The sequence below is a fragment of the Oncorhynchus tshawytscha genome, linkage group LG04 (assembly GCF_018296145.1).
Source record: "Oncorhynchus tshawytscha isolate Ot180627B linkage group LG04, Otsh_v2.0, whole genome shotgun sequence".
Lineage (NCBI taxonomy): Eukaryota > Metazoa > Chordata > Actinopteri > Salmoniformes > Salmonidae > Oncorhynchus > Oncorhynchus tshawytscha.
In genome coordinates this window covers 20492129-20562292 of record NC_056432.1, presented here as the reverse complement: position 1 = coordinate 20562292, position 70164 = coordinate 20492129, and the positions used below count along the sequence as shown (strand labels likewise).

At 44.8% G+C, this 70164-nt stretch overlaps 5 protein-coding genes across 6 annotated transcripts in view; 4 read left to right on the top strand and 1 right to left on the bottom strand.

The window, feature by feature from the left end:
• The window catches only part of LOC112248204 (low-density lipoprotein receptor-related protein 2), an 8268-nt gene extending 1014 nt beyond the window's left edge, over positions 1–7254 (top strand). Inside the window, 20 exon segments of the mRNA XM_024417038.2 lie at positions 14–235; positions 543–755; positions 938–1167; positions 1437–1566; positions 1701–1891; positions 2013–2199; positions 2401–2613; positions 2751–2937; positions 3201–3402; positions 3722–3886; positions 4060–4260; positions 4836–5250; positions 5253–5295; positions 5297–5373; positions 5474–5593; positions 5802–5909; positions 5999–6232; positions 6505–6859; positions 7007–7100; positions 7185–7254. Of these exon segments, the coding sequence (XP_024272806.2) occupies positions 14–235; positions 543–755; positions 938–1167; positions 1437–1566; positions 1701–1891; positions 2013–2199; positions 2401–2613; positions 2751–2937; positions 3201–3402; positions 3722–3886; positions 4060–4260; positions 4836–5250; positions 5253–5295; positions 5297–5373; positions 5474–5593; positions 5802–5909; positions 5999–6232; positions 6505–6859; positions 7007–7100; positions 7185–7205 (3608 nt within the window). The 3' untranslated portion in view covers positions 7206–7254.
• A 2240-nt stretch (positions 7255–9494) lies between these two features.
• Positions 9495–17792, top strand: LOC121846348 (low-density lipoprotein receptor-related protein 2-like). 2 transcript variants are annotated; one of them, XM_042320432.1, is made up of 21 exons: positions 9495–9605; positions 9787–9945; positions 10158–10373; positions 10525–10740; positions 11048–11260; positions 11443–11672; positions 11942–12071; positions 12206–12396; positions 12513–12699; positions 12902–13114; positions 13252–13438; positions 13702–13903; positions 14223–14387; positions 14561–14761; positions 15371–15911; positions 16012–16131; positions 16340–16447; positions 16537–16770; positions 17043–17397; positions 17545–17638; positions 17723–17792. In XM_042320432.1, exons 1-21 carry the CDS (start codon positions 9560–9562, stop codon positions 17741–17743), a joined length of 4029 nt encoding a protein of 1342 aa, XP_042176366.1. In that variant the 5' UTR covers positions 9495–9559; the 3' UTR covers positions 17744–17792. The 2 variants fall into 2 exon arrangements, with proteins under 2 accessions (XP_042176366.1, XP_042176365.1); XM_042320431.1 differs by having other exon boundaries at positions 10519–10740.
• Positions 17793–20027: 2235 nt separating this feature from the next.
• Positions 20028–28288, top strand: LOC121846349 (low-density lipoprotein receptor-related protein 2-like). Its single transcript, XM_042320433.1, is given in 22 exon segments — positions 20028–20138; positions 20320–20478; positions 20691–20906; positions 21052–21273; positions 21581–21793; positions 21976–22102; positions 22104–22203; positions 22473–22602; positions 22737–22927; positions 23044–23230; positions 23433–23645; positions 23783–23969; positions 24233–24434; positions 24754–24918; positions 25092–25292; positions 25867–26407; positions 26508–26627; positions 26836–26943; positions 27033–27266; positions 27539–27893; positions 28041–28134; positions 28219–28288. Coding segments are annotated over 22 exon segments (4032 nt in total). The 5' UTR covers positions 20028–20092; the 3' UTR covers positions 28240–28288.
• A 2233-nt stretch (positions 28289–30521) lies between these two features.
• Positions 30522–38819, top strand: LOC112234700 (low-density lipoprotein receptor-related protein 2-like). The gene is given in 22 exon segments (XM_042320434.1): positions 30522–30635; positions 30816–30974; positions 31187–31402; positions 31548–31769; positions 32077–32289; positions 32472–32598; positions 32600–32699; positions 32969–33098; positions 33232–33422; positions 33539–33725; positions 33929–34141; positions 34279–34465; positions 34729–34930; positions 35250–35414; positions 35588–35788; positions 36400–36940; positions 37041–37160; positions 37369–37476; positions 37566–37799; positions 38071–38425; positions 38572–38665; positions 38750–38819. Coding segments are annotated over 22 exon segments (4032 nt in total). The 5' UTR covers positions 30522–30589; the 3' UTR covers positions 38771–38819.
• Positions 38820–45692: 6873 nt separating this feature from the next.
• LOC112248299 (RING finger and CHY zinc finger domain-containing protein 1) lies at positions 45693–53137 on the bottom strand. Its single transcript, XM_024417207.2, has 9 exons — positions 53012–53137; positions 52030–52149; positions 49162–49277; positions 48893–48971; positions 48532–48576; positions 48151–48209; positions 47929–47958; positions 47656–47776; positions 45693–47149 (listed from the first exon to the last, which is right to left on the bottom strand). Exons 1-9 carry the CDS (start codon positions 53060–53062, stop codon positions 46961–46963), a joined length of 810 nt encoding a protein of 269 aa, XP_024272975.2. The 5' UTR covers positions 53063–53137; the 3' UTR covers positions 45693–46960.
• Between the last annotated feature and the right edge of the window lie 17027 nt (positions 53138–70164).

The following is a 70164-nucleotide window of genomic DNA, read 5'->3' as shown; positions in this document are numbered from 1 at the left end:
ACCCTATCCCTAGATTCAGACTCTACTGATTATCTTAAAAGTCATCACAATGTTGCTGAGGATAGCAACAATGGGAATGCCACAATGTCTGCACCAGCACCCCTCAAGTGCCCTTTTGGCACTAAACCATGCCGGGACAGGATTGAGTGTGTTCTTTACAACCATGTGTGCGATGGAGAGGCGGACTGTAAGGATGGCTCGGATGAGGAAGAGTGTATATTAGAATGTGAACGTGGTAAGAAAATCATCAGTGATAATTAAATATATATGAACAGTAGTTTGAAGTTTTTAAAATAATATTCCTGCCCTTGATTTTATTGTACAGTACATCATGACAATACTCATCTTTAGTGTAATACATGATTAAAGTAACAACCTTTGTACTAACTAGCATACTGGAATTTACTCACATACACACAGAACATGGTTGCGTAGACCACTGTGCATGGTATGCATGTTTAGCGATCTGTCTTTGAGACGGTCCTCGGAGGTCACCATTTATCAGTGTTATTGATTGCACTTAAATGGTACTGTATGTTCAGGCCAGTTTCAGTGTGCACATGGGAAGAAATGCATTGACCAGAGGCAGGTGTGTGACGGTGTGGCCCAGTGTCAGGACCGCTCTGATGAGTTGGACTGCCTGAAGCCCATGGAGGGCTGTGTTCACCACTGTGACAAGACCCGCTGCCTCCCAGACACCTTCCTCTGTGACGGCGAGAGGGACTGCCTGGATGGCACTGATGAGGCCAACTGTGGTAAGTTTAACTTCCAATGAACTACTGAACTGGGGCTATGTTAACCTTAAGTCCTAAAATGCTTGCTGAAAGAAATGGTTTAATACTCCCAACAGTGGCACAAACACCACAGGGTTTCCCACTGTTTTACTTTCACTGATCCAAACTAAGTTAAACTCAAGAAATGTCCCTTTGACCCATAGCTGATGAGAGCTGCAATAGTGGGGAGTTCCGTTGCACCAGTGGACAGTGTTTATCCGTAAGCATGCGCTGTGACGGGCATCCTGACTGTCAGGATCGCTCTGACGAGGAGAGCTGCACCGAGCCCCCCCAGTGCACCACCAAGCTCCGGTGCCCACAAAGCCAGGAGTGCCTGCTGGAGGAGTGGGTCTGTGATAGGGAGCAGGACTGTAAAGATGGCTCTGATGAAAAGGTGGGAATATTTAGGCTGGGTGCAATTGTTTCTGCTCTTGCCAACTCCTTGTTTGGCATGACAAATGTATTAGGAGTTGGCAGGAAGCACATTGGCACCCATGCTAGGTAATATTTGAGATTTCTGCGTTTGGAGGATGTAGACTTGACGGCAAAATTAATTTGACTCCCAATTATTTTGAATGTCGTCGTTGAATACTAATGTGCTTTTGCCTCGTGATACAAATCAAAACTTAGAGCTAATACACAGTATATTGAGTTCTCTTTCAGAATTGCACGATGGTCCAATTGAAGTGTGGCGATTTCCAGTGGGCCTGTACATCTAAGAGCCAGTGTGTTCCCAAAGCATGGAGATGTGATGGAACAAAGGACTGCGCTGATGAAAGTGATGAGGCAGGATGTGAGTCAAGTTATTTCAGCCATGTATGATTTGTTAATTACTGGATTAGTATGTGGTGACAATCTGTAACAGTAAATAAAGCCTTTAACTGAGATTGTATTAGAAATGAAGTTGGGTATTGTGTGTGTTCTCAGGTGGTCAGGTAGCAACATGCCCCTCTCACCAGTTCCAGTGTGGCAGTACGTGGGAGTGTTTGGACACAGCCCTGGTGTGTAACACGGTCAGAAACTGTGCTAATGGTTCTGACGAGGGTGGCAACTGCCAAGCAAAGTGTCCAGACAAAACCCAATGTGCCCATAACTGTTACAGCACACCACATGGAACGGTGAGTAATGGGGGGGGGGGGAGATTGTGTAGTTTGTTACAAAGCTTCTTGAAGTACAGTTGTATCACGTTTTAGATTTCTGAGTGACCTCTTCTAACGATTTCCTTTTTCCTCGATGTAGAGGTGTGGCTGTAAGGCTGGTTACCGACTCCAAGAGGACACAGTGTCCTGTGTTGATATTGATGAGTGTGAAGGCGGTAGACCAGGTGTTTGCAGCCACCTATGCGTCAACACCCAGGGCTCCTTCCAGTGTCATTGCTACCCTGGTTACCTGCTGGAATCTGATGGTCGCCGCTGCAAGATCACAGGTAAAATGATTTTTAAAATCCAGATTTAGTGACCAATCATGGAAATTCCCTCTGCTGGATGGGGTCTTTAGATATTTGTTTTAATTAAGGGAGACTGCACGAAGGTGAACAGCATTTGTGAATGCAGAGTATTGCCCGGAGAAAGTACTCACCTATTAATTTAACACAGTAGGCCTATAACAACCCACTGTCTTCCCACAGGTGAGCCCTACCTACTGGCCTCTGTGCAGACTGAGCTGTTCCTGTTTGGGCTGAGAAGCAGCAGTCTGGATGTCCTGGTGTCCTCTGCTAAGAAAGCCATCCTGTCCCTGGACTATGACTGGAGGGATCAGAAAGTGTTCTGGGTCAGCCTGGATTCAGAGAGCATCAAATGGTCCTCTCTAGACCAGAAAAAGAGAGGAACTCTTGTCAAAGGTTAGTTGTGTGGTTAAACTGAGAATCTGTTAAACTGGTTGCGACTAAAAATAGCACATCTTATAAAAAGCACAGGTCAGTGTTCACTGGGGTTAACTAAAACTAACATAATCGTAATCCTTTTAATCTCACTACAGGCATCAAATCTGATTGCATTGCTGTTGACTGGGTAGGGAGAAACCTGTACTGGATTGATGGCATTGGAGGTGGTCGGATTATTGCTGTTGGATTAAACTCAACCATCATAAACTCTATGGATCTCACAGTCATCCTCGATGAGGACTTCGAACAACCTCTCTCTCTGGCACTCCTGCCACAGAAGGGGCAAGTTATTTTCTAGGTGTAACACAAGTGGCAGCCACCCAAACAATCTGTTATTCTAGTGATTTTTGTATACGTTTGGTGATGTTGACTAAACTAATACATGCGGCTCAACAGTGTTGATCAGGGGCAGGCTCCTGCTTATTGAATTGGTTTCCACCTAGAGATGTTTAACTACTGTCCTATGATAGGATCATGGTCTTTGATGGCTGATGCATTACTGTCAGTAATCAATAATAAAATATTGATTTTGGCTTTAACTGCAGGATCATGTTCTGGTCGGAGATTGGTAACGAGGTGAAGATTGAGCGGGCGGGAATGGACGGGTCTGAGAGGAGAGTAGTGGTCAGTCACAGCCTCAGCTGGCCAGGCGGTCTGGCTGTGGACACACTAGGGGAGAGGATCTACTGGACGGACGAGAAGCTCCGGTGCATCGGCTCAGCCAACCTGGATGGCGGGGACATTGAGGTACTACAGAAATGAGTTTGCACACGACTAGATCAGACTTGTATTGCGTGTTGCTGTATGCCAAGGTGCATGAAATTAAATCCACATGGGTTGGATACCCTAGATCCCTCAAACTCAACTCTGGCTCTTGAAGCCAGTTACACTGCTTTTCTCATTGTTCTGCTCTAATCAGACTGGTTTAGACGTGGGACACCAGGTGTGTGCATGCAATTAATGATCAAGTAGAACACAAGCAGCAGGTTCTGGACCTCATAGGGTTAGACCCCAGGCCTTGATAAAGGCGCATTGTAACATTTATCTGTTCCTTTCATTCCTGAAGCTTCTGCAGATGATGGAGACCACCAACCCGTTCTCTGTCACAGTTTACAATGACCTGATCTACTGGTCAGACACTAGGAGGAGAACTATTCAAAGGGCTCATAAAATCACTGGAAAGAACCGCAAAGTTCTACTCAAACGACCTGGACAACCTTTTGGACTGAAAGCAAGTATACGAGCCCCCAATTTAAATGAATATTAATGCATGCATTATGTAAACCATTATGTTAATTTCACCTAAATAGGATTAAATTATGCAATGGGTTTGCTGTAATTACACAAGCAACCTCTCTTCCTTTTTGATGTAAGCTTAATGATTTGTGTCGTTCTGGGATGCAGATCATTCATCCACTTCTGCAGACAAGCAATGAGCGTCCCTGTGAGAACCTTCGTTGCTCTCACCTGTGTGTGCTGGGCCCAGGCCCCAAAGGGGTCTGCAAGTGTCCCTCTGGTCTGCTCCTAGCTGAGGATGGCCTCACCTGCTCCAACCTGGTCAACTCTGCCTTCCTCTTGGTGCTCTCGCCAACTGTTGTCACACAGGTATGACTCTGGCCACTGCAGGTTTACCCATTTCACTTCATTTTGCAGGGCTCTGGCAGTGCTCCTCCTGCTCCTCCTTGTTGCCCTCCTACGGCCTCCTCCACGTCTCCTGATGTACTGGCCTGTCTCCTGGTAGCGCTTCCATGCTCTGGACACTACGCTGACAGACACAGCAAACCTTCTTGCCACAGCTCGCATTGATGTGCCATCCTGGATGAGCTGCGCCACCTGAGCCACTTGTGTGGGTGTAGACTCCGTCTCATGCTACCACTAGAGTGAAAGCACCGCCAGCATTCAAGTGACCAAAACATCAGCCAGGAAGCATAGGAACTGAGAAGTGGTCTGTGGTCACCACCTGCAGAACCACTCCTTTATTGGGGGTGTCTTGCTAATTGCATATAATTTCCACCTGTTGTCTATTCCATTTGATAACAGCATGTGAAATGTATTGTCAATCAGTGTTGCTTCCTAAGTGGACAGTTTGATTTCACAGAAGTGTGATTGACTTGGAGTTACATTGTGCTGTTTAAGTGTTCCCTTTATTTTTTGAGCAGTGTATGTATATATTTTTTTAGATCTACCTGCAGACCATGCACAGTGCTGTGGATCTGAAAAGCTGGCCGGAGCACCTCGCCCTACCTCTCCCCAATGTCAATGAGGCAGCGATGTTGGATTACACCCTGCAAGATCAGACTCTGTACCTAGCTGACTCTGGCCAATCGTCTGTAGTCCTCTTCAAGCTGAAGGAGACCGGCTTGGTGCCTCGCGGCCAGTTCCTGCAACTCAAAGGGGACACAGTTACAGCCCTGGCTCTAGACTGGATAACCCTCAGCGTATACTGGAGTAGCACCAAGCAGCCACGGCTGCAGGTCACCTCTTCCAGTGGGGAACACACTGCTGTGTTAATTCAGGATATTGGAAGTCTGGAGTCCATAGCGCTTCACCCACTCAGTGGAAGACTCTGTTTTACCAACCTGGCCAAGCAGGGGAAGGTGCTCAGGTGGAGTGTGCTCACATGGATGGGGTGAAGCGCTCCGGTGTGGAAGGATGCTTTTCAGCCCACCTCCCTGACTTTCTCCAACAAGGGCAATGAGATCTACTGGGCTGACATTGGTGAGGAATTCATTGTTTATAGATTTTTAAAAGGGTTTTACTCTATCTATAGTAGTGGTGGTGAGGTAATACTTCTATCAACAAGTCTATTATGTTCTAGGTTATGGGGTGATCGGCTCTGTCAGAGTTGATGGTACTGGATACAAGGAGTTTAAGACTGGGGATGGCCTGACTGCATTTGCACTCAGCAACGGCATGCTCCTCTGGGTGACAGACAGTGGTAATGTGGATTATTTTTAAACGGCTGCTTCCACCAGAACCTAGTGCTATGCAATGTCTTACTGTGGTTAGTAGATGGCTCTGTTTAGTCATTAACCAAAGTAGCACTAACAAGGATAATGGTTGATCTCCCAAAGTTCTTTCACTGTGGTTTTGGATTATCATGGATGTTGAGTTGATCATGTACATGTTCCTATCAAATGTTTCAGACACAACCAAAGTTTGGTATAGAGATGATCCATTGACTAAGAAGCTTTGGTTTGAGGTAAACACTGAAATTGTCAGTTTGAAGGCGTACAGCAAGTCCAGCCAGATGGGTAAGAGGACACATTTGCACATAACCCACTACTCTATCATTTACTGATATGTGACTTTTCAACCTTTACTCTTTCTCATCCATTTCCAGGCTCCAACCTCTGCTCAGATGGGAATGGAGACTGCAGTCACTTGTGTTTGGCTCTTCCTGGTGGTAGAACCTGTAGGTGTGCCCATGACCATTACCCAGTCAATGTCACATACTGCGCCCCAGACCAGCACTGCCCAGCTGGAAGTAGACCCTGTCTGGATGGGCACACATGCTTCCCCCTGGAGAAGTTCTGTGACGGACATCCTGACTGCTCTGACACTTCAGATGAGAACTGCAAGTCTTCTTTCCATTATTGATGTTTCAATCTTCCCTTTCCCATTGTTATGAGCTTAAGAAAAGATTATCACAGTTCAAATACAAAGATTTTTGCTATCATAACTCTGCATTCTCCAATCCTGGTCTTGGGGACCACAAGTGTTTACGCGTCCTTATTTAAATCTGGTGTGTAGTGCTAAGGAAAAAACAAATGTGCAGCTCTTGAATCGCTGTCATAATTTAAACTAATTCGAATACAAACTGGTCTTATGTATTCCCCATTGTCTCAGGTGTCCATCTCAAAGGGAAGTCTGTCAAGGCCAAAGCCCCAAACCAGCTTCCTAGTCCCAGCTTTCCTATACCTGCAGATCCTGGCTCCACCTCTCTGGACAACAGTTGGCTGGTGAGAAACCTGGAAGCCCAGCAGTGTAGTGAAAAGCACTGCAATGGGAATGGGGAGTGTGTGGAGACCAATGGGGGCATCTCCTGTACCTGTGGTTTAGGCTACAGTGGAGACTCCTGCCAAAACCAGCTCACCAAGACTATGCAAGGCCCACTCATCTATGGGGCCATTGGCCTCTGTGCTGCAATTGTTGTTATCAGTGTCCTCGCTGCGGTGGTTAAGAGGAAGACTGCAAACACAAGGTACACCATAAAAAACTGCTTGATACTGTAGGTCTTCCCCCTTAATGTCTCCACTATCGATCTGTTCTCGTGGTGTTTCAGAATACATTCTGACGTTTAGCCAGTTTGTGTCAAGATTGAGATTATATTCACCTTTTCCATTCCCAGGAGAGCCAACCCTGTGGCAAAGCAGACTAGTATGATTGAGCTGGAGAAGGGTGAAGGTTGTGAAGGAGCTTCACCTAACAGTGACTTTGCAGAGGTACAGTAGGCTGTTATACTGTATTTTAAAGCAGTTGATTGAAAACATCGGATGTTTTGCTTCATGGTTGCTTTTATTTCACAGGAAGTGGTGTCTGTGGATTAACTAATTTATCAGCAGCCTCTTTCTATTCAATAAAGTTTCATTTTCTACAGTTCTGTTTGTCTTTATCTACACAATTCAAATGAACATTTTGCTTCTGAGTATCTACATAAGTTTAGTTGTGAGTTCTTGTGTATGAAAGGAAGGCTAGATTTGACAATTGAGAAATGACTCCTGCGTTATTGGTTTTAGTTATGAAGTCAAAGCTTTCTATGTCTTTGGGTCGTGGCGTGGCTCGCCACGAAGAGTGACCATATACCACACACACCGTGTCCTTTTGCTATTATAAACTGGTTACCAACATAGTGCCTGTGAGCAATAATGAGTCACTCAAAACATGTTAAACACTCATCTCTGTACCCAACATGTGAAATTATCTGTAAGGTCCCTCAGTTGAGCAGTGAATTTCAAACGCTGATTAAACCACAAAGACCAGGGAGTTGTTCCAATGCCTCGCAAAGGGCACCTATTGGTATAAATAAAAAGCAGACCTCGAATATCCCTTAAGCATAAGTTCATTACATTTTCGATGGTGTATCAACACACCGTCACTAAGCTACAGGAGTTCTTCCTAAAGCTGTTGCCCGAGAGGAAGGAAACCGCTCGGGGATATCGCCATAAGGCCAGTGTTGATTTTAAGAATTAAATGGCTGTGATGGGAGAACTGCTGGATCAACATTGCAGTTACTCCACAATACTAACACAATTCAGTGGCAAGGAAGCCTATACTACAAAACATGCATCCTGTTTGCAACTTTGTTACGGAAGGCCCTAAAGTAATACTGCTGAGAATTTACCAAAGCAATGAACGTTTTGTCTTTAGTGCTGTGTAAATACAACATTGAGTACCACTCACTATTCAACTATAGTGGTGACTGCATCATGGGTATGCTTGTAATTTGTTTATGACAGGAGTTTTGAGCTGGGAAAAATGGTGCTAAGCACAATCCTATGGGGAAAACCTGGTCTGCTTTCCACCAGACACTGGGAGATGACTTGTCCTTTCAGAAGGACGATGACCAAAAATGAGGCCAAATCTACATGAGTTGCTTACCAAGACGGTTCCTGCGTGGCAGTAAAGTTCACGCAAGACCTGAAAATGGTTGTCTTGCAATGCTCAACCTGTGGCAGCGCTTGAAGAATGGGCAAAGGTTGCACAACCAAGGTGTAGAAAGCTCTTAGACGTACCTAGAAAGTATTGACTGAATATTTATGCAAATACATGCTATTAAATTTCTAATCACTTTCATCAGGTGTGTAGATGGGTGAGAATCTATTTTGAGTAAGGGCTGTGATGTGGAATAAGTCAAGGGGTATACATTAAAATAACGAAATATATCCACCAATCCAAAGAGAGGAATAAGCGGGAGCTTGACAGCCTGCCGTTCTGCTCTGTGACAACAAATCTCATTATTAGGGCGGAGACACAAGCATCTCGTCATTATATCCAGTATCTCTGATGATAGGCAGGAGAAAAGGAAAGGAAGCAAATGAGGGGCTTCGATAAATCTGCCCCTGGCCCCCACGTAGGCGTGTTTTACACCGGCTGAAAGTTGATAGCATTCGATTTGGAACTTGGCTGCCTTCCGGGTATTAAAAAAAAACGGGGAACTCAGACTCTCCGACTTCAGTGGGTTCAAGACACCTGGGAACTCGTAAGAAAACGAGCTCCGACTGGGAAACATTATTTTGAAATGTTATCCAACTCGGAATTTTAGATCTGATGCCGCGTTCGAAATTAGTTGAAATTAAGGAAACTCTGAAATGTTCGACTTGCTAGACATGCTAGACTTGCTTATACACATGCCGCGTTCAACGAATCAGCAAGTCAGAAATTAGCTCCGAATGTAAAAACTGAACGGTCATCCAAATTCCCATTCAGGAACACGGTCCTCTTTCCAGACCTCCGACTTTCCGACCTGAAGATCACCGATGTCATGATTTGAACTCGTTTTTTTTCTCTTGAGTTCCCGGTTTTCTTGAAAGTACCTCCCTCCCTGCTTTTGTCCGATGACGTGAGGGGCCTTTGCTCAGTTCAACAGGGGCCAGCATAAATAACTCCCTCAGAGACAAATATTAGGGGGACAAGCGTCCTCTCCTCATCTCTTTCTGAAATGCCATTGGAGGAGAAGTCCAGAGGGGTGGACCTCTGGCTTTCTCATCCAATGGGTTTTGATAAGGAGGCAAAGAGAGAGGATGTGAGGAGTATGCAATTGAGATTGAAATGCTCCCACACTCTACAAATTGGCCTACTGCTCCTCCCCCCTCACTGATGGTTCAATTGGTATCACTTGGCATCATTATAAAATCCTTGACCTGATCACTTGTGTAGTTTGGTCCACTTGCATTAATCAGGCATGGCTTTCTGTTTGCTTCTGTGTATAGCAATTTTGGAAATCACAGGTGAGCTAGTTGTACCAAAATGGATGTGAATAATCACCCCTCCATAGTTCACATTGCTGTATTTACTGAAAAATAATTCCCTTCAATTCCCTTGAGTGTCGAAGTTCAGACCATCTCATATTTACATCTTAAACTTATAGAACGAATGTGTGATTTGTTGTGCCCTACTTTTTCCAAACAGTATTGAGTGCAGCAGCGCAGACCCCGTTGAACTGCAACCTGGGCACCAAACCTTGCAAGGATGGATCTGAGTGTGTACTCCACCAACATGTGTGCGACGGAGAAGCCGACTGTAGGGATGGTTCTGATGAGGAGGACTGCACTGTCGCATGCAGTAATGGTAGGGCCCTGTTTGAGTACCTCTTCAAATGCATCCATTCCTATCTAAGAAGAAATGGTTTCTACTCCATTGTTTTCATCAATTTTACTGTGTTAAACCAGGAAAGGGTATATTTTAAGGTATTCACAGTAATTATCCAAGATCTATTGAGTCAAATGCATGCTTTCAATCTGTCCGTGCATAACACTTGAAGTGTTTCATCATCCACATAGGGCAGTTTCTGTGTGCCCATGGGAAGAAATGCATTGACCAGCGGCAGGTGTGTGACGGTGTGGCCCAGTGTCAGGACCGCTCTGATGAGTTGGACTGCCTGAATTCCATGGAGGGCTGTGTTCACCACTGTGACAACAAGACCCGCTGCCTCCCAGACACCTTCCTCTGTGATGGAGAGAGGGACTGCCTGGATGGCACTGACGAAGCCAACTGCGGTAATGCCCCCTCTGTGTCACTTGCCTTTAGTTGAATTTTGAAACCATGATCCATCCTTTTTTATAGCTTACAGATGTTGAAAGATGTGAGATTTATTTTTGCCTTCCTTCTGGTAGTAAGGTCAGTATTTCACCCTATCCCTAGATTCAGACTCTACTGATTATCTTAAAAGTCATCACAATGTTGCTGAGGATAGCAACAATGGGAATGCCACAATGTCTGCACCAGCACCCCTCAAGTGCCCTTTTGGCACTAAACCATGCCGGGACAGGATTGAGTGTGTTCTTTACAACCATGTGTGCGATGGAGAGGCGGACTGTAAGGATGGCTCGGATGAGGAAGAGTGTATATTAGAATGTGAACGTGGTAAGAAAATCATCAGTGATAATTAAATATATATGAACAGTAGTTTGAAGTTTTTAAAATAATATTCCTGCCCTTGATTTTATTGTACAGTACATCATGACAATACTCATCTTTAGTGTAATACATGATTAAAGTAACAACCTTTGTACTAACTAGCATACTGGAATTTACTCACATACACACAGAACATGGTTGCGTAGACCACTGTGCATGGTATGCATGTTTAGCGATCTGTCTTTGAGACGGTCCTCGGAGGTCACCATTTATCAGTGTTATTGATTGCACTTAAATGGTACTGTATGTTCAGGCCAGTTTCAGTGTGCACATGGGAAGAAATGCATTGACCAGAGGCAGGTGTGTGACGGTGTGGCCCAGTGTCAGGACCGCTCTGATGAGTTGGACTGCCTGAAGCCCATGGAGGGCTGTGTTCACCACTGTGACAAGACCCGCTGCCTCCCAGACACCTTCCTCTGTGACGGCGAGAGGGACTGCCTGGATGGCACTGATGAGGCCAACTGTGGTAAGTTTAACTTCCAATGAACTACTGAACTGGGGCTATGTTAACCTTAAGTCCTAAAATGCTTGCTGAAAGAAATGGTTTAATACTCCCAACAGTGGCACAAACACCACAGGGTTTCCCACTGTTTTACTTTCACTGATCCAAACTAAGTTAAACTCAAGAAATGTCCCTTTGACCCATAGCTGATGAGAGCTGCAATAGTGGGGAGTTCCGTTGCACCAGTGGACAGTGTTTATCCGTAAGCATGCGCTGTGACGGGCATCCTGACTGTCAGGATCGCTCTGACGAGGAGAGCTGCACCGAGCCCCCCCAGTGCACCACCAAGCTCCGGTGCCCACAAAGCCAGGAGTGCCTGCTGGAGGAGTGGGTCTGTGATAGGGAGCAGGACTGTAAAGATGGCTCTGATGAAAAGGTGGGAATATTTAGGCTGGGTGCAATTGTTTCTGCTCTTGCCAACTCCTTGTTTGGCATGACAAATGTATTAGGAGTTGGCAGGAAGCACATTGGCACCCATGCTAGGTAATATTTGAGATTTCTGCGTTTGGAGGATGTAGACTTGACGGCAAAATTAATTTGACTCCCAATTATTTTGAATGTCGTCGTTGAATACTAATGTGCTTTTGCCTCGTGATACAAATCAAAACTTAGAGCTAATACACAGTATATTGAGTTCTCTTTCAGAATTGCACGATGGTCCAATTGAAGTGTGGCGATTTCCAGTGGGCCTGTACATCTAAGAGCCAGTGTGTTCCCAAAGCATGGAGATGTGATGGAACAAAGGACTGCGCTGATGAAAGTGATGAGGCAGGATGTGAGTCAAGTTATTTCAGCCATGTATGATTTGTTAATTACTGGATTAGTATGTGGTGACAATCTGTAACAGTAAATAAAGCCTTTAACTGAGATTGTATTAGAAATGAAGTTGGGTATTGTGTGTGTTCTCAGGTGGTCAGGTAGCAACATGCCCCTCTCACCAGTTCCAGTGTGGCAGTACGTGGGAGTGTTTGGACACAGCCCTGGTGTGTAACACGGTCAGAAACTGTGCTAATGGTTCTGACGAGGGTGGCAACTGCCAAGCAAAGTGTCCAGACAAAACCCAATGTGCCCATAACTGTTACAGCACACCACATGGAACGGTGAGTAATGGGGGGGAGATTGTGTAGTTTGTTACAAAGCTTCTTGAAGTACAGTTGTATCACGTTTTAGATTTCTGAGTGACCTCTTCTAACGATTTCCTTTTTCCTCGATGTAGAGGTGTGGCTGTAAGGCTGGTTACCGACTCCAAGAGGACACAGTGTCCTGTGTTGATATTGATGAGTGTGAAGGCGGTAGACCAGGTGTTTGCAGCCACCTATGCGTCAACACCCAGGGCTCCTTCCAGTGTCATTGCTACCCTGGTTACCTGCTGGAATCTGATGGTCGCCGCTGCAAGATCACAGGTAAAATGATTTTTTAAAATCCAGATTTAGTGACCAATCATGGAAATTCCCTCTGCTGGATGGGGTCTTTAGATATTTGTTTTAATTAAGGGAGACTGCACGAAGGTGAACAGCATTTGTGAATGCAGAGTATTGCCCGGAGAAAGTACTCACCTATTAATTTAACACAGTAGGCCTATAACAACCCACTGTCTTCCCACAGGTGAGCCCTACCTACTGGCCTCTGTGCAGACTGAGCTGTTCCTGTTTGGGCTGAGAAGCAGCAGTCTGGATGTCCTGGTGTCCTCTGCTAAGAAAGCCATCCTGTCCCTGGACTATGACTGGAGGGATCAGAAAGTGTTCTGGGTCAGCCTGGATTCAGAGAGCATCAAATGGTCCTCTCTAGACCAGAAAAAGAGAGGAACTCTTGTCAAAGGTTAGTTGTGTGGTTAAACTGAGAATCTGTTAAACTGGTTGCGACTAAAAATAGCACATCTTATAAAAAGCACAGGTCAGTGTTCACTGGGGTTAACTAAAACTAACATAATCGTAATCCTTTTAATCTCACTACAGGCATCAAATCTGATTGCATTGCTGTTGACTGGGTAGGGAGAAACCTGTACTGGATTGATGGCATTGGAGGTGGTCGGATTATTGCTGTTGGATTAAACTCAACCATCATAAACTCTATGGATCTCACAGTCATCCTCGATGAGGACTTCGAACAACCTCTCTCTCTGGCACTCCTGCCACAGAAGGGGCAAGTTATTTTCTAGGTGTAACACAAGTGGCAGCCACCCAAACAATCTGTTATTCTAGTGATTTTTGTATACGTTTGGTGATGTTGACTAAACTAATACATGCGGCTCAACAGTGTTGATCAGGGGCAGGCTCCTGCTTATTGAATTGGTTTCCACCTAGAGATGTTTAACTACTGTCCTATGATAGGATCATGGTCTTTGATGGCTGATGCATTACTGTCAGTAATCAATAATAAAATATTGATTTTGGCTTTAACTGCAGGATCATGTTCTGGTCGGAGATTGGTAACGAGGTGAAGATTGAGCGGGCGGGAATGGACGGGTCTGAGAGGAGAGTAGTGGTCAGTCACAGCCTCAGCTGGCCAGGCGGTCTGGCTGTGGACACACTAGGGGAGAGGATCTACTGGACGGACGAGAAGCTCCGGTGCATCGGCTCAGCCAACCTGGATGGCGGGGACATTGAGGTACTACAGAAATGAGTTTGCACACGACTAGATCAGACTTGTATTGCGTGTTGCTGTATGCCAAGGTGCATGAAATTAAATCCACATGGGTTGGATACCCTAGATCCCTCAAACTCAACTCTGGCTCTTGAAGCCAGTTACACTGCTTTTCTCATTGTTCTGCTCTAATCAGACTGGTTTAGACGTGGGACACCAGGTGTGTGCATGCAATTAATGATCAAGTAGAACACAAGCAGCAGGTTCTGGACCTCATAGGGTTAGACCCCAGGCCTTGATAAAGGCGCATTGTAACATTTATCTGTTCCTTTCATTCCTGAAGCTTCTGCAGATGATGGAGACCACCAACCCGTTCTCTGTCACAGTTTACAATGACCTGATCTACTGGTCAGACACTAGGAGGAGAACTATTCAAAGGGCTCATAAAATCACTGGAAAGAACCGCAAAGTTCTACTCAAACGACCTGGACAACCTTTTGGACTGAAAGCAAGTATACGAGCCCCCAATTTAAATGAATATTAATGCATGCATTATGTAAACCATTATGTTAATTTCACCTAAATAGGATTAAATTATGCAATGGGTTTGCTGTAATTACACAAGCAACCTCTCTTCCTTTTTGATGTAAGCTTAATGATTTGTGTCGTTCTGGGATGCAGATCATTCATCCACTTCTGCAGACAAGCAATGAGCGTCCCTGTGAGAACCTTCGTTGCTCTCACCTGTGTGTGCTGGGCCCAGGCCCCAAAGGGGTCTGCAAGTGTCCCTCTGGTCTGCTCCTAGCTGAGGATGGCCTCACCTGCTCCAACCTGGTCAACTCTGCCTTCCTCTTGGTGCTCTCGCCAACTGTTGTCACACAGGTATGACTCTGGCCACTGCAGGTTTACCCATTTCACTTCATTTTGCAGGGCTCTGGCAGTGCTCCTCCTGCTCCTCCTTGCACAAAGGCGGAGGTAGCGGTCCTGCTGCTGGGTTGTTGCCCTCCTACGGCCTCCTCCACGTCTCCTGATGTACTGGCCTGTCTCCTGGTAGCGCTTCCATGCTCTGGACACTACGCTGACAGACACAGCAAACCTTCTTGCCACAGCTCGCATTGATGTGCCATCCTGGATGAGCTGCGCCACCTGAGCCACTTGTGTGGGTGTAGACTCCGTCTCATGCTACCACTAGAGTGAAAGCACCGCCAGCATTCAAGTGACCAAAACATCAGCCAGGAAGCATAGGAACTGAGAAGTGGTCTGTGGTCACCACCTGCAGAACCACTCCTTTATTGGGGTGTCTTGCTAATTGCATATAATTTCCACCTGTTGTCTATTCCATTTGATAACAGCATGTGAAATGTATTGTCAATCAGTGTTGCTTCCTAAGTGGACAGTTTGATTTCACAGAAGTGTGATTGACTTGGAGTTACATTGTGCTGTTTAAGTGTTCCCTTTATTTTTTGAGCAGTGTATGTATATATTTTTTAGATCTACCTGCAGACCATGCACAGTGCTGTGGATCTGAAAAGCTGGCCGGAGCACCTCGCCCTACCTCTCCCCAATGTCAATGAGGCAGCGATGTTGGATTACACCCTGCAAGATCAGACTCTGTACCTAGCTGACTCTGGCCAATCGTCTGTAGTCCTCTTCAAGCTGAAGGAGACCGGCTTGGTGCCTCGCGGCCAGTTCCTGCAACTCAAAGGGGACACAGTTACAGCCCTGGCTCTAGACTGGATAACCCTCAGCGTATACTGGAGTAGCACCAAGCAGCCACGGCTGCAGGTCACCTCTTCCAGTGGGGAACACACTGCTGTGTTAATTCAGGATATTGGAAGTCTGGAGTCCATAGCGCTTCACCCACTCAGTGGAAGACTCTGTTTTACCAACCTGGCCAAGCAGGGGGAAGGTGCTCAGGTGGAGTGTGCTCACATGGATGGGGTGAAGCGCGCTCCGGTGTGGAAGGATGCTTTTCAGCCCACCTCCCTGACTTTCTCCAACAAGGGCAATGAGATCTACTGGGCTGACATTGGTGAGGAATTCATTGTTTATAGATTTTTAAAAGGGTTTTACTCTATCTATAGTAGTGGTGGTGAGGTAATACTTCTATCAACAAGTCTATTATGTTCTAGGTTATGGGGTGATCGGCTCTGTCAGAGTTGATGGTACTGGATACAAGGAGTTTAAGACTGGGGATGGCCTGACTGCATTTGCACTCAGCAACGGCATGCTCCTCTGGGTGACAGACAGTGGTAATGTGGATTATTTTTAAACGGCTGCTTCCACCAGAACCTAGTGCTATGCAATGTCTTACTGTGGTTAGTAGATGGCTCTGTTTAGTCATTAACCAAAGTAGCACTAACAAGGATAATGGTTGATCTCCCAAAGTTCTTTCACTGTGGTTTTGGATTATCATGGATGTTGAGTTGATCATGTACATGTTCCTATCAAATGTTTCAGACACAACCAAAGTTTGGTATAGAGATGATCCATTGACTAAGAAGCTTTGGTTTGAGGTAAACACTGAAATTGTCAGTTTGAAGGCGTACAGCAAGTCCAGCCAGATGGGTAAGAGGACACATTTGCACATAACCCACTACTCTATCATTTACTGATATGTGACTTTTCAACCTTTACTCTTTCTCATCCATTTCCAGGCTCCAACCTCTGCTCAGATGGGAATGGAGACTGCAGTCACTTGTGTTTGGCTCTTCCTGGTGGTAGAACCTGTAGGTGTGCCCATGACCATTACCCAGTCAATGTCACATACTGCGCCCCAGACCAGCACTGCCCAGCTGGAAGTAGACCCTGTCTGGATGGGCACACATGCTTCCCCCTGGAGAAGTTCTGTGACGGACATCCTGACTGCTCTGACACTTCAGATGAGAACTGCAAGTCTTCTTTCCATTATTGATGTTTCAATCTTCCCTTTCCCATTGTTATGAGCTTAAGAAAAGATTATCACAGTTCAAATACAAAGATTTTTGCTATCATAACTCTGCATTCTCCAATCCTGGTCTTGGGGACCACAAGTGTTTACGCGTCCTTATTTAAATCTGGTGTGTAGTGCTAAGGAAAAAACAAATGTGCAGCTCTTGAATCGCTGTCATAATTTAAACTAATTCGAATACAAACTGGTCTTATGTATTCCCCATTGTCTCAGGTGTCCATCTCAAAGGGAAGTCTGTCAAGGCCAAAGCCCCAAACCAGCTTCCTAGTCCCAGCTTTCCTATACCTGCAGATCCTGGCTCCACCTCTCTGGACAACAGTTGGCTGGTGAGAAACCTGGAAGCCCAGCAGTGTAGTGAAAAGCACTGCAATGGGAATGGGGAGTGTGTGGAGACCAATGGGGGCATCTCCTGTACCTGTGGTTTAGGCTACAGTGGAGACTCCTGCCAAAACCAGCTCACCAAGACTATGCAAGGCCCACTCATCTATGGGGCCATTGGCCTCTGTGCTGCAATTGTTGTTATCAGTGTCCTCGCTGCGGTGGTTAAGAGGAAGACTGCAAACACAAGGTACACCATAAAAAACTGCTTGATACTGTAGGTCTTCCCCCTTAATGTCTCCACTATCGATCTGTTCTCGTGGTGTTTCAGAATACATTCTGACGTTTAGCCAGTTTGTGTCAAGATTGAGATTATATTCACCTTTTCCATTCCCAGGAGAGCCAACCCTGTGGCAAAGCAGACTAGTATGATTGAGCTGGAGAAGGGTGAAGGTTGTGAAGGAGCTTCACCTAACAGTGACTTTGCAGAGGTACAGTAGGCTGTTATACTGTATTTTAAAGCAGTTGATTGAAAACATCGGATGTTTTGCTTCATGGTTGCTTTTATTTCACAGGAAGTGGTGTCTGTGGATTAACTAATTTATCAGCAGCCTCTTTCTATTCAATAAAGTTTCATTTTCTACAGTTCTGTTTGTCTTTATCTACACAATTCAAATGAACATTTTGCTTCTGAGTATCTACATAAGTTTAGTTGTGAGTTCTTGTGTATGAAAGGAAGGCTAGATTTGACAATTGAGAAATGACTCCTGCGTTATTGGTTTTAGTTATGAAGTCAAAGCTTTCTATGTCTTTGGGTCGTGGCGTGGCTCGCCACGAAGAGTGACCATATACCACACACACCGTGTCCTTTTGCTATTATAAACTGGTTACCAACATAGTGCCTGTGAGCAATAATGAGTCACTCAAAACATGTTAAACACTCATCTCTGTACCCAACATGTGAAATTATCTGTAAGGTCCCTCAGTTGAGCAGTGAATTTCAAACGCTGATTAAACCACAGACCAGGGAGTTGTTCCAATGCCTCGCAAAGGGCACCTATTGGTATAAATAAAAAGCAGACCTTGAATATCCCTTAAGCATAAGTTCATTACATTTTCGATGGTGTATCAACACACCGTCACTAAGCTACAGGAGTTCTTCCTAAAGCTGTTGCCCGAGAGGAAGGAAACCGCTCGGGGATATCGCCATAAGGCCAGTGTTGATTTTAAGAATTAAATGGCTGTGATGGGAGAACTGCTGGATCAACATTGCAGTTACTCCACAATACTAACACAATTCAGTGGCAAGGAAGCCTATACTACAAAACATGCATCCTGTTTGCAACTTTGTTACGGAAGGCCCTAAAGTAATACTGCTGAGAATTTACCAAAGCAATGAACGTTTTGTCTTTAGTGCTGTGTAAATACAACATTGAGTACCACTCACTATTCAACTATAGTGGTGACTGCATCATGGGTATGCTTGTAATTTGTTTATGACAGGAGTTTTGAGCTGGGAAAAATGGTGCTAAGCACAATCCTATGGGGAAAACCTGGTCTGCTTTCCACCAGACACTGGGAGATGACTTGTCCTTTCAGAAGGACGATGACCAAAAATGAGGCCAAATCTACATGAGTTGCTTACCAAGACGGTTCCTGCGTGGCAGTAAAGTTCACGCAAGACCTGAAAATGGTTGTCTTGCAATGCTCAACCTGTGGCAGCGCTTGAAGAATGGGCAAAGGTTGCACAACCAAGGTGTAGAAAGCTCTTAGACGTACCTAGAAAGTATTGACTGAATATTTATGCAAATACATGCTATTAAATTTCTAATCACTTTCATCAGGTGTGTAGATGGGTGAGAATCTATTTTGAGTAAGGGCTGTGATGTGGAATAAGTCAAGGGGTATACATTAAAATAACGAAATATATCCACCAATCCAAAGAGGAATAAGCGGGAGCTTGACAGCCTGCCGTTCTGCTCTGTGACAACGAATCCCATTATTAGGGCGGAGACACAAGCATCTCGTCATTATATCCAGTATCTCTGATGATAGGCAGGAGAAAAGGAAAGGAAGCAAATGAGGGGCTTCGATAAATCTGCCCCTGGCCCCCACGTAGGCGTGTTTTACACCGGCTGAAAGTTGATAGCATTCGATTTGGAACTTGGCTGCCTTCCGGGTATTAAAAAAAAACGGGGAACTCAGACTCTCCGACTTCAGTGGGTTCAAGACACCTGGGAACTCGTAAGAAAACGAGCTCCGACTGGGAAACATTATTTTGAAATGTTATCCAACTCGGAATTTTAGATCTGATGCCGCGTTCGAAATTAGTTGAAATTAAGGAAACTCTGAAATGTTCGACTTGCTAGACATGCTAGACTTGCTTATACACATGCCGCGTTCAACGAATCAGCAAGTCAGAAATGAGCTCCGAATGTAAAAACTGAACGGTCATCCAAATTCCCATTCAGGAACACGGTCCTCTTTCCAGACCTCCGACTTTCCGACCTGAAGATCACCGATGTCATGATTTGAACTCGTTTTTTTTCTCTTGAGTTCCCGGTTTTCTTGAAAGTACCTCCCTCCCTGCTTTTGTCCGATGACGTGAGGGGCCTTTGCTCAGTTCAACAGGGGCCAGCATAAATAACTCCCTCAGAGACAAATATTAGGGGGACAAGCGTCCTCTCCTCATCTCTTTCTGAAATGCCATTGGAGGAGAAGTCCAGAGGGGTGGACCTCTGGCTTTCTCATCCAATGGGTTTTGATAAGGAGGCAAAGAGAGAGGATGTGAGGAGTATGCAATTGAGATTGAAATGCTCCCACACTCTACAAATTGGCCTACTGCTCCTCCCCCTCACTGATGGTTCAATTGGTATCACTTGGCATCATTATAAAATCCTTGACCTGATCACTTGTGTAGTTTGGTCCACTTGCATTAATCAGGCATGGCTTTCTGTTTGCTTCTGTGTATAGCAATTTTGGAAATCACAGGTGAGCTAGTTGTACCAAAATGGATGTGAATAATCACCCCTCCATAGTTCACATTGCTGTATTTACTGAAAAATAATTCCCTTCAATTCCCTTGAGTGTCGAAGTTCAGACCATCTCATATTTACATCTTAAACTTATAGAACGAATGTGTGATTTGTTGTGCCCTACTTTTTCCAAACAGTATTGAGTGCAGCAGCGCAGACCCCGTTGAACTGCAACCTGGGCACCAAACCTTGCAAGGATGGATCTGAGTGTGTACTCCACCAACATGTGTGCGACGGAGAAGCCGACTGTAGGGATGGTTCTGATGAGGAGGACTGCACTGTCGCATGCAGTAATGGTAGGGCCCTGTTTGAGTACCTCTTCAAATGCATCCATTCCTATCTAAGAAGAAATGGTTTCTACTCCATTGTTTTCATCAATTTTACTGTGTTAAACCAGGAAAGGGTATATTTTAAGGTATTCACAGTAATTATCCAAGATCTATTGAGTCAAATGCATGCTTTCAATCTGTCCGTGCATAACACTTGAAGTGTTTCATCATCCACATAGGGCAGTTTCTGTGTGCCCATGGGAAGAAATGCATTGACCAGCGGCAGGTGTGTGACGGTGTGGCCCAGTGTCAGGACCGCTCTGATGAGTTGGACTGCCTGAATTCCATGGAGGGCTGTGTTCACCACTGTGACAACAAGACCCGCTGCCTCCCAGACACCTTCCTCTGTGATGGAGAGAGGGACTGCCTGGATGGCACTGACGAAGCCAACTGCGGTAATGCCCCCTCTGTGTCACTTGCCTTTAGTTGAATTTTGAAACCATGATCCATCCTTTTTTATAGCTTACAGATGTTGAAAGATGTGAGATTTATTTTTGCCTTCCTTCTGGTAGTAAGGTCAGTATTTCACCCTATCCCTAGATTCAGACTCTACTGATTATCTTAAAAGTCATCACAATGTTGCTGAGGATAGCAACAATGGGAATGCCACAATGTCTGCACCAGCACCCCTCAAGTGCCCTTTTGGCACTAAACCATGCCGGGACAGGATTGAGTGTGTTCTTTACAACCATGTGTGCGATGGAGAGGCGGACTGTAAGGATGGCTCGGATGAGGAAGAGTGTATATTAGAATGTGAACGTGGTAAGAAAATCATCAGTGATAATTAAATATATATGAACAGTAGTTTGAAGTTTTTAAAATAATATTCCTGCCCTTGATTTTATTGTACAGTACATCATGACAATACTCATCTTTAGTGTAATACATGATTAAAGTAACAACCTTTGTACTAACTAGCATACTGGAATTTACTCACATACACACAGAACATGGTTGCGTAGACCACTGTGCATGGTATGCATGTTTAGCGATCTGTCTTTGAGACGGTCCTCGGAGGTCACCATTTATCAGTGTTATTGATTGCACTTAAATGGTACTGTATGTTCAGGCCAGTTTCAGTGTGCACATGGGAAGAAATGCATTGACCAGAGGCAGGTGTGTGACGGTGTGGCCCAGTGTCAGGACCGCTCTGATGAGTTGGACTGCCTGAAGCCCATGGAGGGCTGTGTTCACCACTGTGACAAGACCCGCTGCCTCCCAGACACCTTCCTCTGTGACGGCGAGAGGGACTGCCTGGATGGCACTGATGAGGCCAACTGTGGTAAGTTTAACTTCCAATGAACTACTGAACTGGGGCTATGTTAACCTTAAGTCCTAAAATGCTTGCTGAAAGAAATGGTTTAATACTCCCAACAGTGGCACAAACACCACAGGGTTTCCCACTGTTTTACTTTCACTGATCCAAACTAAGTTAAACTCAAGAAATGTCCCTTTGACCCATAGCTGATGAGAGCTGCAATAGTGGGGAGTTCCGTTGCACCAGTGGACAGTGTTTATCCGTAAGCATGCGCTGTGACGGGCATCCTGACTGTCAGGATCGCTCTGACGAGGAGAGCTGCACCGAGCCCCCAGTGCACCACCAAGCTCCGGTGCCCACAAAGCCAGGAGTGCCTGCTGGAGGAGTGGGTCTGTGATAGGGAGCAGGACTGTAAAGATGGCTCTGATGAAAAGGTGGGAATATTTAGGCTGGGTGCAATTGTTTCTGCTCTTGCCAACTCCTTGTTTGGCATGACAAATGTATTAGGAGTTGGCAGGAAGCACATTGGCACCCATGCTAGGTAATATTTGAGATTTCTGCGTTTGGAGGATGTAGACTTGACGGCAAAATTAATTTGACTCCCAATTATTTTGAATGTCGTCGTTGAATACTAATGTGCTTTTGCCTCGTGATACAAATCAAAACTTAGAGCTAATACACAGTATATTGAGTTCTCTTTCAGAATTGCACGATGGTCCAATTGAAGTGTGGCGATTTCCAGTGGGCCTGTACATCTAAGAGCCAGTGTGTTCCCAAAGCATGGAGATGTGATGGAACAAAGGACTGCGCTGATGAAAGTGATGAGGCAGGATGTGAGTCAAGTTATTTCAGCCATGTATGATTTGTTAATTACTGGATTAGTATGTGGTGACAATCTGTAACAGTAAATAAAGCCTTTAACTGAGATTGTATTAGAAATGAAGTTGGGTATTGTGTGTGTTCTCAGGTGGTCAGGTAGCAACATGCCCCTCTCACCAGTTCCAGTGTGGCAGTACGTGGGAGTGTTTGGACACAGCCCTGGTGTGTAACACGGTCAGAAACTGTGCTAATGGTTCTGACGAGGGTGGCAACTGCCAAGCAAAGTGTCCAGACAAAACCCAATGTGCCCATAACTGTTACAGCACACCACATGGAACGGTGAGTAATGGGGGGGAGATTGTGTAGTTTGTTACAAAGCTTCTTGAAGTACAGTTGTATCACGTTTTAGATTTCTGAGTGACCTCTTCTAACGATTTCCTTTTTCCTCGATGTAGAGGTGTGGCTGTAAGGCTGGTTACCGACTCCAAGAGGACACAGTGTCCTGTGTTGATATTGATGAGTGTGAAGGCGGTAGACCAGGTGTTTGCAGCCACCTATGCGTCAACACCCAGGGCTCCTTCCAGTGTCATTGCTACCCTGGTTACCTGCTGGAATCTGATGGTCGCCGCTGCAAGATCACAGGTAAAATGATTTTTTAAAATCCAGATTTAGTGACCAATCATGGAAATTCCCTCTGCTGGATGGGGTCTTTAGATATTTGTTTTAATTAAGGGAGACTGCACGAAGGTGAACAGCATTTGTGAATGCAGAGTATTGCCCGGAGAAAGTACTCACCTATTAATTTAACACAGTAGGCCTATAACAACCCACTGTCTTCCCACAGGTGAGCCCTACCTACTGGCCTCTGTGCAGACTGAGCTGTTCCTGTTTGGGCTGAGAAGCAGCAGTCTGGATGTCCTGGTGTCCTCTGCTAAGAAAGCCATCCTGTCCCTGGACTATGACTGGAGGGATCAGAAAGTGTTCTGGGTCAGCCTGGATTCAGAGAGCATCAAATGGTCCTCTCTAGACCAGAAAAAGAGAGGAACTCTTGTCAAAGGTTAGTTGTGTGGTTAAACTGAGAATCTGTTAAACTGGTTGCGACTAAAAATAGCACATCTTATAAAAAGCACAGGTCAGTGTTCACTGGGGTTAACTAAAACTAACATAATCGTAATCCTTTTAATCTCACTACAGGCATCAAATCTGATTGCATTGCTGTTGACTGGGTAGGGAGAAACCTGTACTGGATTGATGGCATTGGAGGTGGTCGGATTATTGCTGTTGGATTAAACTCAACCATCATAAACTCTATGGATCTCACAGTCATCCTCGATGAGGACTTCGAACAACCTCTCTCTCTGGCACTCCTGCCACAGAAGGGGCAAGTTATTTTCTAGGTGTAACACAAGTGGCAGCCACCCAAACAATCTGTTATTCTAGTGATTTTTGTATACGTTTGGTGATGTTGACTAAACTAATACATGCGGCTCAACAGTGTTGATCAGGGGCAGGCTCCTGCTTATTGAATTGGTTTCCACCTAGAGATGTTTAACTACTGTCCTATGATAGGATCATGGTCTTTGATGGCTGATGCATTACTGTCAGTAATCAATAATAAAATATTGATTTTGGCTTTAACTGCAGGATCATGTTCTGGTCGGAGATTGGTAACGAGGTGAAGATTGAGCGGGCGGGAATGGACGGGTCTGAGAGGAGAGTAGTGGTCAGTCACAGCCTCAGCTGGCCAGGCGGTCTGGCTGTGGACACACTAGGGGAGAGGATCTACTGGACGGACGAGAAGCTCCGGTGCATCGGCTCAGCCAACCTGGATGGCGGGGACATTGAGGTACTACAGAAATGAGTTTGCACACGACTAGATCAGACTTGTATTGCGTGTTGCTGTATGCCAAGGTGCATGAAATTAAATCCACATGGGTTGGATACCCTAGATCCCTCAAACTCAACTCTGGCTCTTGAAGCCAGTTACACTGCTTTTCTCATTGTTCTGCTCTAATCAGACTGGTTTAGACGTGGGACACCAGGTGTGTGCATGCAATTAATGATCAAGTAGAACACAAGCAGCAGGTTCTGGACCTCATAGGGTTAGACCCCAGGCCTTGATAAAGGCGCATTGTAACATTTATCTGTTCCTTTCATTCCTGAAGCTTCTGCAGATGATGGAGACCACCAACCCGTTCTCTGTCACAGTTTACAATGACCTGATCTACTGGTCAGACACTAGGAGGAGAACTATTCAAAGGGCTCATAAAATCACTGGAAAGAACCGCAAAGTTCTACTCAAACGACCTGGACAACCTTTTGGACTGAAAGCAAGTATACGAGCCCCCAATTTAAATGAATATTAATGCATGCATTATGTAAACCATTATGTTAATTTCACCTAAATAGGATTAAATTATGCAATGGGTTTGCTGTAATTACACAAGCAACCTCTCTTCCTTTTTGATGTAAGCTTAATGATTTGTGTCGTTCTGGGATGCAGATCATTCATCCACTTCTGCAGACAAGCAATGAGCGTCCCTGTGAGAACCTTCGTTGCTCTCACCTGTGTGTGCTGGGCCCAGGCCCCAAAGGGGTCTGCAAGTGTCCCTCTGGTCTGCTCCTAGCTGAGGATGGCCTCACCTGCTCCAACCTGGTCAACTCTGCCTTCCTCTTGGTGCTCTCGCCAACTGTTGTCACACAGGTATGACTCTGGCCACTGCAGGTTTACCCATTTCACTTCATTTTGCAGGGCTCTGGCAGTGCTCCTCCTGCTCCTCCTTGTTGCCCTCCTACGGCCTCCTCCACGTCTCCTGATGTACTGGCCTGTCTCCTGGTAGCGCTTCCATGCTCTGGATACTACGCTGACAGACACAGCAAACCTTCTTGCCACAGCTCGCATTGATGTGCCATCCTGGATGAGCTGCGCCACCTGAGCCACTTGTGTGGGTGTAGACTCCGTCTCATGCTACCACTAGAGTGAAAGCACCGGCAGCATTCAAGTGACCAAAACATCAGCCAGGAAGCATAGGAACTGAGAAGTGGTCTGTGGTCACCACCTGCAGAACCACTCCTTTATTGGGGTGTCTTGCTAATTGCATATAATTTCCACCTGTTGTCTATTCCATTTGATAACAGCATGTGAAATGTATTGTCAATCAGTGTTGCTTCCTAAGTGGACAGTTTGATTTCACAGAAGTGTGATTGACTTGGAGTTACATTGTGCTGTTTAAGTGTTCCCTTTATTTTTTGAGCAGTGTATGTATATATTTTTTTAGATCTACCTGCAGACCATGCACAGTGCTGTGGATCTGAAAAGCTGGCCGGAGCACCTCGCCCTACCTCTCCCCAATGTCAATGAGGCAGCGATGTTGGATTACACCCTGCAAGATCAGACTCTGTACCTAGCTGACTCTGGCCAATCGTCTGTAGTCCTCTTCAAGCTGAAGGAGACCGGCTTGGTGCCTCGCGGCCAGTTCCTGCAACTCAAAGGGGACACAGTTACAGCCCTGGCTCTAGACTGGATAACCCTCAGCGTATACTGGAGTAGCACCAAGCAGCCACGGCTGCAGGTCACCTCTTCCAGTGGGGAACACACTGCTGTGTTAATTCAGGATATTGGAAGTCTGGAGTCCATAGCGCTTCACCCACTCAGTGGAAGACTCTGTTTTACCAACCTGGCCAAGCAGGGGGAAGGTGCTCAGGTGGAGTGTGCTCACATGGATGGGGTGAAGCGCGCTCCGGTGTGGAAGGATGCTTTTCAGCCCACCTCCCTGACTTTCTCCAACAAGGGCAATGAGATCTACTGGGCTGACATTGGTGAGGAATTCATTGTTTATAGATTTTTAAAAGGGTTTTACTCTATCTATAGTAGTGGTGGTGAGGTAATACTTCTATCAACAAGTCTATTATGTTCTAGGTTATGGGGTGATCGGCTCTGTCAGAGTTGATGGTACTGGATACAAGGAGTTTAAGACTGGGGATGGCCTGACTGCATTTGCACTCAGCAACGGCATGCTCCTCTGGGTGACAGACAGTGGTAATGTGGATTATTTTTAAACGGCTGCTTCCACCAGAACCTAGTGCTATGCAATGTCTTACTGTGGTTAGTAGATGGCTCTGTTTAGTCATTAACCAAAGTAGCACTAACAAGGATAATGGTTGATCTCCCAAAGTTCTTTCACTGTGGTTTTGGATTATCATGGATGTTGAGTTGATCATGTACATGTTCCTATCAAATGTTTCAGACACAACCAAAGTTTGGTATAGAGATGATCCATTGACTAAGAAGCTTTGGTTTGAGGTAAACACTGAAATTGTCAGTTTGAAGGCGTACAGCAAGTCCAGCCAGATGGGTAAGAGGACACATTTGCACATAACCCACTACTCTATCATTTACTGATATGTGACTTTTCAACCTTTACTCTTTCTCATCCATTTCCAGGCTCCAACCTCTGCTCAGATGGGAATGGAGACTGCAGTCACTTGTGTTTGGCTCTTCCTGGTGGTAGAACCTGTAGGTGTGCCCATGACCATTACCCAGTCAATGTCACATACTGCGCCCCAGACCAGCACTGCCCAGCTGGAAGTAGACCCTGTCTGGATGGGCACACATGCTTCCCCCTGGAGAAGTTCTGTGACGGACATCCTGACTGCTCTGACACTTCAGATGAGAACTGCAAGTCTTCTTTCCATTATTGATGTTTCAATCTTCCCTTTCCCATTGTTATGAGCTTAAGAAAAGATTATCACAGTTCAAATACAAAGATTTTTGCTATCATAACTCTGCATTCTCCAATCCTGGTCTTGGGGACCACAAGTGTTTACGCGTCCTTATTTAAATCTGGTGTGTAGTGCTAAGGAAAAAACAAATGTGCAGCTCTTGAATCGCTGTCATAATTTAAACTAATTCGAATACAAACTGGTCTTATGTATTCCCCATTGTCTCAGGTGTCCATCTCAAAGGGAAGTCTGTCAAGGCCAAAGCCCCAAACCAGCTTCCTAGTCCCAGCTTTCCTATACCTGCAGATCCTGGCTCCACCTCTCTGGACAACAGTTGGCTGGTGAGAAACCTGGAAGCCCAGCAGTGTAGTGAAAAGCACTGCAATGGGAATGGGGAGTGTGTGGAGACCAATGGGGGCATCTCCTGTACCTGTGGTTTAGGCTACAGTGGAGACTCCTGCCAAAACCAGCTCACCAAGACTATGCAAGGCCCACTCATCTATGGGGCCATTGGCCTCTGTGCTGCAATTGTTGTTATCAGTGTCCTCGCTGCGGTGGTTAAGAGGAAGACTGCAAACACAAGGTACACCATAAAAAACTGCTTGATACTGTAGGTCTTCCCCCTTAATGTCTCCACTATCGATCTGTTCTCGTGGTGTTTCAGAATACATTCTGACGTTTAGCCAGTTTGTGTCAAGATTGAGATTATATTCACCTTTTCCATTCCCAGGAGAGCCAACCCTGTGGCAAAGCAGACTAGTATGATTGAGCTGGAGAAGGGTGAAGGTTGTGAAGGAGCTTCACCTAACAGTGACTTTGCAGAGGTACAGTAGGCTGTTATACTGTATTTTAAAGCAGTTGATTGAAAACATCGGATGTTTTGCTTCATGGTTGCTTTTATTTCACAGGAAGTGGTGTCTGTGGATTAACTAATTTATCAGCAGCCTCTTTCTATTCAATAAAGTTTCATTTTCTACAGTTCTGTTTGTCTTTATCTACACAATTCAAATGAACATTTTGCTTCTGAGTATCTACATAAGTTTAGTTGTGAGTTCTTGTGTATGAAAGGAAGGCTAGATTTGACAATTGAGAAATGACTCCTGCGTTATTGGTTTTAGTTATGAAGTCAAAGCTTTCTATGTCTTTGGGTCGTGGCGTGGCTCGCCACGAAGAGTGACCATATACCACACACACCGTGTCCTTTTGCTATTATAAACTGGTTACCAACATAGTGCCTGTGAGCAATAATGAGTCACTCAAAACATGTTAAACACTCATCTCTGTACCCAACATGTGAAATTATCTGTAAGGTCCCTCAGTTGAGCAGTGAATTTCAAACGCTGATTAAACCACAAAGACCAGGGAGTTGTTCCAATGCCTCGCAAAGGGCACCTATTGGTATAAATAAAAAGCAGACCTCGAATATCCCTTAAGCATAAGTTCATTACATTTTCGATGGTGTATCAACACACCGTCACTAAGCTACAGGAGTTCTTCCTAAAGCTGTTGCCCGAGAGGAAGGAAACCGCTCGGGGATATCGCCATAAGGCCAGTGTTGATTTTAAGAATTAAATGGCTGTGATGGGAGAACTGCTGGATCAACATTGCAGTTACTCCACAATACTAACACAATTCAGTGGCAAGGAAGCCTATACTACAAAACATGCATCCTGTTTGCAACTTTGTTACGGAAGGCCCTAAAGTAATACTGCTGAGAATTTACCAAAGCAATGAACGTTTTGTCTTTAGTGTTGTGTAAATACAACATTGAGTACCACTCACTATTCAACTATAGTGGTGACTGCATCATGGGTATGCTTGTAATTTGTTTATGACAGGAGTTTTGAGCTGGGAAAAATGGTGCTAAGCACAATCCTATGGGGAAAACCTGGTCTGCTTTCCACCAGACACTGGGAGATGACTTGTCCTTTCAGAAGGACGATGACCAAAAATGAGGCCAAATCTACATGAGTTGCTTACCAAGACGGTTCCTGCGTGGCAGTAAAGTTCACGCAAGACCTGAAAATGGTTGTCTTGCAATGCTCAACCTGTGGCAGCGCTTGAAGAATGGGCAAAGGTTGCACAACCAAGGTGTAGAAATCTCTTAGACGTACCTAGAAAGTATTGACTGAATATTTATGCAAATACATGCTATTAAATTTCTAATCACTTTCATCAGGTGTGTAGATGGGTGAGAATCTATTTTGAGTAAGGGCTGTGATGTGGAATAAGTCAAGGGGTATACATTAAAATAACGAAATATATCCACCAATCCAAAGAGGAATAAGCGGGAGCTTGACAGCCTGCCGTTCTGCTCTGTGACAACGAATCCCATTATTAGGGCGGAGACACAAGCATCTCGTCATTATATCCAGTATCTCTGATGATAGGCAGGAGAAAAGGAAAGGAAGCAAATGAGGGGCTTCGATAAATCTGCCCCTGGCCCCCACGTAGGCGTGTTTTACACCGGCTGAAAGTTGATAGCATTCGATTTGGAACTTGGCTGCCTTCCGGGTATTAAAAAAAACGGGAACTCAGACTCTCCGACTTCAGTGGGTTCAAGACACCTGGGAACTCGTAAGAAAACGAGCTCCGACTGGGAAACATTATTTTGAAATGTTATCCAACTCGGAATTTTAGATCTGATGCCGCGTTCGAAATTAGTTGAAATTAAGGAAACTCTGAAATGTTCGACTTGCTAGACATGCTAGACTTGCTTATACACATGCCGCGTTCAACGAATCAGCAAGTCAGAAATTAGCTCCGAATGTAAAAACTGAACGGTCATCCAAATTCCCATTCAGGAACACGGTCCTCTTTCCAGACCTCCGACTTTCCGACCTGAAGATCACCGATGTCATGATTTGAACTCGTTTTTTTTCTCTTGAGTTCCCGGTTTTCTTGAAAGTACCTCCCTCCCTGCTTTTGTCCGATGACGTGAGGGGCCTTTGCTCAGTTCAACAGGGGCCAGCATAAATAACTCCCTCAGAGACAAATATTAGGGGGACAAGCGTCCTCTCCTCATCTCTTTCTGAAATGCCATTGGAGGAGAAGTCCAGAGGGGTGGACCTCTGGCTTTCTCATCCAATGGGTTTTGATAAGGAGGCAAAGAGAGAGGATGTGAGGAGTATGCAATTGAGATTGAAATGCTCCCACACTCTACAAATTGGCCTACTGCTCCTCCCCCCTCACTGATGGTTCAATTGGTATCACTTGGCATCATTATAAAATCCTTGACCTGATCGCTTGTGTAGTTTGGTCCACTTGCATTAATCAGGCATGGCTTTCTGTTTGCTTCTGTGTATAGCAATTTTGGAAATCACAGGTGAGCTAGTTGTACCAAAATGGATGTGAATAATCACCCCTCCATAGTTCACATTGCTGTATTTACTGAAAAATAATTCCCTTCAATTCCCTTGAGTGTCGAAGTTCAGACCATCTCATATTTACATCTTAAACTTATAGAACGAATGTGTGATTTGTTGTGCCCTACTTTTCCAAACAGTATTGAGTGCAGCAGCGCAGACCCCGTTGAACTGCAACCTGGGCACCAAACCTTGCAAGGATGGATCTGAGTGTGTACTCCACCAACATGTGTGCGACGGAGAAGCCGACTGTAGGGATGGTTCTGATGAGGAGGACTGCACTGTCGCATGCAGTAATGGTAGGGCCCTGTTTGAGTACCTCTTCAAATGCATCCATTCCTATCTAAGAAGAAATGGTTTCTACTCCATTGTTTTCATCAATTTTACTGTGTTAAACCAGGAAAGGGTATATTTTAAGGTATTCACAGTAATTATCCAAGATCTATTGAGTCAAATGCATGCTTTCAATCTGTCCGTGCATAACACTTGAAGTGTTTCATCATCCACATAGGGCAGTTTCTGTGTGCCCATGGGAAGAAATGCATTGACCAGCGGCAGGTGTGTGACGGTGTGGCCCAGTGTCAGGACCGCTCTGATGAGTTGGACTGCCTGAATTCCATGGAGGGCTGTGTTCACCACTGTGACAACAAGACCCGCTGCCTCCCAGACACCTTCCTCTGTGATGGAGAGAGGGACTGCCTGGATGGCACTGACGAAGCCAACTGCGGTAATGCCCCCTCTGTGTCACTTGCCTTTAGTTGAATTTTGAAACCATGATCCATCCTTTTTTATAGCTTACAGAAGTTGAAAGATGTGAGATTTATTTTTGCCTTCCTTCTGGTAGTAAGGTCAGTATTTCACCCTATCCCTAGATTCAGACTCTACTGATTATCTTAAAAGTCATCACAATGTTGCTGAGGATAGCAACAATGGGAATGCCACAATGTCTGCACCAGCACCCCTCAAGTGCCCTTTTGGCACTAAACCATGCCGGGACAGGATTGAGTGTGTTCTTTACAACCATGTGTGCGATGGAGAGGCGGACTGTAAGGATGGCTCGGATGAGGAAGAGTGTATATTAGAATGTGAACGTGGTAAGAAAATCATCAGTGATAATTAAATATATATGAACAGTAGTTTGAAGTTTTTAAAATAATATTCCTGCCCTTGATTTTATTGTACAGTACATCATGACAATACTCATCTTTAGTGTAATACATGATTAAAGTAACAACCTTTGTACTAACTAGCATACTGGAATTTACTCACATACACACAGAACATGGTTGCGTAGACCACTGTGCATGGTATGCATGTTTAGCGATCTGTCTTTGAGACGGTCCTCGGAGGTCACCATTTATCAGTGTTATTGATTGCACTTAAATGGTACTGTATGTTCAGGCCAGTTTCAGTGTGCACATGGGAAGAAATGCATTGACCAGAGGCAGGTGTGTGACGGTGTGGCCCAGTGTCAGGACCGCTCTGATGAGTTGGACTGCCTGAAGCCCATGGAGGGCTGTGTTCACCACTGTGACAAGACCCGCTGCCTCCCAGACACCTTCCTCTGTGACGGCGAGAGGGACTGCCTGGATGGCACTGATGAGGCCAACTGTGGTAAGTTTAACTTCCAATGAACTACTGAACTGGGGCTATGTTAACCTTAAGTCCTAAAATGCTTGCTGAAAGAAATGGTTTAATACTCCCAACAGTGGCACAAACACCACAGGGTTTCCCACTGTTTTACTTTCACTGATCCAAACTAAGTTAAACTCAAGAAATGTCCCTTTGACCCATAGCTGATGAGAGCTGCAATAGTGGGGAGTTCCGTTGCACCAGTGGACAGTGTTTATCCGTAAGCATGCGCTGTGACGGGCATCCTGACTGTCAGGATCGCTCTGACGAGGAGAGCTGCACCGAGCCCCCAGTGCACCACCAAGCTCCGGTGCCCACAAAGCCAGGAGTGCCTGCTGGAGGAGTGGGTCTGTGATAGGGAGCAGGACTGTAAAGATGGCTCTGATGAAAAGGTGGGAATATTTAGGCTGGGTGCAATTGTTTCTGCTCTTGCCAACTCCTTGTTTGGCATGACAAATGTATTAGGAGTTGGCAGGAAGCACATTGGCACCCATGCTAGGTAATATTTGAGATTTCTGCGTTTGGAGGATGTAGACTTGACGGCAAAATTAATTTGACTCCCAATTATTTTGAATGTCGTCGTTGAATACTAATGTGCTTTTGCCTCGTGATACAAATCAAAACTTAGAGCTAATACACAGTATATTGAGTTCTCTTTCAGAATTGCACGATGGTCCAATTGAAGTGTGGCGATTTCCAGTGGGCCTGTACATCTAAGAGCCAGTGTGTTCCCAAAGCATGGAGATGTGATGGAACAAAGGACTGCGCTGATGAAAGTGATGAGGCAGGATGTGAGTCAAGTTATTTCAGCCATGTATGATTTGTTAATTACTGGATTAGTATGTGGTGACAATCTGTAACAGTAAATAAAGCCTTTAACTGAGATTGTATTAGAAATGAAGTTGGGTATTGTGTGTTTCTCAGGTGGTCAGGTAGCAACATGCCCCTCTCACCAGTTCCAGTGTGGCAGTACGTGGGAGTGTTTGGACACAGCCCTGGTGTGTAACACGGTCAGAAACTGTGCTAATGGTTCTGACGAGGGTGGCAACTGCCAAGCAAAGTGTCCAGACAAAACCCAATGTGCCCATAACTGTTACAGCACACCACATGGAACGGTGAGTAATGGGGGGGAGATTGTGTAGTTTGTTACAAAGCTTCTTGAAGTACAGTTGTATCACGTTTTAGATTTCTGAGTGACCTCTTCTAACGATTTCCTTTTTCCTCGATGTAGAGGTGTGGCTGTAAGGCTGGTTACCGACTCCAAGAGGACACAGTGTCCTGTGTTGATATTGATGAGTGTGAAGGCGGTAGACCAGGTGTTTGCAGCCACCTATGCGTCAACACCCAGGGCTCCTTCCAGTGTCATTGCTACCCTGGTTACCTGCTGGAATCTGATGGTCGCCGCTGCAAGATCACAGGTAAAATGATTTTTTTAAAATCCAGATTTAGTGACCAATCATGGAAATTCCCTCTGCTGGATGGGGTCTTTAGATATTTGTTTTAATTAAGGGAGACTGCACGAAGGTGAACAGCATTTGTGAATGCAGAGTATTGCCCGGAGAAAGTACTCACCTATTAATTTAACACAGTAGGCCTATAACAACCCACTGTCTTCCCACAGGTGAGCCCTACCTACTGGCCTCTGTGCAGACTGAGCTGTTCCTGTTTGGGCTGAGAAGCAGCAGTCTGGATGTCCTGGTGTCCTCTGCTAAGAAAGCCATCCTGTCCCTGGACTATGACTGGAGGGATCAGAAAGTGTTCTGGGTCAGCCTGGATTCAGAGAGCATCAAATGGTCCTCTCTAGACCAGAAAAAGAGAGGAACTCTTGTCAAAGGTTAGTTGTGTGGTTAAACTGAGAATCTGTTAAACTGGTTGCGACTAAAAATAGCACATCTTATAAAAAGCACAGGTCAGTGTTCACTGGGGTTAACTAAAACTAACATAATCGTAATCCTTTTAATCTCACTACAGGCATCAAATCTGATTGCATTGCTGTTGACTGGGTAGGGAGAAACCTGTACTGGATTGATGGCATTGGAGGTGGTCGGATTATTGCTGTTGGATTAAACTCAACCATCATAAACTCTATGGATCTCACAGTCATCCTCGATGAGGACTTCGAACAACCTCTCTCTCTGGCACTCCTGCCACAGAAGGGGCAAGTTATTTTCTAGGTGTAACACAAGTGGCAGCCACCCAAACAATCTGTTATTCTAGTGATTTTTGTATACGTTTGGTGATGTTGACTAAACTAATACATGCGGCTCAACAGTGTTGATCAGGGGCAGGCTCCTGCTTATTGAATTGGTTTCCACCTAGAGATGTTTAACTACTGTCCTATGATAGGATCATGGTCTTTGATGGCTGATGCATTACTGTCAGTAATCAATAATAAAATATTGATTTTGGCTTTAACTGCAGGATCATGTTCTGGTCGGAGATTGGTAACGAGGTGAAGATTGAGCGGGCGGGAATGGACGGGTCTGAGAGGAGAGTAGTGGTCAGTCACAGCCTCAGCTGGCCAGGCGGTCTGGCTGTGGACACACTAGGGGAGAGGATCTACTGGACGGACGAGAAGCTCCGGTGCATCGGCTCAGCCAACCTGGATGGCGGGGACATTGAGGTACTACAGAAATGAGTTTGCACACGACTAGATCAGACTTGTATTGCGTGTTGCTGTATGCCAAGGTGCATGAAATTAAATCCACATGGGTTGGATATCCTAGATCCCTCAAACTCAACTCTGGCTCTTGAAGCCAGTTACACTGCTTTTCTCATTGTTCTGCTCTAATCAGACTGGTTTAGACGTGGGACACCAGGTGTGTGCATGCAATTAATGATCAAGTAGAACACAAGCAGCAGGTTCTGGACCTCATAGGGTTAGACCCCAGGCCTTGATAAAGGCGCATTGTAACATTTATCTGTTCCTTTCATTCCTGAAGCTTCTGCAGATGATGGAGACCACCAACCCGTTCTCTGTCACAGTTTACAATGACCTGATCTACTGGTCAGACACTAGGAGGAGAACTATTCAAAGGGCTCATAAAATCACTGGAAAGAACCGCAAAGTTCTACTCAAACGACCTGGACAACCTTTTGGACTGAAAGCAAGTATACGAGCCCCCAATTTAAATGAATATTAATGCATGCATTATGTAAACCATTATGTTAATTTCACCTAAATAGGATTAAATTATGCAATGGGTTTGCTGTAATTACACAAGCAACCTCTCTTCCTTTTTGATGTAAGCTTAATGATTTGTGTCGTTCTGGGATGCAGATCATTCATCCACTTCTGCAGACAAGCAATGAGCGTCCCTGTGAGAACCTTCGTTGCTCACACCTGTGTGTGCTGGGCCCAGGCCCCAAAGGGGTCTGCAAGTGTCCCTCTGGTCTGCTCCTAGCTGAGGATGGCCTCACCTGCTCCAACCTGGTCAACTCTGCCTTCCTCTTGGTGCTCTCGCCAACTGTTGTCACACAGGTATGACTCTGGCCACTGCAGGTTTACCCATTTCACTTCATTTTGCAGGGCTCTGGCAGTGCTCCTCCTGCTCCTCCTTGCACAAAGGCGGAGGTAGCGGTCCTGCTGCTGGGTTGTTGCCCTCCTACGGCCTCCTCCACGTCTCCTGATGTACTGGCCTGTCTCCTGGTAGCGCTTCCATGCTCTGGACACTACGCTGACAGACACAGCAAACCTTCTTGCCACAGCTCGCATTGATGTGCCATCCTGGATGAGCTGCGCCACCTGAGCCACTTGTGTGGGTGTAGACTCCGTCTCATGCTACCACTAGAGTGAAAGCACCGCCAGCATTCAAGTGACCAAAACATCAGCCAGGAAGCATAGGAACTGAGAAGTGGTCTGTGGTCACCACCTGCAGAACCACTCCTTTATTGGGGGTGTCTTGCTAATTGCATATAATTTCCACCTGTTGTCTATTCCATTTGATAACAGCATGTGAAATGTATTGTCAATCAGTGTTGCTTCCTAAGTGGACAGTTTGATTTCACAGAAGTGTGATTGACTTGGAGTTACATTGTGCTGTTTAAGTGTTCCCTTTATTTTTTGAGCAGTGTATGTATATATTTTTTTAGATCTACCTGCAGACCATGCACAGTGCTGTGGATCTGAAAAGCTGGCCGGAGCACCTCGCCCTACCTCTCCCCAATGTCAATGAGGCAGCGATGTTGGATTACACCCTGCAAGATCAGACTCTGTACCTAGCTGACTCTGGCCAATCGTCTGTAGTCCTCTTCAAGCTGAAGGAGACCGGCTTGGTGCCTCGCGGCCAGTTCCTGCAACTCAAAGGGGACACAGTTACAGCCCTGGCTCTAGACTGGATAACCCTCAGCGTATACTGGAGTAGCACCAAGCAGCCACGGCTGCAGGTCACCTCTTCCAGTGGGGAACACACTGCTGTGTTAATTCAGGATATTGGAAGTCTGGAGTCCATAGCGCTTCACCCACTCAGTGGAAGACTCTGTTTTACCAACCTGGCCAAGCAGGGGGAAGGTGCTCAGGTGGAGTGTGCTCACATGGATGGGGTGAAGCGCGCTCCGGTGTGGAAGGATGCTTTTCAGCCCACCTCCCTGACTTTCTCCAACAAGGGCAATGAGATCTACTGGGCTGACATTGGTGAGGAATTCATTGTTTATAGATTTTTAAAAGGGTTTTACTCTATCTATATTAGTGGTGGTGAGGTAATACTTCTATCAACAAGTCTATTATGTTCTAGGTTATGGGGTGATCGGCTCTGTCAGAGTTGATGGTACTGGATACAAGGAGTTTAAGACTGGGGATGGCCTGACTGCATTTGCACTCAGCAACGGCATGCTCCTCTGGGTGACAGACAGTGGTAATGTGGATTATTTTTAAACGGCTGCTTCCACCAGAACCTAGTGCTATGCAATGTCTTACTGTGGTTAGTAGATGGCTCTGTTTAGTCATTAACCAAAGTAGCACTAACAAGGATAATGGTTGATCTCCCAAAGTTCTTTCACTGTGGTTTTGGATTATCATGGATGTTGAGTTGATCATGTACATGTTCCTATCAAATGTTTCAGACACAACCAAAGTTTGGTATAGAGATGATCCATTGACTAAGAAGCTTTGGTTTGAGGTAAACACTGAAATTGTCAGTTTGAAGGCGTACAGCAAGTCCAGCCAGATGGGTAAGAGGACACATTTGCACATAACCCACTACTCTATCATTTACTGATATGTGACTTTTCAACCTTTACTCTTTCTCATCCATTTCCAGGCTCCAACCTCTGCTCAGATGGGAATGGAGACTGCAGTCACTTGTGTTTGGCTCTTCCTGGTGGTAGAACCTGTAGGTGTGCCCATGACCATTACCCAGTCAATGTCACATACTGCGCCCCAGACCAGCACTGCCCAGCTGGAAGTAGACCCTGTCTGGATGGGCACACATGCTTCCCCCTGGAGAAGTTCTGTGACGGACATCCTGACTGCTCTGACACTTCAGATGAGAACTGCAAGTCTTCTTTCCATTATTGATGTTTCAATCTTCCCTTTCCCATTGTTATGAGCTTAAGAAAAGATTATCACAGTTCAAATACAAAGATTTTTGCTATCATAACTCTGCATTCTCCAATCTGGTCTTGGGGACCACAAGTGTTTACGCGTCCTTATTTAAATCTGGTGTGTAGTGCTAAGGAAAAAACAAATGTGCAGCTCTTGAATCGCTGTCATAATTTAAACTAATTCGAATACAAACTGGTCTTATGTATTCCCCATTGTCTCAGGTGTCCATCTCAAAGGGAAGTCTGTCAAGGCCAAAGCCCCAAACCAGCTTCCTAGTCCCAGCTTTCCTATACCTGCAGATCCTGGCTCCACCTCTCTGGACAACAGTTGGCTGGTGAGAAACCTGGAAGCCCAGCAGTGTAGTGAAAAGCACTGCAATGGGAATGGGGAGTGTGTGGAGACCAATGGGGGCATCTCCTGTACCTGTGGTTTAGGCTACAGTGGAGACTCCTGCCAAAACCAGCTCACCAAGACTATGCAAGGCCCACTCATCTATGGGGCCATTGGCCTCTGTGCTGCAATTGTTGTTATCAGTGTCCTCGCTGCGGTGGTTAAGAGGAAGACTGCAAACACAAGGTACACCATAAAAAACTGCTTGATACTGTAGGTCTTCCCCTTAATGTCTCCACTATCGATCTGTTCTCGTGGTGTTTCAGAATACATTCTGACGTTTAGCCAGTTTGTGTCAAGATTGAGATTATATTCACCTTTTCCATTCCCAGGAGAGCCAACCCTGTGGCAAAGCAGACTAGTATGATTGAGCTGGAGAAGGGTGAAGGTTGTGAAGGAGCTTCACCTAACAGTGACTTTGCAGAGGTACAGTAGGCTGTTATACTGTATTTTAAAGCAGTTGATTGAAAACATCGGATGTTTTGCTTCATGGTTGCTTTTATTTCACAGGAAGTGGTGTCTGTGGATTAACTAATTTATCAGCAGCCTCTTTCTATTCAATAAAGTTTCATTTTCTACAGTTCTGTTTGTCTTTATCTACACAATTCAAATGAACATTTTGCTTCTGAGTATCTACATAAGTTTAGTTGTGAGTTCTTGTGTATGAAAGGAAGGCTAGATTTGACAATTGAGAAATGACTCCTGCGTTATTGGTTTTAGTTATGAAGTCAAAGCTTTCTATGTCTTTGGGTCGTGGCGTGGCTCGCCACGAAGAGTGACCATATACCACACACACCGTGTCCTTTTGCTATTATAAACTGGTTACCAACATAGTGCCTGTGAGCAATAATGAGTCACTCAAAACATGTTAAACACTCTCATCTCTGTACCCAACATGTGAAATTATCTGTAAGGTCCCTCAGTTGAGCAGTGAATTTCAAACGCTGATTAAACCACAGACCAGGGAGTTGTTCCAATGCCTCGCAAAGGGCACCTATTGGTATAAATAAAAAGCAGACCTTGAATATCCCTTAAGCATAAGTTCATTACATTTTCGATGGTGTATCAACACACCGTCACTAAGCTACAGGAGTTCTTCCTAAAGCTGTTGCCCGAGAGGAAGGAAACCGCTCGGGGATATCGCCATAAGGCCAGTGTTGATTTTAAGAATTAAATGGCTGTGATGGGAGAACTGCTGGATCAACATTGCAGTTACTCCACAATACTAACACAATTCAGTGGCAAGGAAGCCTATACTACAAAACATGCATCCTGTTTGCAACTTTGTTACGGAAGGCCCTAAAGTAATACTGCTGAGAATTTACCAAAGCAATGAACGTTTTGTCTTTAGTGCTGTGTAAATACAACATTGAGTACCACTCACTATTCAACTATAGTGGTGACTGCATCATGGGTATGCTTGTAATTTGTTTATGACAGGAGTTTTGAGCTGGGAAAAATGGTGCTAAGCACAATCCTATGGGGAAAAACCTGGTCTGCTTTCCACCAGACACTGGGAGATGACTTGTCCTTTCAGAAGGACGATGACCAAAAATGAGGCCAAATCTACATGAGTTGCTTACCAAGACGGTTCCTGCGTGGCAGTAAAGTTCACGCAAGACCTGAAAATGGTTGTCTTGCAATGCTCAACCTGTGGCAGCGCTTGAAGAATGGGCAAAGGTTGCACAACCAAGGTGTAGAAAGCTCTTAGACGTACCTAGAAAGTATTGACTGAATATTTATGCAAATACATGCTATTAAATTTCTAATCACTCATCAGGTGTGTAGATGGGTGAGAATCTATTTTGAGTAAGGGCTGTGATGTGGAATAAGTCAAGGGGTATACATTTTTCTTGCGTCATACCTGTGGTAAATTGACAAACGCACGGCTGAAATGCTGTTTCAGCTAATCTGCATCCAGGACCCAAACTACTTGGTTTAAAAAAATGTTTACTTTTAAAGGCTTATGATTCTGAAATTAGTTTATGTAGCCTTGAGTGACATGGCCTGGTGAATCACCTTTGTCAAAGCATGCTGTATTGCGTGAGAGGGCATGTGTATTTGACAGTCGTTTCTATTTAATGTGCCAATTCTTGGTGGTTCAAAACTTCTATTTAATAACGATGGAGGCCACTGTGTTCTTGGATCTTCAATGCTGCAGAAATGTTTTGGTACCCTTCCCCAGGTCTGTGCCTCGACACAATCCTGTCTCTGGGCTCTACGGACAATTCCTTCAACCTCATGGCTTGATTTTTGCTCTGACAACTATGGGACCTTTTTTATATAGTCAGGTGTGTGCCTTTCCAAATCATGTCTAATCATTTTAATGTACCAAAGGTGGACTTCAAGTTGGAGATACGTCAAGGATGATCATTGGAAAAGGGATGCATCTGAGCTCAATTTTGAGTCTCATAGCAAAGGGTCTGAACAAGGTATTACATTTTATTATATACATTTCAAACCTGTTTTCGCTTTGTCATTATGGGGTATTGTGTAGATCAGGATTTTTTTTAAATGTATCAGTTTTAGAGTAAGACTGTAATGTAACAATGTGGAAAAAGGGAAGGTCTAAATGCACTGTAGATTTTAACCTGCTCTGACTAATACTGAACATGAAGGGAAAACAGTGTAGTTGGAATAGGATAACTACCAGCCATATCTTATGATCAATTCCCCATGTACTCACATTATGCTGCAATGTGATTGCAGCTTCTCTGCATCAAGCAAAATATGTATCGGTCTGTTTTTTTCCACCAAAGAAATAAGGTTCTTTTGGTTTGGTTTCCTATGATTAAATAAACATTATTCCGGTGATGACTAGACTGTTTTTCATTGTTTACACAAACCACAACATGTTTAGCGTTTTGTCTTCACATTGGTTCATTTGTTCTCTAATTATTCAGTAAAGATATCTTAATCGGTTTGCTGGATACTCTCTAATTAAAGGATTTTGGGGGGTTGAATTTGAAAGGGTATCTTCAAATATAGATAAGACTGAAGTGTATATTGCCTTGGAAATTAGTCAAATGAATTATTGATCCCACCCACTTCTGCTTGTCTTGCATATAAACATGCCCCATTCAAACATCTGTTCATAATGTCCTTTTGATTTTAGTCTTACCTGCACAGGATATGCAGTAGGAACATCGGCTTTGAATTTGTATTCATTTTGTCTGTAAATTCCTTTTAATGCTGAAGAGGACACTAACTAATCAGGATCATGATTAGTGTAACAGCTTTACTACTTGTCTTTTCCCATAGTACTGTTGAGGGTCCAACTGAAAATTAACTACATTTTTACTTACATTTATTTTACTCTTTGAGAAATTAAGGAACATAGTGGAGATTCTAAGGACCACCCTTTATGCTTTCTTTATGGTGATGGTAACATCTTCCAACCCAGTGAGTGAGTGTCCTTTTTATAATTGTCATCTAATGCACCATACTGTCCAAGATTACATAAAGTGAGAGTGTAAAAAGTGTGCTGTGTTTCTCTACACCAAAATATGATTTGTATTTGTGAAAATGGGTAATTCGGCATAGGTTCTATTTTAGAACAAAGTCTTTCGAGTCATCCTCAGAGGTCAATTGGTCCACCATAGACAACCCTTCAGACACCTGGAAGGAGACAGACCTACCAGACAGTTTTAACCCTAACCCAGCCTCACAATCCTCAGAAGCTGAAGCTACACAAACCTCCCTTCAAACCTACAACTCAAATCATGTCACATGCACCGAATACAACAGGTGCAGAACTTAGTGAAATGCTTACTTAGTTACAAGCTCAACCAACAATGCAGGTAAGAAAATACCTAAAAAAAGTAAAATAATTCAAGAGCAGCAGTAAAATAACAGGGGTATATACAGGGAGTACCCATAAAGAGTCAGTGTGGGGGCACCGGTGTCGAGGTAATTAAGGTAATATGTACATGTAGGTAGTTATTAAAGTGACTATGCATAGATAAGAGAGTAGCAGCAGTGTGGAGGAGGGGGGAAATTGTAAATAGTCTGGGTAGCCATTTGATCAGATGTTCATGAGTCTTATGGCTTGGGGGTAGAAACTGTTTAGAAGCCTCTTGGACCTAGACATGGTGCTCCGTTACCACTTGCCGTGCGCTAGCAGAGAGAACAGTCTATGACTAGGGTGGCTAGAGTCTGACAATTTTTGGGCCTTCCTCTGACACTGCCTGGTATAGAGGTCCTGGATGGCAGGAAGCTTGGCCCCAGTGATGTACTGGGCCGCACGCACTACCCTCTAGTGCCTTGCGGTCAGAGGCCAAGCAGTTGCCATCCTAGGCAGTGATGCAACCAGATAATGGTGTTGATGTGAGCCATGACCAGCCTTTCAAAGTATTTCATGGCTACAGACGTGAGTGCTACCGGTCGGAAGTCATTTAGGCAGGTTATCTTAGTGTTCTTGGGCACAGGGACTATGGTGGTATTACAGACTCAGACAGGGAGAGGTTGAAAATGTCAGTGAAGACACTTGCCAGTTGGTCAGCGCATGCCCGGAGCATATGTCCTGGTAATCTGTCTGGCCCTGTGGCCTTGTGAATGTTGACCTGTTTAAAGGTCTTACTCACATCGGCTGCGGAGAGCGTGATCACAGTCGTCCGGAACAGCTGATGCTCTCATGCATGTTTCAGTGATACTTGCCTCCTCGAAGCGAGCATAGAAGTTATTTAGCTCGTCTGGTAGACTCGTGTCAATGGGCAGCTCTCGGCTGTGCTTCCCTTTGTAGTCTGTAATCGTTTGCAAGCCCTGCCATATCCGACGAGTGTCAGAGCCAGTGTAGTACGATTCGATCTTAGTCTTGTATTGAGGCTTTGCCGGTTTGATGGTTCGTCGGAGGGCATAGAGGGATTTCTTATAAGCTTCCGGGTTAGAGTTCCGCTCCTTGAAAGCAGCAGCTCTACCTTTTAGCTCAGTGTGAATGTTGTCTGTAATCCATGGCTTCTGGTCGGGTTATGTACATACAGTCACTGTGGGGATGACGTCATCAATGCACTTATTGATGAAGGCAGTGACTATGGTGATGTACTCCATTCTGTGCTAGCAAAACCGTCCTGTAGTTTAGTATCTGCTTCATCAGACCACTTTTTAAAAGACCAAGTAACTGCTGCTTCCTGCTTAAATTTTTGCTATCAGGATAGAATTATGGTCAAATTTGCCAAATGGAGGGCAAGGGAGAGCTTTGTACACGTCTCTGTGTGTGGAGTAAAGGTGGTCTAGAGTTTTTTTCCCCCCTGGTTGCACATTTACCATGTTGATAGAAATGAGGTAAAACTGATTTAAGTTTCCCTGCATTAAAGTCCCCGGCCACTAAGAGTGCCGCCTCTGGATGAGCATTTTCCCGTTTCCTTATGGTGGTTTTAGTGCCAGCATTGGCCCTGCATTAAAGTCCCCGGCCACTAAGAGTGCCGCCTCTGGATGAGCATTTTCCTGTTTCCTTATGGTGGTTTTAGTGCCAGCATTGGTCTGTGGTGGTATGTAGACAGCTACGAAAAATAAAATACAGATGAAAACTCTGTGGGTAGATAGTTTGGTCTACAGCAGGTATACCCAAACTGGGGTTTGCCATCGGGGGTACGCCAATAGACGCCTCACAAATCCTCAACTGGCAGCTTCATTAAATAGTACCCGCAAAACACCAGTCTCAACGTCAACAATGAAAAAGCTATATCTCAGACTGGCCAATAAAAAGAAAAGATTAAGATGGGCAAAAGAACACAGACACTGGACAGCATCCCGGAGTCGCCTCTTCACTGTTGACGTTGAGACTGGTGTTTTGCGGGTACTATTTAATGAGCTGCCAGTTGAGGACTTGAGAGGCGTCTATTTGGCGTACCCCCGACGGCAAACCCCAGTACATCTTCTTGCTCAGTTGTGCACCGGGGCCTCCCACTCCTCTTTCTATTCTGGTTGGAGCCAGTTTCTTGGCAATTTCTCACATAGAATAGCCTTAATTGTTCAGAACAAGAATAGACTGATGAGTTTCAGAAGAAAGGTCTTTGTTTCTGGCCCTTTTGAGCCTGTAATCAAACCCACAAATGCTGATGCTCCAGATACTAAACTAGTCTAAAGAAGGCCAGTTTTATTGCTTCTTTAAATCAGCACAATAGATTTCAGCTGTGCTAACATAATTGAAAAAGGGGTTTCTAATGATTAATTAGCCTTTTCAAATGATAAACTTGGATTAGCTAACATAACGTGCCATTGGAACACAGGAGTGATGGTTGCTGATAATGGGCCTCTTTACACCGATGTAGATATTCCATTTTTTAATTTTTATCTGCCGTTTCCAGCCACAATACTCATTTACAACATAAATGTGATATTATTTTAAATGGACAAAAAATGTTGCTTTTCTTTAAAAAAACAAGGACACTTCTAAGTGAACGTTGGCTAAAAGTACAGATGGCAAAGGGAGATTTGCCACTCGCCACCTCATCCTCACACGGCACCCCAATCTCTTTCCGTGAAATCTCAGTTTCTTTCTCCAGCGAATGACGGGGATGAGGGCCTGTTCGGGTGTTGAGTACATCCTTACCGTCAAAAATTGTCCAATTCGAGGTGAGTAATCACTGTTCTGATGTCCAGAATCTCTTTTCGGTCATAAGAGACGGTAGCAGCAACATTATGTGCAAAATAAGTTACAAACAATGCGAAAAAACTAAACAAAATAGCACGGTGGGTTAAGAGCCAATAAAACGGCAGGCATCCTTTCCGGCGCCATCTTTCATGAATCAACATTCAATAAAATGCCCAGAAAATGAGTCTTCTTCACAACACCCAGTCATCATCGCAGTGACTGATTCTCCTAGTCTGACTTCTGATGGTGGCACAACAGCTCTGCCATCAGTCACTGACATAATCACGTTCCAAGAATTCCATGTGGGCACAACTCCTCCCCAGCCCCATACATCATTGGGCCCACTCCTCCCCCAGTTTCTTCAGTACTAACTCGGCAGCCAGTTCTATTGGGAACCACTGACAGCAACACGTCTGCGGTGTCAGTTTGCTTTACTGTATACATAAACAGCCCTCAGCTAGTTCCTAGCAGAGGAGATAACATTTAAAGCTTATACAAAATCAGGCATTTAAAGCTTATACAAAATCCCCCTGTATCAGACTATAAATTTGTATAATTTGTTGGACTTTCTATACATTTCACAGAATGTTAATTGCATTTGTTTTTATAAAGAACACGTTACCACCACTATTCACTATTTGTTTTGGGATAACTGACGCAAATCTGAAATTACATTTGTCACAATCATGGGTATTTATTATTAGTTACGTTAAAATGTCACTGAATCCCAACACCCACATCAATGAATGACACCAATGGCAATACAGATGCAATATTTTCAATCTCCACTACTCTCCTTTTTTTGAACAACAGTACCAACAATATGAGTTAAGCATGGAGTGAGATATAGTTGCCAACAGCCATTGTCTAACTGCAGTATTTATTCAATAATTGACATACATGTGTTATTCATGATAATCCACAGGACTAAGTCAAATGTATATTCAGCTCATACATGGAATGAACACGATTTGATGTTACACAGTATATAAAATATTTGTGTTAAATACCTGAGTTTTACAAATAAACATTAAATCCCATTACTATTGTAAAATGTCAGTCTAAAACATTTAGTTAGGCTTTTAGACATGCAAAGCCACCCAAACATTGGTAAACTCCTCACAAAACATATACAAAAAAAAAAATATATATATATATATATATATATATATATATACACACACACACACACATTTTGTGAAAGCGTTATTATTGACAAATAGGAATCCATTCCAACTTGGGACAAAATGGGAAAATAAATTGTGTGGCTGACTATATTAGATATTATAGGCATCTGATTTCCACATTAAAGACATACTCCGGTACTTTGGCAACTAAGAAAGTATTTTTTAAACCTCCCGCTTTGGACTTGATGTGTCAATGTATAGTTCATACATGCATAATCTATGAGCAGAATTACTGTCTTACCTTAATTAGCCACGAAATCCCTAGTTTGAAAGCAACTGTTTTCTTGAAGCTGTTCCTCTCCATTTCCCTCCATTTCCCCAAAAGTGGGCCAACCGCCTAGCAATTTGAGTTCTAGTCAATAAGTTTCAGCCCCTCACATTTGAGTGACAGCCAACAAGAGGTCTGCCCAGCGTTATCCAATGAGGTTGCAGGGCGGGCCCAACGGCTCACCAAACACAGCAAAGAGCAATGATGTGGTGCACATATCTGCACGTCACACAGTGCACAATTTTCAGGGACCACTTTTGGCTAGCGAGCTCTACTTTCAGAACTACTGGTTAAAAAGTATACAAAAAGTACCGGAGAATCTATAAGAAAATGAATTCCTCATTCACAATTCTCTTCTGCTGGCTTTTTATCTGAGAAACAAATAGTTCAATAGCAATGGCTTTTTAATGGGTATGTAATAACAGAAATTCAATCCAAAAACTACTGTACAACACACTAGACTGTGGATAAAAGTTTAGGTCCCCAAGTACTTGGAACCAGGTTCTGGAACCCAGGCATGACTAACTGTACTCTTGGCAGAGCAACGTTGGGAAAGATGTGGATAGTATAGTTAAGTCTGTGTAGACTGGGGAAGTAGGGTGGAGCAGAGAGATAACTACGGGGTGGACTCCTAATGTTTTCTCCATAGAATTATAATTTTAGATATTCTAATTCTATGGTTCTGGCACTGGGGACTGGGGCTTATGCTCTGGCTCTTGCTGTGGCTCCTGGGGCTGTGGCTCCTGGAGCTGCTGTATCAGTCCCCCATCCTGTGCTGTGTTGTAGGACCCACAGCCACTGCACTTCATTCCCAGAACATGAAAAGGCACTGTACAGTGGGTTTGGCAGTCATTACATATGATCTACAGTTAGGGAAAAGGAGAAAGGAAAGGCTGAGCAAACCGTATCATGAGGCAGAAGTAGTGCTCACTACTGAAACTTCAAAAGGGAAGTTTAAATATCCCTCATATACAAGCTTGAAGTGACTCACATGAAATAAACCAATGTAAATCTACACCAGATCAGGGTAGTCACAGTATCCCAGAACACAAGGGACCACAAGAGGTCAGCATGTTTTTTGTTTGTTGTAAAGTTCCATTTCACATTCAAAGTGAATACATGTGTGTGTAACAGTTTAACTTTAGTCCGTCCCCTCGCCGGGCTTCGAACCTGGGACCCTCTGCACACATAGACAACTGACACCCATGAAGCATCGTTACCCATCGCTCCACAAAAGCCGCGGCCCTTGCAGAGCAAGGGGAACCACTACTTCAAGGTCTCAGAGCAAGTGACGTCACTGATTGAAACGCTATTAGTGCGCACCACTGCTAACTAGCTAGCCATTTCACATCGGTTACATGTGTCATACCTTCACAGTGGCATCCTGGTATTCAGTGGGCATGGGTGACTGAGCCATATCTTTGTCCATCTGCTCCCAGGAGTCCTCCATATTCCAGGCCGAGTGCATACAGAGTGGGCAGCGATATGCACTGAAGAGAAAATATAGAGGCAATATTCCTGGTCACACAGATCCCTGCTTATATGAAAGTCATGCAGATTATATGATTTCTAAGTTATTGAAAGTAATTAGGATTCATATATAATTAGTAGCACAATATTTGAAAAGGAATAGGGACATTACCCAGTTCGGACCATGTCATCAAAGCAAGTTCTGAAAAACAAAGAAAACCAGTGAACATTCTAAAAATCGTTCCATAGACCAGAAGACAAGAGTAAGTAAGACTCCACTAATGCACCTGCTGTATCAGCCATCAGATTAACAGTGGCATCAATGCAATCTTTTTGGGGGGTCATATAGGCTAATGACAATGGTTTTGAGAGTGTTATGAAGAAAATGTCATACTTGTGTAGAAGGTGGCCACACGGAAGAACGTGAGCTCCTATTCTTGATGTGTGCATATCCTTAGTTAGAGAGGACAAAACATTATGTATGTATTGATTATAAACTGTATGAGGAAAAGTACTTATGAAATTGTCAAATACAGGTTGTGAATTCCTATAAAACAATATTGTACACTGTGTATACCAAACATTAGGAAAACCTTTCTATTATTTAGCGGATTTGACAAGTGACATCAATAAGGGATCATAGGTTTCACCTGGTCAGTCTATCATGGAAGAGCAGGTGTTCTTAATGTTTTGTACACTCAGTGTATACTAAACAACATAATAAAAGTGAAATGCACAGCAATCGTTTAACTGAACTTACTATTCATTAACTTACCTCCATACACACTGGGCAGTTCTGTCTTGAAACATTTTCAACACACTGAAACAAAAGAAAACAGTCTTGTACAGATAAATTAAGTGAAAGACAAGAGCCATGGCATTAGAAGTATTGTATTGGGGCAATTTCATGGTAACGTAATTACGCTGAGACTCAGAATTTTCACATAAATATATATGCCAAACAAAAAACATTGATTTTAGAGTTGTACAGTTTGCTAAACTTTGAAATCAAGATTTTGTTTGGTATATATTTGAAAGTGAAAAATCTGAGACTCAGCGTAATTCCATTACCATGGAATTGACCAGCGACAGACCAGGGACAGATATAATAACAGTCAGCGGAGGTTGACAATCACCTTGTGATTTCCTCGTAGATCACTGGCTAAACAGAGATTGCACTTCTGACAGTGGAAGTATTTCTCCCTTGGTCCAATCCTGCAGGAGTACATAACATGACTGTACATATTTGATATGATATTCAAGTGTTTTAAGACACCAATATTTGCAAATAAAATGGAAATCTAAAATATGCCTGAGGTCAGAAGCTGGTCAGATATATCAGATGATGAACTTGGGTGAACTATATATGGAAATGTATATGTCAAACAACAAGACATTTACTCACCTGCATATTCCACAGGGCTGACAGTGATACTGCTTCTTGTCTTTATCAAACAGGTGACAGATATCACAGTAATAGTCCCCAAATGTAACATTACACTCCTGGCAGGTTTTTTGTGCCTGAAAGAAGAACCAGATGTAAGAAATGAAATGGGACAAAGAATGGGACCATATTGATATGTTGAATGAACAGTACATTTTATCAGCATATCGATTGCGCAACCAGGGGTGGAAAGACCCTGGATCATTGTTACTCTAACTTCCGCGACGCATATAAGGCCCTGCCCCGCCCCCCTTTCGGAAAAGCTGACCACGACTCCATTTTGTTGATCCCTGCCTACAGACAGAAACTAAAACAAGAGGCTCACACGCTGAGGTCTGTCCAACGCTGGTCCGACCAAGCTGACTCCACACTCCAAGACTGCTTCCATCACGTGGACTGGGAGATGTTTTGTATTGCGTCAGACAACAACATTGACGAATACGCTGATTCGGTGTGCGAGTTCATTAGAACGTGCGTTGAAGATGTCGTTCCCATAGCAACGATTAAAACATTCCCTAACCAGAAACCTTGGATTGATGGCAGCATTCGTGTGAAACTGAAGGCACGAACCACTGCTTTTAATCAGGGCAAGGTGTCTGGTAACATGGCTGAATACAAACAGTGCAGCTATTCCCTCCGCAAGGCTATCAAACAAGCTAAGCGCCAGTACAGAGACAAAGTAGAATCTCAATTCAACGGCTCAGACACAAGAGGCATGTGGCAGGGTCTACAGTCAATCACGGACTACAGGAAGAAACCCAGCCCAGTCACGGACCAGGATGTCTTGCTCCCAGGCAGACTAAATAACTTTTTGCCCGCTTTGAGGACAATACAGTGCCACTGACACGGCCTGCAACGAAAACATGCGGTCTCTCCTTCACTGCAGCCGAAGTGAGTAAGACATTTAAACGTGTTAACCCTCGCAAGGCTGCAGGCACAGACGGCATCCCCAGCAGCGCCCTCAGAGCATGCGCAGACCAGCTGGCCGGTGTGTTTACGGACATATTCAATCAATCCCTATACCAGTCTGCTGTTCCCACATGCTTCAAGAGGGCCACCATTGTTCCTGTTCCCAAGAAAGCTAAGGTAACTGAGCTAAACGACTACCGCCCCGTAGCACTCACATCCGTCATCATGAAGTGCTTTGAGAGACTAGTCAAGGACCATATCACCTCCACCCTACCTGACACCCTAGACCCACTCCAATTTGCTTACCGCCCAAATAGGTCCACAGACGATGCAATCTCAACCACACTGCACACTGCCCTAACCCATCTGGACAAGAGGAATACCTATGTGAGAATGCTGTTCATCGACTACAGCTCGGCATTCAACACCATAGTACCCTCCAAGCTCGTCATCAAGCTCGAGACCCTGGGTCTCAACCCCGCCCTGTGCAACTGGGTTCTGGACTTCCTGACGGGCCGCCCCCAGGTGGTGAGGGTAGGCAACAACATCTCCTCCCCGCTGATCCTCAACACTGGGGCCCCACAAGGGTGCGTTCTGAGCCCTCTCCTGTACTCCCTGTTCACCCACGACTGCGTGGCCATGCACGCCTCCAACTCAATCATCAAGTTTGCGGACGACACAACAGTGGTAGGCTTGATTACCAACAACGACGAGACGGCCTACAGGGAGGAGGTGAGGGCCCTCGGAGTGTGGTGTCAGGAAAATAACCTCACACTCAACGTCAACAAAACTAAGGAGATGATTGTGGACTTCAGGAAACAGCAGAGGGAACACCCCCCATCCACATCGATGGAACAGTAGTGGAGAGGGTAGCAAGTTTTAAGTTCCTCGGCATACACATCACAGACAAACTGAATTGGTCCACTCACACAGACAGCATCGTGAGGAAGGCGCAGCAGCGCCTCTTCAACCTCAGGAGGCTGAAGAAATTCGGCTTGTCACCAAAAGCACTCACAAACTTCTACAGATGCACAATCGAGAGCATCCTGGCGGGCTGTATCACCGCCTGGTATGGCAACTGCACCGCCCTCAACCGTAAGGCTCTCCAGAGGGTAGTGAGGTCTGCACAACGCATCACCGGGGCAAACTACCTGCCCTCCAGGACACCTACACCACCCGATGCTACAGGAAGGCCATAAAGATCATCAAGGACATCAACCACCCGAGCCACTGCCTGTTCACCCCGCTGTCATCCAGAAGGCGAGGTCAGTACAGGTGCATCAAAGCTGGGACCGAGAGACTGAAAAACAGCTTCTATCTCAAGGCCATCAGTCTGTTAAACAGCCACCACTAACATTGAGTGGCTACTGCCAACACACTGTCAATGACACTGACTCTACTCCAGCCACTTTAATAATGGGAATTGATGGGAAATGATGTAAATATATCACTAGCCACTTTAAACAATGCTACCTTATATAATGTTACTTACCCTACATTATTCATCTCATATGCATACGTATATACTGTACTCTATATCATCGACTGCATCCTTATGTAATACATGTATCACTAGCCACTTTAACTATGCCACTTGGTTTACATACTCATCTCATATGTATATACTGTACTCGATATCATCTACTGTATCTTGCCTATGCTGCTCTGTACCATCACTCATTCATATATCCTTATGTACATATTCTTTATCCCCTTACACTGTGTATAAGACAGTAGTTTTTTTTTTAATTGTTAGATTACTTGTTCGTTATTACTGCATTGTCGGAACTAGAAGCACAAGCATTTCGCTACACTCGCATTAACATCTGCTAACCATGTGTATGTGACAAATAAAATTTGATTTGATTTGATTTAGATGGGACTCAGAGACTGACAACAGTTCCCCTCTAACATAATTACCTGCTGTACTGTGTTGCAGACTGAGCACTGCACCTCTTTGACCAGGAAGCGGTCCATTTGATGGTCCTCTTCAGCATCATGACACAGGCGACAAACATACGCTTTACCACAACATGGAGCCTGGGGGACATAAACAAGTTTGGGCAGGGCTTGAGAAACAAACCAAGACATTCCATGGGGGACCGTGCCTTTTCCTTCCACACACCACACCTTTGGAACTCCTTCCTGACAATCTCAGAGCTGTCGGCTCTTTTAAAGCAGGCCTTAAGACCCTTCCTACAATACGTTTATTGTTGCTTTTATGATATGTTTATATATATATATATATATATATAATTATTTATTATTTTTTTTATTTAAAAAAAACTTTTATTTTATGCACTTTGACATTTTTGTATAATCAAAAGCGCTTTACAACTGTAATTTATTATTACATTAATTTGACTGACAGTGGTTGGTGATCATGGTACTTGGTAGTCCCAAGTACCATGAGGGTTGCAGGGTTGCCTCCTCTTCATGATGATAGATGTTAACCCTACAATTACAAATAATTATACTTCTATGATGTAACTTAGCTAAACATTCTGCTCATGTGCATTCATTAATTTACAGTAACGTTAGCTGACTAACGTTGATTGAAGACCATGACAAGCCGATCGCTAGCTAACGTTATTCAGATAGCTAGCATGGCTACCTATATACGAATGACACCAAGCAAACTAATGTTACATTAATGTAAAATACAAAAACAATATTTACAACTATACAATTCCTGATTCATGACCTAACATATTTCAATGTCCTCTTCAGACAGCTAACGTTAGCAATTTAGCCAGTAACCTAACGCAATAGCGTGCAAGTAGCTAGCTATATAGGTCTGGTATGACTGTGCAAACCACGTTAGGTATTATAAAGCATGGAACATGAACAAGCCAATCAATAACAGTCTTAATATCTCGTCGAAATAAAAACAATTTCTCACTTTCAAAAAACAGCTGCGTATGTAGTGATCACATCCAACAGGAGCAGCCATTTTTCCATTTATGACTGTTTCTTCTTTATTTTCTCGTATGAGCAGCTCTTGAGCGCATTACTGCCACCTAACGCGCTGGAGGGGCGCTTATGGCGCAACTCTGCAACGCTGGCTGCAAACCGGATCAAATTAACGTCTAATTTGACTTTTCGTAGCAAGTTAGTAAAATGTATGCAGGTTAAGGTTAGGAAACGAGTTAGGGATAGCTAAAATAAAATACACAAAAGTCAACTTTTGATGTTCATTTTACAAAGTCCCTTCTAGCTATGACCCTGCAACCGCTCTGGTTTGCAACCCTCATGAAAATAACTTGGTTCAGGCAACCCAATTGTTCAGAACAGGCAACACAATTAGTCAGGTTTTCCTCCAACAAAATAACAATTTAACCTTCTAACGTCTGATAGGCAAGCTGTTTTGTGGTATCAGAAAATCAATTTGCTTCAGAAAGTAGTGGTGTCCTGCCACAAGGGGGGACTGTTTACTTATTATCATAGGCCTACAAGGGACATCAACCGTATAGTCCATGCTAACGCTAAGATTAGGCCCAGGTTTTCCCTCTGGACAATGGAGATCCAAAATAATAGAGTTGTGTTGTAGCTAAATTCTGTATTAGCTCTTTACAGTCCCTAAACTCGAATGACATGACAGTTCTATCTGCTACATTCAGTGTGCTACAGATTCAAAGAGTGTGTGGTGTTTATTACTAATAACGTATACTCAAAATCATCATGCTTTTTTAAACAATACAAAACACAAGTATTACAAACGACAACATACAGATGCACACAAATATCCACAACATCACCTCTGCCTAGACCCACCTACTCACACCCCCATCTCAAGCACCCACATTACGCTTCACAACATGGCCTTTTTGTTTCTCTCCGTCACCCACAAACTTTCAACATTCAGATAATAAAGCATTTGACCTGTCCATTGTGTTAAGGATGGAGGATTGGTTGATTTCCATTTTGTAAGTACAGTGGGGCAAAAAAGTATTTAGTCAGCCACCAATTGTGCAAGTTCTCCCACTTAAAAAGATGAGAGGCCTGTGATTTTCATCAAAGGTACACTTCAACTATGACAGAAAAAATGAGAAAAAAAATACAGAAAATCACATTGTAGGATTTTTAATGAATTTATTTGCAAATTATGGTGGAATATAAGTATTTGGTCACCTACAAACAAGCAAGATTTCTGGCTCTCACAGACCTGTAACTTCTTCTTTAAGAGGCTCCTCTGTCCTCCACTTGTTACCTGTATTAATGGCACCTGTTTGAACTTGTTATCAGTATAAAAGACACCTGTCCACAACCTCAAACAGTCACACTCCAAACTCCACTATGGCCAAGACCAAAGAGCTGTCAAAGGACACCAGAAACAAAATTGTAGACCTGCACCAGGCTGGGAAGACTGAATCTGCAATAGGTAAGCAGCTTGGTTTGAAGAAATCAACTGTGGGAGCAATTATTAGGAAATGGAAGACATACAAGACCACTGATAATCTCCCTCGATCTGGGGCTCCACGCAAGATCTCACCCCGTGGGGTCAAAATGATCACAAGAACGGTGAGCAAAAATCCCAGAACCTCACGGGGTGTTACGGTTTTCTAGTGGTGATGGAGAGTCGGACCAAACTGCAACGTGTCGATTTAGATTCATGTTTAATCAAACGAAGAAACACGAACACTACACAAAACAATAAACAAAACCGAAACAGCCTATCTAGTGCAAACTAACCGAGAGTACACATAGGACACTAAGGACAATCACCCACGACAAACTCAAAGAATATGGCTGCCTAAATATGGTTCCCAATCAGAGACAACGATAAGCATCTGCCTCTGATTGAGAACCACTCCAGACAGCCATAGACTTTGCTAGATAACCCACTAAGCTACAATCCCAATACCACCACCAAAACCCCAAGACAAACACACCACAATTACAAAAACCCCATGCCACACCCTGGCCTGACCAAATACATAAAGATAAACACAAAATACTTTGACCAGGGCGTGACAGAACCCCCCTAAGGTGCGGACTCCCGAACGCACAACCTAAACCTGTAGGGGAGGGTCTGGGTGGGCATCTGTCCGCGGTGATGGCGGCTCTGGTGCTGGACGTGGATCCCACTCCATAATTGTCTTAGTCCACCTCCTTAGTGTCCCTTGAGTGGCGACCCTCGCCACTAACCTTGGCCTAGGAAACCTAACAACGGGCCCCACTGGACTGAGGTAGCTCGGGACCGAGGGGAAGCTCGGGACCGAGGGGAAGCTCGGGAGGGGAAGCCGGGAGGAGGAAGCTCGGGACCGAGGGGAAGCTCGGGAGTGAGAGGAAGCTCGGGAGTGAGAGGAAGCTCGGGAGTGAGAGGAAGCTCAGGAGTGAGAGGAAGCTCAGGAGTGATAGGAAGCTCAGGCAGGTTGATGGATCTACTAGATCCTGGCTGGCTGGTGGTTCCGGCAGATCCTGGCTGACTGGTGGATCCTGGCTGACTGGCGGATCCTGGCAGACTGGCGGATCCTGGCTGAATGGCGGATCTAACTGATCCTGGCAGACTGGCGGATCCTGGCTGACTGGCAGATCCTGGCCGACTGGCAGATCCTGGCCGACTGGCAGTTCTGGCGGATCCTGGCAGACTGGCGGATCCTGGCAGACTGGCGGATCCTGGCCGACTGGCAGTTCTGGCGGATCCTGGCCGACTGGCGGATCCTGGCCGACTGGCGGATCCTGGTCCTGACTGGCGGATCCTGGTCGACTGGCAGTTCTGGCAGATCCCGGCTGACTGGCGGATCTGGAAGAGTCTGATTGACTGGCAGATCTGGAAGAGTCTGGTTGACTGGCAGAGTCTGGTTGACTGGCAGATCTGGCGGCGCTGGGCAGACTGGCGGCGCTGGGCAGACTGGCGGCGCTGGGCAGACTGGCGGCGCTGGGCAGACTGGCGATGCTGGGCAGACTGGCGGCGCTGGGCAGACTGGCGGCGCTGGGCAGACTGGCGGTGCTGGGCAGACTGGTGGCGCTGGGCAGACTGGCGACGCTGGGCAGACTGGCGACGCTGGGCAGACTGGCGACGCTGGGCAGACTGGCGACGCTGGGCAGACTGGCGGTGCTGGACAGACTGGCGACGCTGGGCAGACTGACGACGCTGGGCAGACTGACGACGCTGGGCAGACTGGTGGTGCTGGGCAGACTGGCGGTGCTGGGCGACTGGCGATGCTGGGCAGACTGGCGATGCTGGGCAGACTGGCGATGCTGGGCAGACTGACGGCGCTGGGCAGACTGGCGACGCTGGGCAGACTGGGGGCACTGGCGGCGCTGGGCAGACTGGCGGCACTAGCTGCTCCATATAGGCTGACAGCTCTGGCGGCTTCTTACAGACTGACCACTCTGGCGGCTCCGTGCTGACTGGCAGCTCCTTGCAGACTGGCAGCTCCTTACAGACTGACAGCTCCTTGCAGACTGACAGCTCCTTGCAGACTGACAGCTCCGTGCAGACTGACAGCTCCGTGCAGACTGACAGCTCCTTGCAGACTGGCAGCTCCTTGCAGACTGGCAGCTCCTTGCAGACTGGCAGCTCCTTGCAGACTGGCAGCTCCATGCAGACTGGCTGCTCTATGCAGACTGACAGCTCTGGCTGCTTCATGCAGACTGACAGCTCTGGCTGCTCCATGTAGACTGGCTGCTTCATGCAGACTGGCAGCTCGGGCTGTTTCATGTAGACTGGCTGCTTCATGCAGACTGACAGCTCTGGCTGCTTCATGCAGACTGGCAGCTCTGGCTGCGCTGAACAGGCGGGAGACTCCTGCAGCGCTGTGTCGGAGGAAGGCTCTGGCTGCGCTGAACAGGCGGGAGACTCCGGCAGCGCTGTAGAGGAGGAAGGCTCTGGCTGCGCTGAACAGGCGGGAGGCTCCGGCAGCGCTGTAGAGGAGAAAGGCTCTGGCTGCGCTAAACAGGCGGGAGACTCCAGCAGCGCAGGAGAGGAGAAAAGCGCTGGCTGCGCTGAACAGGCGAGGCACACTGAAGGCCTGGTGCGTGGTGCTGGAACTGGTGGTACTGGATCGAGGACACGCACAGGAAGCCTGGTGCGGGGAGCTGCTACCGGAGGACTGGAGTGTGAAGGTGGCACAGGATGGGCTAGACCGTGAAGGCGTACTGGAGATCTTGAGAGCAGTGTTGGCACAGGACGTGCAAGGCTAGGGATGTGCACAGGAGGCCTGGTGCGTGAGGCTGGCACCAACTTCACCAGCCGACTAACACGCACCTCAGGAAGAGTATGGAGCGCTAACCCAGGTGCCATCAAATCCCCAACACGTTCCGTCGGGCGAATTCCATGCAAAAAGCACCAACACAGCAACTCCCTCATTTCTCTCTCCTCCAATTTCCCCATTAACTCCTTCACAGTCTCTGTTTCGCTCACCTCCAACACCGGCTCTGGTTCTGGTCTCCTCCTTGGCTCCTCACGATAAACAGGGAGAGTTGGCTCAGGTCTGACTCCTGACTCTGCCACACTCTCCCTGAGCCCCCCAAGAAATTTTGGGGCTGATTCTCAGGCTTCCATCCGCTACGCCGTGCTGCCTCCTCATATCTGCGCCTCTCAGCTTTCGCCGCCTCCAGTTCTTCCTTGGGGCGGCGATATTCTCCAGGCTGATCCCAGGGTCCTTTACCGTCCAGTTCTTCCTCCCATGTCCATTTCTCCAGGTGGTGCAGCCTCTCCCACTGCAGCTGCTGCTGCTCCTGCTGCTGCTGCCTCTGTTGCCTCTCCTGTGGCTCCTGCCTGTTAACACGCTGCTTGGTCCGTTGGTGGTGGGTGATTCTGTTACGGTTTTCTAGTGGTGATGAAGGAGAGTCGGACCAAACTGCAACATGTCGATTTAGATTCATGTTTAATCAAACGAAGAAACACGAACACTACACAAAACAATAAACAAAACCGAAACAGCCTATCTAGTGCAAACTAACCGAGAGTACACATAGGACACTAAGGACAATCACCCACGACAAACTCAAAGAATATGGCTGCCTAAATATGGTTCCCAATCAGAGACAACGATAAGCATCTGCCTCTGATTGAGAACCACTCCAGACAGCCATAGACTTTGCTAGATAACCCACTAAGCTACAATCCCAATACCACCACCAAAACCCCAAGACAAACACACCACAATTACAAAAACCCCATGCCACACCCTGGCCTGACCAAATACATAAAGATAAACACAAAATACTTTGACCAGGGCGTGACACGGGGGGACCTAGTGAATGACCTGCAGAGAGCTGGGACCAAAGTAACAAAGCCTACCATCAGTAACACACTACGCCGCCAGGGACTCAAATCCTGCAGTGCCAGACGTGTCCCCCTGCTTAAGCCAGTACATGTCCAGGCCCGTCTGAAGTTTGCTAGAGAGCATTTGGATGACCCAGAAGAAGATTGGGAGAATGTCATATGGTCAGATGAAACCAAAACAGAACTTTTTGGTAAAAACTCAACTCGTCGTGTTTGGAGGACAAAGAATGCTGAGTTGCATCCAAAGAACACCATACCTATTGTGAAGCATGGGGGTGGAAACATCATGCTTTGGGGCTGTTTTTCTGCAAAGGGACCAGGATGACTGATCCATGTAAAGGAAAGAATGAATGGGGCCATGTATCGTGAGATTTTGAGTGAAAACCTCCTTCCATCAGCAAGGGCATTGAAGATGAAACGTGGCTGGGTCTTTCAGTATGACAATGATCCCAAAACACACCGCCCGGGCAACGAAGGAGTGGCTTCGTAAAAAGAAGCATTTCAAGGTCCTGGAGTGGCCTAGCCAATCTCCAGATCTCAACCCCATAGAAAATCTTTGGAGGGAGTTCAAAGTCCGTGTTGTCCTGCAACAGTTCCAAAACATCACTGCTCTAGAGGAGATCTGCATGGAGGAATGGACCAAAATACCAGCAACAGTGTGTGAAAACCTTGTGAAGACCTACAGAAAACGTTTGACCTCTGTCATTGCCAACAAAGGATATACAACAAAGTATTGAGATAAACTTTCGTTATTGACCAAATACTTATTTTCCACCATAATTTGCAAATAAATTCATTAAAAATCCTACAATGTGATTTTCTGGATTTTTTTTCTAATTTTGTCTGTCATAGTTGAAGTGTACCTATGATGAAAATTACAGGCCTCTCTCATCTTTTTAAGTGGGAGAACTGGTGGCTGACTAAATACTTTTTCCCCCCACTGTATATGTTTTTTCAACAGGGTTGACGAGAAAAGTATAGTCCAACACATCGGGTGTCTCACTGCATCCTCATATGCCATGTCTTGAAATATCTACATGGACATTTACATTGCAATCCGGTGCTCTTTTCTTTTGGGAAAAGAGACTGGAAGAGTATACATATCATATGCACATCAAATCATAGAAATGATTTACGTTGCAATGTGCAGTAGTCTTCCTGGTGAAGGCCTATGAGATACAATTATCTCCATGTCCCCTTTCTTAGTCAGCTAGGCTACTTACAAAGTGTGATGATAACCTATTGTGGTAAAAATCTGTCTTTATCGGTGAGATTTCTAGAACTAGCTGAATGTCGATGCTGTCTTTTCAACACCACGTAATATAATATAGAATATAAATGTAATTCTAAGGCATATACTGGGCCATTGACAGCCCAGTGCTGTATATCCATGGCCACTTTCACAGAAAACATTCCTCTATGGAACCATCAATCATAATATAATTTCCGCATTGTCTTTTCTTACCCAGCAACCAAGAAATACCATAGATATTTCCAAGTCTTGTCCCAAACATGCCCTCTGCATCAAGTCAACTGTACTCTTAAGAGTTAACCAGAGGTTAGTACAGAATGTCTCATCTGTCATTCTGTATTACAGTTGTTTACTAATTGTTTGTGGCACATTGCTACTTGAATGTGTTGTCACAGTTCAGAGTGTGTCCGCTGCAGGCTAGAAACACGACCCAGATTAAGATGAGAATGAATTTCTCTATGCGGTGGGGGATAGCAGAGATAGCTGCTGAAATGGGCCATGTAAAATATGTAAGCTCTGTGTAGATGTGCAACACTAATTCATGATCTCTGATTTTTACATCAGGACAAAATGTCTCTTTTACATAATATTTTAAATGAAATAAACCTACAGTCACACACGCATCACACACACACACACACACGCACACACACACACACACACACACACACACACACACACACACACACACACACACACACACACACACACACACACACACACACACACACACACACACACACACACACACACACACACACACACACACACACACACACACACACACACACACACACAGAGGGAGAGTAGCATGCTGACTTAGTGTTTTGATGTCAATATGTTCTCTCTGAGTAGGATACAGTGTCACAGACACCACCAAAAGCCACAGAGCCAATTATGTCCCTCCAACCCAGACACTCACTGGCTGCAATGGGAGCCCTAATAATGGCCTATCCCTGGGATGTTGAGCATATCATCTGTACTACAGTAGAAGGACAAAACAATATCTGCATGTTAATCAAAAACAAATGGATTGGTCTGTGAATGTATTATTACTCTGGATTTTTGTATATTTAAGATTTAAAGACCTTAGTTTGAGGGAGGGAATATAGAATATATAGAATATAGAATATAGAATTTAAGGGATCTCAGTTCAAGTAATCTCCCCTCAGACTACCAAATGTGGGCTCTGCCTCTGTTTGCCACTGCTGCTAGGACTGCTACATTCCCTTCATGATTGTGCTGTGTATCATGATGAAGGGAAGTGTAGTTTAAGTAGGGTCAAGGTATTGGGGTTTCTATACAGCAGAGGCAGACAGGGTAGAGGCTTTCTGTTCTAGGAACCAGGCAACCATAACAGCCTCAGAGGGCATGGATGGCCCCTCTTCCCTGTTACATGATGTGCTCCAACAGCCTCTCCCCCGAAGCCTGTCTCTGGAGACCTCACCCTGGCTCTAAACCTGGGCTGTCTGGGGTGCTGCTCTAACTAGGCCATGATAAGGCTAAACTTGTGAAGTGGCAGGTCACTATGAATCTGTGTAACTCAGCTCGAGAACACACACATGAAAACACACACACACACATACACACACGTGCCTGCCCTGGAACATCATATGTCATTCACTGTTTATTTTAAGGCCCACAATGTTCTATGGAAAATACACACAATTGTACAGTTGTGCAGTAGTCTATTACACAATCATAATGCTGTAACTAGTGTCTCCTCATTTAAAGACACTATTTATTAAGTGGTTCCGATTATTCCGAGTTGACAGTGTTATTATATTGAGAATGTGATATCATTGCTTTGCTGTCTTTCATACAAAGGATCAAACAGATATGTTTCTTTGAAAAGTCCAGAGAAGTCAAAGAGAAACTGAAGACAGAAGGAATAGAACACAAGTGGAGACTTGTTTCAGGTGAGGGGGAGAAAACAAGATGATAATTACATAGCGACAAGGTACTGTGACAAACTGTAATTTGGTTGTGCCATATCACGATGCATGGTGGAACTGGCACCATCACCAATCAGGGAGGCAGAGCCTGGGGAAAACACATTCTCACATCACGCCCCCTGCTTCCATCACCACTGGTTAAAGATGAACTCAGTAATGCTGAATGTCTGCCATGTACATTTGCGATATTACAACAACAAAGTATTACTTTAAACAATGAACAATCTTTTATCCCCTTGTAAATCATTGCACATCATTGCATTGTGTGATAGAACAGTATCTATTGCAAATTAGTTTATCACGATGCTGGATGTTCATCTCCTCTGTTTCATTAACAAAACAAAAACAATAACAAATGTGCTGGGGGTGAACAGTGGCACTGTTTACCATAATGCGAATTCCAGCTTTAAGTATAATATTTTCATATATATATATATATATATATATATATATATATATATATATATATAAATATATATATAAATATATATATATATATAAATATATATATAAATATATACTACTTCTTCAAAGTAGCCACCATTTGCCTTGATGACAGCTTTGCATACTCTTGGCATTCTCTCAACCAGCTTCATGAGGTAGTCACCTGGAATGCATTTCAATTAACATGTGTGCCTTGTTAAAAGTTAATTTGTGGAATTTCTTTCCTTCTTAATGTGTTTGAGCCAATCAGTTGTGTTGTGACAAGTTAGGGTTGGTATACAGAAGATAGCCCTATTTGATAAAAGACCAAGTCAATATTATGGCAAGATTGCAGCCCAAATAAATGCTTCACACAGTTAAAGTGACAGACACATCTCAACATCAACTGTGAATAAGGCCTTCATGGTCGAATTGCTGCAAAGAAACTAATACTGAAGGACACCAATAAGAAGAAGAGACTTGCATGGGCCAAGAAACACAAGCAAAGGATATTAGACTGAGGAAAATGTCCTTTGGGCTGATGAGTCCAAATTGGAGATTTTTTGTTCCAACCGCCGTGTCTTTGTGAGATGCAGAGTAGATGAACGGATGATCTGCGCATATGTGGTTCCCACCGTGAAGCATGGAGGAGGAGGTTTGATGGTGTGGGGGTGCTTTGCTGGTGACACTGTCTGTGATTTATTTAGAATTCAAGGCACACTTAATCAGCATGGCTACCACAGCATTCTGCAGCAATAAGCCATCCCATCTGGTTTGTGTTTAGTGGGACTATCATTTGTTTTCAACAGGACAATGACCCAACACACCTCCAGGCTGTGTAAGGGCTATTTGACCAAGAAGGAGAGTGATGGAGTGCTGCATCAGATGACCTGGCCTCCACAATCACCCGACCTCAACCCAATTGAGATGGTTTTGGATGAGTTGGACCGCAGAGTGAAGGAAAAGCAACCAACAAGTGCTCAGCATATGTGGGAATTCCTTCAAGACTGTTGGAAAAGCATTCCAGGTGAAGCTGGTTGAGAGAATGCCAAGAGTGTGCAAAGCTGTCATTAAGGCAAAGGGTGGCTACTTTGAAGAATCTTCAATCTACTTTGAAGAATTGATATGTTTAACACTTTTTTGGTTACTACATGATTCCATATGTGTTATTTCATAGTTTTGATCTCTTCACTATTATTCTACAATGTAGAAAATAGTAAAAATAAAGAAAACCCTTGAATGAGTAGGTGTGTCCAAACCTTTGATTAGCGCTGTATATATGCATATTTTTTATGTGACGACCCTCCCACTCTGTCTGCATTATTCTTTCTCTTTGCTCTTGTTTTCCTTAGGTTGTCAGTGGGTGGAGCCGGGAGGGTCGTCAGCAAAATAAATTGATAGATGCACCTCTTCCCCATTCATTGAGGAGACTCTCTCCATGCAGACACACATTTTGGTTGTGGCAATGTTGTGGCAATGTTGTGGCAATGTTGCGGTTGTTTGTGGTTGTTTGCGTTGGCACCTTTCAACACCCCTCATTATCACATTTATGCACGCAACCACTCACTTACACTACTGATTACAGACTACACACACCATTGTTAATTATATTTAGTTTACTTTAGTTAAATAAATATGTTGCTATTCCTTATCTCCACGTTGTCTCCTTGTTTGTTACACATCTTTGAGCTGGTTCGTGACAATTATTATTATAATTTTTTTTTTTATTCTTCGATTTATGAGGGGGTGCTGCAGCACCCTTAGCACCCCTACTTTCCGCGGCTATGCCCTACACTCTTAGCACCCCTACTTTCCGCGGCTATGCCCTACACTCTTAGCACCCCTACTTTCCACGGCTATGCCCTACACTCTTAGCACCCCTACTTTCCACGGCTATGCCCTACACTCTTAGCACCCCTACTTTCCGCGGCTATGCCCTACACTCTTAGCACCCCTACTTTCCGCGGCTATGCCCTACACTCTTTGCACCCCTACTTTCCGCGGCTATGCCCTACACTCTTTGCACCCCTACTTTCTGCGGCTATGCCCTACACTCTTAGCACCCCTACTTTCCGCGGCTATGCCCTACACTCTTAGCACCCCTACTTTCCACGGCTATGCCCTACACTCTTAGCACCCCTACTTTCCGCAGCTATGCCCTACACTCTTAGCACCCCTACTTTCCGCGGTTATGCCCTACACTCTTTGCACCTCTACTTTCCGCGGCTATGCCCTACACTCTTAAACATTTTTTTCTCCAAACGGGTTCTTCAACTGTCTCTATAGTACAGTGGTTCCCAAACTTTTTATAGTCCCGTACCCCTTCAAACATTCAACCTCCAGCTGCGTACCCCCTCTAGCACCAGGGTCAGCGCACGCTGTGACATAGAGCTCTTATAGTACCAGGGCACAAATAATAATATAATAGTAATCAATAATTGTGCTCTTTATTTAACCATCTTACATATAAAACCTTATTTGTTCATTGAAAATTGTGAATAACTCACCGCCGGTTAATCAGAACGGTGTGCTTGAAAGGATGCACATAACTCTTCAATGTTGGGTTATATTGGAGAGAGTCTCAGTCTTAAATCATTTTCCACACACAGTCTGTGCCTGTAATTAGTTTTTATGCTAGTGAGGGCCGAGAATTGACTCTCACATACTGTAGGTACTGTATGTGGTTGCAAAGGGCATCAGTGTCTTCACAGCTCGATTTTCCAAGGCAGGATACTCTGAGCGTAGCCAAATCCAGAAATCTGTCAGTGGCTTCTGATTAAATTTTACTTTTTTTTCCAAGATGGCATAGCAGTTCAGACGTCTTTTGTCCTCGTCTTGTCGTGTCCCGTATATATATATATTTACAACTTTTTCACATACATTTTTAAATTTTTTTGCATCAACTCATCTTCAAAACACTCTCCTGCAACCCGCCTCACCAATTTATATTTATAAAAAAGTATTATTTACCTCAAATCTGTAATCCTCCAAGAAGCTAGCCAGAAACTCCAAGAAGCTAGCCAGAAACTAGCCAGAAGCTAGCCAGGAGCTAGCCAGAAGCTAGTTCAGAAGCTAGTTCAGAAGCTAGTTCAGAAGCTAGTTCAGAAGCTAGTTCAGAAGCTAGTTCAGAAGCTAGTTAGCTTCTTTACTACCTGGTTAAATAAAGGTGAAATAAATAAATAAATAAAATTCAATTTTCACAGAACCACTTGTTGCAATTTCGATGAGGCTCTCTTGTTCAGATATCGGTAAGTGGGCTGGAGGGAGGGCATGAAAGGGATAAAGAATCCAGTTGATATGGTCGTCCGTTTTGGGAAAGTACCTGCGTAATTGTGCACCCAACTCACTCAGGTGCTTCGCTATATAGTTGCAAAGAGTACCTGTAATCCTAGATTCAGATCATTCAGGCGAGAAACAACATCACCCAGATAGGCCAGTCGTGTGAGAAACTTGTCATCATGTAAGCGGTCAGGCAAGTGAAAACTATGGTCAGTAAAGAAAACTTTAAGCTCATCTCTCAATTGAAAAAAAATCTGTCAATACTTTTCCACTTGATAACCAGCGCACTTCTGTATGTTGTAAAAGTATTACATGGTCGCTGCTCATAGCGCAGAAAACACATGAGAGTTCAGAGCCTTGCTTTAAGAAAGTTAACCATTTTCACTGTAGTGTCCAAAATGTCTTTCAAGCTGTCAGGAATTCCTTTGGCAGCAAGAGCCTCTTGGTGGATGCTGCAGTGTATCCAAGTGGCATTGGGAGCATCTGCTTGCACGCGTGTTACCACTCCACTATGTCTTCCTGTCATGGCTTTTGCGCTATCAGTACAGATACCAACATGAGCAGCAGCTACGTTTGGCTACATACGGAACGTTAGTGGGATTCCCACGAGAGAGTAATGGTTAATGTGATTGGATGTTAATTGTTTGACTAGGCTACCTGTATATGACATTGTGAGGTTATTTCGCTGAACACTAGATGGTTTCATTTTATTTTTGGCAGTAAAACGAGGCTACTCAGGCGAGAAAAAAAACTCACCAAAATGTATAGGCCCGTTGGAAAATATAAATGGAATGTTTTTAAATGTGAATCACATTTTTATTTGGCGTACCTCTGATGGCATTGCGCGTACGCCAGTTTGGGAATACCTGCCATAGGATAACCGTTTTCGGTGCCAGGTAGAAACATTTTTGCTTCGATGTAGAACTCTCTGTGGAAAGGGATCTACATGGAACCAAAAAGGGTTATTCAAATGGTTCTCCTATGGAGACAGCCAAAGAACCCATTTAGGTTTTAGATAGAAAAAAAGGTGCTAAGAGTGTGCAGCAGTGGCCCTGGGTCTGACTCATACACCAACAGACACAACAACACAGACCAGCATTTTCAGCACTGGCTGTACCCAGTATATTATGGAGTGTGGGAAATGGCTGATATACACAGGCTCTGACTACTGTTTAAGAATAAACACAAGTCAATATTTGTGTGTGAGATGCACCAGAGCTAGCATAATGTGTATGTGATTTCAGATAGCATTTTGTTTGTGGTTGTGTTTGTGCACTATGAAACCCTAGGGGATTGCAACCACTTGGAACATTATGTCTCAAAACGGACAATGTTTAAAGTGCTTAAAGTGTGACATCTTATAATCTATTCTCATCTCTGGATGTTTGTTTGCTTGTGTTTGAGACCACTACATTCCCAGCTTGGCATATCCCCTGTTCTAATCATTGTTTTTTGTTGTTGAGCATTTTACCATGATGAATATGATGAGATTGCATACATACAGGAGAGGGTATGACAAGGACAATCAGTGATACAGTCGTGCACCATGTTTACCAGCAATACTGCACAGCCAGCTGTTTTTCAGTGTGGTCCAACCCATCATTTCACATCTTGTTTTGATTTCACATTTTAATTAATGAATTGTTGCCACTTAGTAAAGTCTAAAGCAATGTTTCTTAAACTATGGGTCAGGACCCAAAGTGGGCCTGTGAGAGGTTGGTTGAGAGTTATTATAATACATCGAAAATCACACGCTATTTCTTCTTCTTTTGGGTTGTTTGAGTACAATTTGGTTCACAGGAGGACGGTGCATTTCTCATTCGAGTCTTGAGCTGAAAAAGTTTAAGAAAGCAATCAACTTGTCACTCCTTCCTCCTGTTACTCTGTGGCTGCTGCTGGGTTGGACTCCCATCACATGTGGGGTCACTGTTCCTCTTGACTGAACATTACTGCCCCAGTCCCTCTCGGGAAAGGAGAGGGTGTGTGTGTGTTTGTGTGTGTGCGCGTACACGCGCAAGGACACCGAGACACTAAGTGACGATGACAGGCAATGACTTAGCATTACCCAAATGAAGCAACTCTGTGCTGTCTCCCCAGAACAAGCTGATGATTCCATTCCTGCTTTCATCTTATTGTATAATAATGAGAATGAAGAATCAGCATGAGCTTGTCATTTAGTTCATGTCTGTGTTGTGTGGACGGTCTGAATTCATGACAGCAACTGAAGATACAGCAATTGAATGGGAGAGTCAGTCGTCTTGCCGATGATATGGCTGTGTGTGTGTGTGTGTGTGTGATGTGTGGCTGTGTGTGTGTGTGTGTGTGTGTGTGTGTGTGTGTGTGTGTGTGTGTGTGTGTGTGTGTGTGTGTGTGTGTGTGTGTGTGTGTGTGTTTATCAGAGGGATGCAGCAGAGTTCAACTCAGTGTTACTAAAGTAAACAGACAACCTAAGATAATATGTACACTGTTCACTCTTCCTATATGTCTTCTGATCCATGAAGCATGTGGTACCCATAAACACTTGTGGTCAAACGTGCAAAGCTTAATAAGGTCAAATATAAGGATGATTGATCATCTGATTTACTAAACCTATAGAATAAAAAAAAGTGAACCTCTGTAACTAGCACTGTAGCTATAAACAAGTAACATGTAACTACAGTACATACAAGCAATATTTGAGTGCCCCAACAGGCTTTACTTTTCTCCACTCTGCAGCCATCTCTGTAATGTTATATAGTATTACTGGTAGTACTACAGCTGTAGCTAGTGAATGAGTATGTGGTACAGCAAAGTAGATTAATCAAAACAAATTTGACTGAGAATGTGTGTTATACAGTGCAATATCCTCTAACCCTAACCCTAACCCTAACCCTCCTCTCCTCTCCTCTCCTCTCCTCTCCTCTCCTCTCCTCTCCTCTCCTCTCTCTCCTCTCCTCTCCTCTCCTCCCTCTCCTCTCCTCTCCTCTCCTCTCCTCTCCTCTCCTCTCCTCTCCTCTCCTCTCCTCTCCTCTCCTCTCTCTCCTCTCCTCTCCTCTCCTCTCCTCTCCTCTCCTCTCCTTTCCTTTCCTATCAAATCAAATCAAATCAAATGTATTTATATAGCCCTTCGTACATCAGCTGATATCTCAAAGTGCTGTACAAAAACCCAGCCTAAAACCCCAAACAGCAAGCAATGCAGGTGTAGAAGCACGGTGGCTAGGAAAAACTCCCTAGAAAGGCCAAAACCTAGGAAGAAACCTAGAGAGGAACCAGGCTATGTGGGGTGGCCAGTCCTCTTCTGGCTGTGCCGGGTGGAGATTATAACAGAACATGGCCAAGATGTTCAAATGTTCATAAATGACCAGCATGGTTGAATAATAATAAGGCAGAACAGTTCAAACTGGAGCAGCAGCATGGCCAGGTGGACTGGGGACAGCAAGGAGTCATCATGTCAGGTAGTCCTGGGGCATGGTCCTAGGGCTCAGGTCAGTTGAAACTGGAGCAGCAGCATGGCCAGGTGGACTGGGGACAGCAAGGAGTCATCATGTCAGGTAGTCCTGGGGCATGGTCCTAGGGCTCAGGTCCTCCGAGAGAGAGAAAGAAAGAGAGAAGGAGAGAATTAGAGAATGCACACTTAGATTCACACAGGACACCGAATAGGACAGGAGAAGTACTCCAGATATAACAAACTGACCCCAGCCCCCCGACACATAAACTACTGCAGCATAAATACTGGAGGCTGTGACAGGAGAGGTCAGGAGACACTGTGGCCCCATCCGAGGACACCCCCGGACAGGGCCAAACAGGAAGGATATAACCCCACCCACTTTGCCAAAGCACAGCCCCCACACCACTAAAGGGATATCTTCAACCACCAACTTACCATCCTGAGACAAGGCTGAGTTATGCCCACAAAGATCTCCGCCACGGCACAACCCAAGGGGGGGGCGCCAACCCAGACAGGATGACCACAACAGTGAATCAACCCACTCAGGTGACGCACCCCCTCCAGGGACGGCATGAGAGAGCCCCAGTAAGCCAGTGACTCAGCCCCTGTAATAGGGTTAGAGGCAGAGAATCCCAGTGGAAAGAGGGGAACCGGCCAGGCAGAGACAGCAAGGGCGGTTCGTTGCTCCAGAGCCTTTCCATTCACCTTCCCACTCCTGGGCCAGACTACACTCAATCATATGACCCACTGAAGAGATGAGTCTTCAGTAAAGACTTAAAGGTTGAGACCGAGTTTGCGTCTCTGACATGGGTAGGCAGACCGTTCCATAAAAATGGAGCTCTATAGGAGAAAGCCCTGCCTCCAGCTGTTTGCTTAGAAATTCTAGGGACAATTAGAAGGCCTGCGTCTTGTGACCGTAGCGTACGTGTAGGTATGTACGGCAGGACCAAATCAGAGAGATAGGTAGGAGCAAGCCCATGTAATGCTTTGTAGGTTAGCAGTAAAACCTTGAAATCAGCCCTTGCTTTGACAGGAAGCCAGTGTAGAGAGGCTAGCAATGGAGTAATATGATCAAATTGTTTGGTTCTAGTCAGGATTCTAGCAGCCGTATTTAGCACTAACTGAAGTTTATTTAGTGCTTTATCCGGGTAGCCGGAAAGTAGAGCATTGCAGTAGTCTAACCTAGAAGTGACAAAAGCATGGATTCATTTTTCTGCATCATTTTTGGACAGAAAGTTTCTGATTTTTGCAATGTTACGTAGATGGAAAAAAGGTGTCCTTGAAATGGTCTTGATATGTTCTTAAAAAGAGAGATCAGGGTCCAGAGTAACGCCAAGGTCCTTCACAGTTTTATTTGAGACGACTGTACAACCATTAAGATTAATTGTCAGATTCAACAGAAGATCTCTTTGTTTCTTGGGACCTAGAACAAGCATCTCTGTTTTGTCTGAGTTTAATAGTAGAAAGTTTGCAGCCATCCACT

Bases quoted from the DNA above. Each gene is read 5' to 3' on its own strand.
- LOC112248299 (XM_024417207.2), bottom strand. From the start codon at position 53,062: ATGGCTGCTCCTGTTGGATGTGATCACTACATACGCAGCTGTTTTTTG. The intron at 47,777-47,928 runs GTAATGTCCCTA...TTTTCTCTTCAG, and splicing joins GATGACATGGTCCGAACTGG to TGCATATCGCTGCCCACTCT. The intron at 47,150-47,655 runs GTATGACACATG...CCCTAACTGTAG, and splicing joins ACCAGGATGCCACTGTGAAG to ATCATATGTAATGACTGCCA.
- LOC121846348 (XM_042320431.1), top strand. From the start codon at position 9,560: ATGGCTTTCTGTTTGCTTCTGTGTATAGCAATTTTGGAAATCACAG. The intron at 11,673-11,941 runs GTGGGAATATTT...GTTCTCTTTCAG, and splicing joins AAGATGGCTCTGATGAAAAG to AATTGCACGATGGTCCAATT. The intron at 12,700-12,901 runs GTAAAATGATTT...GTCTTCCCACAG, and splicing joins TCGCCGCTGCAAGATCACAG to GTGAGCCCTACCTACTGGCC.